Raw genomic sequence first — 64,353 nt, forward strand, 5'->3', positions numbered from 1 at the left:
TTTTTTTTACAAGCTTGGTATTTCTTCTAGCCCTTCAGTAACAGTAGTTTCCCTAAAATGGTTTGCAGTAAATCAGAGAGTACTAATTTTCAGCATGCCACACCCAAAGGTATTAAGACCCAAATATCTTTTAGGACCACTGCAACTCCCTGATTTTAAGTTCACAGCTTTCCTACAGGGCTGTACAAAGTCTCTATCTAAATAACAATGTAAATGCTGGCACTGGTGGCTGTGCCACTGGAGCCTAGTAAGAGAGGGCAGAAGATAGCAGAGCTGCTTGCTATACCAGCTTGGAAAATTTATGAACACCTTTAGGAAATCTATGGATTTCTTAGATGCTCAGATCTGTCTGGCACTTTTGCTCTATTACAGCTAATAGGGGCTGTAATGATCCTCAATTACTCAAGCTAGACTGAGAACATTTTTTTATGGCAATAGCTTGGACTTACTCATGTAACCCCCAATCCTTTTAAACACAAAGCTGCCTGCCAGCTACTGGGAAGGCAGAGCCCTGCCAGCTTTGTTAAAGCACCATGGAAAGGTTTTATTACAGATAAGGGCCAGAGCCGTTGCTGCCTCTTCCTCCTCCCAAGGTAATGGCTCTGTGCACTCACCTTATCCTTACCTCTGCACTGCATGGGGCCATTAGATCCTCGATGCTTCAGTGGGAATTGCTGCTAGGCTGTGATTCAGAGGCACCAGTATCATACAAATAAGTGATAATAACTCCTAGCAGTGAATCCTTTGCTTCACATTAATGCCTTTATAAGAAGCAGCATTATCCTATGGCCATTCTTTGAAATTCGTAGGGCAGGATTATGTCCTCTGTGTAATTTATCATTTTCCAGATGTACAAAGTAAACATAGCATTCTTATATACCATTAAAGGTGGAAAAAAAATCTCTCAGAAAATGTTGTTTTTTTCCCAGTTGAGAAATGCACTGATTGGGGGTGGGGGGGGGAAGGAACAAGTCTTTCAAGACAGAAACTTTTAGGAACTTTTACTTTGTGTTTAGAAGTCCTTTTTTGTTTACAAATGTATCTTCTGCAATTATAAAAAAATCAAAATGGAAGCAACATAAAATTTGTTTGTTGGAAGAAAATAGGTTTATTTGCCTCAAACTATTCCTTAATGGAACTGAGAACATCTTTGTTCTGATGCTGGTTTGAAATGGAAAGATGTATGGGAAAGTAAGAATTTCCCATGGATCTGGATATTTAAAATTCTGATCTCTTTCCACATAGAAGAAAATAAAAGTTCACCTCTGATTCACTTTGCAGCATTAAGATAAGCCTGTGCCAGTCCCTGTGGAACCAATTTATCATGTGTTTCTGCAGGCCTGTTAAATCTTCAGTGCAACATTTTCTGCAGATGCCTTAGTCTAAGAGTGCATTTCCAAAACTCTTCTTTCGCCAAACAGAAAAGTTACATTGGTTATTTCAACAAGCACAAGAAATTGCTTACACTCATAAAATTTGACTTCCTAGACAAAAGAAATATATGTTTAGGAACTAAAAGGCTAGGTTTTTAAAGTCCAGGTTGAATTCATAGAGCTGTTAAACTTGTAAATGACATTAGGCTTAGAAGGTCTTCAGAGGCACTAATTGCTGGGCAATGATTACTAACATTTAGATCGAAGTACCACCTTGAACATACTAGATCTATTCCAAACCTAAGACAATGATTTCCCTAAAAGTTTAGTTTCCAGGCTAGCTTTTATTTCAGAAGTGTTTTATAGTTTCTAAGCTCAGAGTAAGGTTTACATTCTCTTCCTGGAACTTAAAAGATAATTTAAGGTAAAACAAAGTTCGAGAAATTAGTTTTACTTATCATTGCCTACTGTTTGTAGCTCAACGGAAACCTTCCTTTACGTGATCACCAACGGTTCTGCTTGTGGATTTAATAACTGCCCTCTTAAACATCTGTTTAAAACCTTGGGCATTTAGCCTCCTTGCTGAACACTCACAGCTCCCCCTGAAATTCATGGCAGCTGGGAACAGGCAGGGTGTTGCACGACTGACCCCTGCGCTGTCTGACCCTCCGTGTCCGCAGAAAAGCTCTTTCCCGTCCGTAGCCGCAGTTCAGCAGGGCTCTGCAAGCGCTCAGGAGTGCAGGGATCGCCTGATCAAGCCCTAGCGGTTCGGTCCACCTCCACAATTACCAGCCACAAGCAGTGGCTGCACGACTGTGGTAACGTGGGGTGGTTAATGACTAACTTCACAGAGAAGATCACCGGAGCTGCTCGGCTCTGACTTTTTTTTTTTCCCTCCCCCTTTTCACCAGAATTTATGTAACCAACTATGCACCTGTTACACACAACAGGAAGCCAAGGAGTTTACCAAGGAAAACAATGGTAAGAAAAGACGTTTACTGAGGGTCTTTCCTGATTTTATGAAGTGTTGTGTGTAAGAAAATGTTAACTGATTTCTCTTTTTTTAAAGCTTATTGAGAATCTAAGAGCAGCTAATAGAGATTTATAATTGATGGCTTTTGAAGTCCACTACCCTATTTTTATAAGACATGGAGATTTAGGAGTATTTATAATATATAATATTACAGATTTAATATGCATTCATCACTTTGTGGTAGCTGTTAAACTATCTAATACATTCAAGGAAGTACTAATCACGTCCAGAAACAGTTAAAATATACCATTATGTTTATTCTTCCTGAAGAACTTCTAAGCCTAAAAAAATTACAAATTTGAAAGGGCAGTGTTTCTACCTGCCAAATCTATGAACTCAGCCTGGACTTTAAAAGCCTATCTACCAGTCAGTAGATGTATTCTAGAATATACTTTTTACTTCAAGTGAAGGTCTTTAAGCTGTCTCTTGCAAACACCCTAAGCAGCTAAGCTATGTGCTGAAATATTCTTAGGTTCTTCTAGGAAGATGCCCAAGCTTAGGCCCATCGCTTCAACCTTGATTTTGCAGATGGCGCCATGGCTGAAGCATGGATTTCCAGATGCTGTGTATAGTGTTCGGTGCGGTAGTCAAGCCATTAACATCACAACCAGTGTGAAGCCAAACCACTTGTGCTGACACAAGGAGCCTCAGCAGAAGTGTGTTGCATGACAAACACAACAGCTTGTCTCAGTAAACTTGCAAGTATCCAATCACTCATTCTGTCAGAAACATCTGCTGAGATTGATGGAAATCTCAATAAAGAAATGCAAACAAGAAGTTATTTCCTGTGTAAATGAAAAAAAAAAATACTGATTTTTAGAAAACTCAAGAACCCTTCTATGTATTCAGGAGCTCCATCTGCCGACAGTTTTTGGTAGCTCTTTGCATCTTGGTTGAATTATCATAGCACTAATAGTTTAAAATGATAGAAAACTTACAAATACTTCTTGTAATACTACTTTTTTACTTTTAATTTCAGGAGCTGCCTAAAAATTTGGATACTTTTATGCTTTTTTACAAGAATCTTTGCATCAAATGCTTCAAAACCCAATATTTTACTGATATTGGCTGATGATCTGGGTATTGGAGATGTAGGTTGCTATGGTAATGATACAATAAGGTAAGGATGTGTTCCACAAAATGAATTATCCCTTCCTGGTGAATTTCAGTGTAAAAAATGCTGATGACACTTAGTACTAGAAAATCCATTATTAATCTGTTACTAATTAATGCCATTGCAACACCAGACATATATGGTAAGAATTAATTTTGAATTTAACAGTTAAGTTATTTAGACACTTTTCAAAGCATGTAAAAAATAATTGTTCTACAGTAGTTGCTAGTGGAATAATAATTATACAAGCATACTTGAGTGACTTTCTTAGACTTCTAATTTTCATCTCATACAGTCAGGACTTTGTAAACATACACATGAAGTGTATCTTTCTGGCATGTATGCTTTGTGAGTTACACCAACTCCAGAAATTAAATATCAAATCTAATCTCATTCCTTAATATCCAACAACTCTAGTAGAGGCATGTCATGGAATCACAGCTCGGTCTGTATCATATATTTATCATCACCTTTCTCCATGGAAAATTGTTTTTTAAGAAAAATCAAGGTGTCGTCAAAAATATGTAACATAAAGCTTTCCTAACTGTGTTGTAGGTAAAAAGAGAGATTTGTAAACTTGTGGTAATGTTCTTAATAGAACTAGGGACAATGAGTAGGATACCAAGAATATCTGTATAACACATTTTGTCAGAGACATGATTTTCTCTTTAGGACCCCTAACATTGACAGCCTGGCAAAGGAAGGAGTGAAACTTACTCAGCACATTGCTGCAGCTGCTGTCTGTACACCGAGCAGAGCAGCCTTCCTCACGGGCAGATACCCCATCAGATCAGGTTGGACTCTCTCTAATGGTTCACGGCAGGTCGTCTAGCCATTATAGCTATTAAAAATGCCCTTCGATAAACTTTTTAAAGATTAGTTAACCTGAGGTTTTCGGGCCTTAAAGAGAAGGGCAAAACCAAAGATAACTAGATTCATTGGTTGATTTCTATGAGAAAATCCCCACATTAAATACCTTTAATGTAGCTATTTAACAACACAGAGATCACTCTACCTAAAGGTATAAACATGAAGACGCACATATACAAGCACAGTATATGCTGTGGTGTTAAGATTATATTAAGCAAAGAAAAGCATAATATTCTGAATATCCTGACAAACAGTGAAATCTGTCAGACTGTGGAAGAGCTGTAAAGGAGGAAGTTTTAAAATAGATTTACTCCAGCCATTCAAAACCACAATAGAAAACTTCAGCCATTTTCTATGTCAGTAATCATCAATGCAGCTCCTCTGGAATGATCCTGACTTGCTAAGGAGTTAGATTTATGAAGAACGTAACCTTGAACTGTAAGTTTAGGAAGTATGAACAGCTAGCTCTGTAAACTTGCTGTTCTACATAAAATTCCCCATGCTTTTTACAACATATTTTGATAGAACTTTGGTTTTAAGGACAAGGTTACCTAAGGCAGCTATTCAGTTGTCTAAACCGCAGTATCTTAGTGCTATTTTAGATAGTCTAGAGTATGTGAGAGATCTGCATTGGATTAGTAGACAGGACACAAGACATGGAGACATCCTTCTGAATGCCAATCAGAATATTCTAGGGCATACAAAATGGCTTATAAAAAAGTACCAGGCTTAGAGAACTGAATCCAGTGCTTAGATTCATTAGAAAGAATAATCTGAAAAGAGATAAAATGACTTGAATTATTTAAATGCTGTTACTCCTCCTCTCTAGGGATGGCATCCAGCACAGAAAGACGTATTCTTTTTTGGAATGGGTGTTCTGGTGGGCTCCCACCAAATGAAACCACTTTTGCCAGAATACTGCACCAGCAAGGTTATTCGACAGCACTTATAGGTATGAGACATAGCAATTTGCTGCTTTTTCATTGTTTGTTATTCAGAGGAAGTTATTTCCACAAATATTTTTCTCTGTCCAAATGTTTAGGATCAGCTTACTAAAGCTTCTTGTCTGCACAACTTTCAAAAACAACAAGGTTTTTAGAATCCCATCCAGAGCCCTCAGTGTCTTGGAGGCGTATGTGATAAATCCAAAATTAAGACATATGGAATACATAGACATAAAAGCAATGGAAAAAAAATATTTGTTCAGTACACACTGCTTCGGGAAAAAAAAAACAAAAAAAAAACACAGAGATATTAACTGACCCAGTAAAGCAGAAAAATGTCTACCAGTTGGTAGTCAGACACTACAGTGGTCTTAATTATATCTAATAGCTGGATTTTCTACACTTAGGCATCCTGCTTATTACCACAGTTAAAACTCTAAAAGGACCTTCATTATCTGAAAAAAAGCAGCTCAGCTAGGTGAGACAGAAAAACGGAAAGTCTTGTCCACTTCAGTGGGTTTGGAATCAGAACCCATGCTCAAGAAAGAAAATTGTACTAAGCCTTCGCCAATTTTGCCTGATTAAAGGATGTGTCCTTCAAGCACCTTTCATTTTTAAATCATGTTGTTAAAGGTGTTAGGTGCTTAATTATAATTACTGTGAATTTCACCACTCCCTTAGGGTCTCCCACAGTGAGGTGCAATTTAGTTCTTAAATTGTGGATTGAAGTGAGTCTTAGTGATGTACTGGCTTAACAAATGTCTGTGCAAAGGGGAGAACTTGCCCTAGCTCATTGCAGCCTGGTTTAGCTGTTGCTATAAAATATATCCATATACATGAGCGCAGATGTGGTTAGCAGTCCTCAGAAGTTATTTGTCTGGCTAATAGCCCCAAAGCCCATGGTTATAGACTGTCTTTCAGTATCAGGATAATTACACTGTTCTGTAATATGACTTCATTAAGATTCATTATCAGTATATGACACGATCACTCCAGTTGTACTGGATAATTAGAATGGCCTATTTTTGCTACTTATTTTAAGATAAATATAGACACATCACACCAATGTGTACACCTTCTTGCTGAAGTTTTTTCCTGAATGTGAAGGTCACATTGAACTGGTGTGTAAATTAGCTAATATTTTTGCGCTTTCTGCTTCTCTTCTTACATAGGATTCTCCTGCATTCTCCCTCTCCCCCCCATACACCATTAATGGAAGACTAGGTCATCATATTAAAATAAAAATCACCAAATATCACAACCATATTTGTTCTCATTCAGAAAGGCCTCTGAGCTGGGCCATTTACCCTACGTGGATTTTTTTTAATTGGGAGAGATGAGCAAAACCAGCTGTTGTAGTCAGATAATGCCAGCATGTGTGATTGCTACCTGAGAGCCTGCCCCCATTCCACACCTGCTCCTTCTATGGCTGGGCCATAACTGAGGAGCAACCACCAACCTGTTACAAATACATGCAGAATCACCAAGAGTCATGCCTTTGGATCTAATATCTTTATTTTATACTTTCAGGGAAATGGCATCTGGGTGTGAATTGCAAATCCCGCTATGATCACTGCCACCATCCTTTAAATCATGGCTTTGATTATTTTTACGGCATGCCTTCTACCCTTCTGAATGAGTGTCAAGGCACAGATGAGCCTGAACTGGCCAAGTCTTTGCAAGATACCTATTGGCTGTATACACAGATAATCATCCTTGCAGTGTTTACACTTCTGATTGGAAAAATTACCAACTTATTCTCAGTAAGATGGAAAATAATCCTATGTCTGGCTATCTGTGGTTTCCTGTATTTCATTTCCTGGTTCTCCAGCTATGGATTCACCAAGTACTGGAACTGTATCCTGATGAGAAACCATGAAATCACTGAACAACCAATGAAGCTAGAAAAAATCACTTCTAATATGCTTAAGGAAGCAGTTTCATTCATTGAACGGTAATCAAAAAAAATCACATTACTTTTTGTAGTTTTTTTTTAATGATATTATTGCTGTGTCATACAGTACTAGGTTGGTGGGTGGCATGCTGAACTAGCCACTCCTCATGCTGGCCAGCATCAATTTGCTCTTTTCATGTGTACCTGTAATTGTTAGCATCCAACTGCTGTCGTTAATCTTACACAGTTTTTCACCTCCTCAGGAAAGGGAAGATGATTTTGTTCTCTTCAGGACTCTTACAAAATACAGAGGGGTCCTGGCCAAGGACTGGGCCTTCTGGCAGTAGGCAAGCAAAAATCTTGGCTTGATGGATGGACTGTCATATGAAGTGTTTCAGGTTAATATTTTACAAAACGGAGAGCGATACTGAATCTTGTTTTGTCTTGCCTTTTTTTCCCAAAATGTCCTTCCTTTACATAAACGTTGATAACCTCAACTAGAACTAAACAAATCACTTAATTCTCAGTTCCATCGTGTGTCAAATCTGGGCACATCCCTGACTAGGATCATACCATTTCTGTAAGACTTTATTTCTTACATGAAATTGGAGGTTGGAGAAAAATCTCTTTTTCTGTAAAACTCTGAATATGTCTTAGTATATCCTACCTGTCTTCTAGCTGCCATCCTTGAAGGGATATAGTTCCCTTGCAGGTCCAGTGATGACAATTGTCAATGCCAAGAGGATATCTGAGATGCTTAGTGACACTCATATTTAGGTTTAAGAAAATGAATCCTGTTCTCCTTGTCTCTAACAGTGTATCAGCCTTTTGGCTAAGAACTTCCAAATTTATTTATTTATTTGATGTTCTACATGTGTCTAATTTAGAACCAGGAAGAAAGCCCATTACTATTTTGGTCTCAATAGAAAACCTAAATCTTTAAGGTGAGTTTTAATCCCTTCTATATCCCAAAACCTCAAAAATGCAAAGATAGTGGAATCTGAACATTTTATTTTAGATACTAATCATGGCTATGTCACTGCTACATTTTGACGGGGTTTCTGTATTTTGTTTTGAGTAACAGTTTGCAGAGAAATAACTATTGTTATTTTCTTTGATTTCAGGAACAAGCATAGACCATTTCTTCTCTTTGTTTCCCTTTTACATGTTCACACTCCTCTCATTACCACAGAGAAGTTTTTGGGAAGAAGCAGACATGGCCTATATGGAGATAATGTTGAGGAGATGGATTGGATGGTGGGTGAGTGGTGGTCTTCCGTAAAATCCTTCTTTTACTTGAATGTAGAAAAGAAATTTTAGAGCTGATTACAGAAGTCTCTATTTATGCATGACAAAAATCAGTGAACTTGCCTTGGATATACAGCCAGCTCCAAAGCTGGCCATTCCATTACCACTGTTCTTTTTTCTTAAGATAAAAGTGCAGTTTTTTCTTGTGAGGGTTGTTCTCTCTTTCTCTTCTTCAATTGAGACAGTTCTGTGCTGCACTTTGATAAATTCAGAACAGTGATAAATGCAGTATGTGCTTTATCGTGTTATTAGCATGTTTGACATTCCCCCAGCTCCCCTTTGTTAAAAAAAATTACGAGCATCTATTTTCAAAAGTTGTACCTGGTGCTGCTGATGACTTTACATTAGACAGTCATTGGTTCGTGTCTTTGTTCCTTTTTATTGAAGAATAAACTTGGGAACAGAAAACAGAACTCTGGTCTCCTCTCTCCAAGCCAAAAGCCCAAACTAAAAAACTGTGGAATTTCACTTAATAAGTTAATCAAGTTTAAAAACTTATTTGCACTTAGAGCCTGGATTTAGATGTGAGCCTTAATTTGTAGTTCCTTTCTGCTTCGGCAGGAGGGAGGGAGATAGCTATTGTTTGCATTTACAAATAGTAAACGAATGACTTACAGCCTAAGTATTCACCTCCTGTTCTGGCCAAGATTCTAAAGTCCCCTGAACTACTTCTTCCTCCAATAGCCATGTTTCAAAAATTGTATGTTGTGAGCAGCCCAATTGCTTGTGATGGACAGTTTGAGAACCCCTGCAAGACCTAGCCCTACTACAGGACTCTGGCACTCATCTTCCTAATTTTGGGGCACTGATCAACTTTAGGCACAAGCTGCTCAGAGCTAGGTAGCAAAAGAGCAAAAGCATAAGGAATATATAGACTAAACAGGATAGATGCTAGTGAGGACAGTTTCTAAGGTCAGACAGCTACGTTGGGGGTCTAATTTGGAACCAGGGTGCCTAGATTCATTTTAAATTCTTTTTTGTGCAGGTGTCTATTTTTAAGAAAGGCACTAAGTAACTTGAACAAGGAGACATAGGAAGTCTATGGAGCAGAACAGATTAGGCAAATGACCTGCTCACTAGCTCATGCTTTTTCCTTGCGTACTACAGCATTTGTTGCTTTCTCTGTAACTACAGAAATTGTTCCTGGTGAAGATACTTCATGTACTGAGTAGTGATGAAGAACAATCATGGAAAATCATACTCTGTATAAACTTTTGTTGCTAACGGTACCAAAAACATGAAGTTGGGTTTGAATTGCACTCTCTGGAGTTTTTACCACTGACAGCAGGAGATTTTTGTTGATAGTATGCAGCCTGACCCAAGTCCCTATCATTTGTAATGTAAGCACTTTCAAGATGCTTGGGACTAACAATGGAGACAGTCCTCAGCTCAGAGAATTTACAGCAGAAGAATGACAGTGTATGCCAAGCACTTCAAATAATGTATCACTAATTCAATTTATTTTCCAGTTGTTTTTAATTTCTGTTTTCCTTGTTGCAGATTCCACAAGCAAATTTGTTTCATCTTCAGCTGCTTTCTGTTGGGCCCTTACTATTCCCATGATGCATGACTTTCTTCTGTATTGTTCATAGTAGCTCATAACACAAAAGTAGAAGAGGACTTTTTGTCTATATCTTCTCATTCAAGTCAATGGAAAGATCCTATCTTCAATGTGTTTTGACTCAAGATCTAAAATATTAGGACATAGTTATAATTTCTTTCTTTTTTTTTTTTTTTTTTTTTTAGGAAGGCTTCTGGATGTTATTAACGAAAAAGGCTTGAAGAATACAACTTTCATTTATTTTGCATCTGATCATGGAGGATCCTTGGAGGCTCACAGTGGAAATGTCCAGCTAGGTGGATGGAATGGTATCTATAAAGGTAAGACTTTCTCTTAAAAATAAAATGATATAAAATATGTCCAGGTAGAGTACATTCACAAAGCTATATGCTGGCAAAACAATCTTGTAGGGCTAGACTGACTTCAGGACATCAGCTAGTCGTCCTCCAGCCCCCAGACAGGATCACCAAACCTACTCCTGAGAGCTGTATTGTCTAAGCTGTTCTTACAGACATCTAGTAATGCCCCAGCCATACCATTTTTCATTGTCTATGCTACTAGAATATTTTTTCCTGTTATCTAGCCTGGATTTCCTTGCTGCAGTTTAAGCATCCTTCTGTTTTCAGAGTGGACAACTATTTATGTCAACAGTGACAGTGATCATGGTCACTGATAACTATTTTCTTCATAAAGTTTTCCAGTTTCTCATCTATCACATAGGTGTTTCATCTAGAATATGTTTCTATAATTGGCTTATGACAGTGTTGAAAGCTATATGAAAATGAAGATCTATGATATCTCTTGCTTCCCCTCCCTCCATATATGTTGCTTTAACATAGTTACAACCAATAATTATGTTTATTTGACATGACTTGATCTTAACAGAACAATTGGTCATATGCTCGTTTCCTTCTAGGTGCTTAAAAACGATAATTATTCATAGCAGAATTTATTCAGAGAGTCTATTATTCTCTTTTTTTCCCCAAGATACGCATCACAGCTTGCCTTTTTCTAGTTTGATACTTTAGCCATTTTCCACAACTTTTCAAACATAACCTCTAGAAAATCTGCAATTCCATCAGCTAATGTTTTAAATGCTCCAAATATTCATCAGGTTTAGGCCATTTGAAAATATCTACTTCATTCTACATTACATTATGTATTATTATACCATTCAACCCTTAGTCAAGGCTGACATCTTACCTAATGGCCAGTAGAGTTTATTATGTTGGTTACCTGATAACAGTTCATCTTTGTATCAAAGACTTATGCAGAAGCATCATTAAACATTTCAACTTTCTTTCCTGGCTTTGCTTCCCCACTGAAAAGTAACTAGCCATTTTTTTTCATGCTCCTTCCTGCTACTTTTCATTTCTATTTCCCATCACTACTTGTCTCTCATCACTTAATTTTGGCCTTTTCTCTCCAACAGTCTCCTAGGAGTTCTTACCTGTTACTTCTTTAGCTTTGTCTGCCTTTCTGGAGTTCATTGTTTTTATTTTGCTGTTTTCCTCCTTGCTGTCTTTAGCTTTTAATGGTCACTCTCATCATGTTGATGTTCTTCGCCAATTCTCTCCTTATTATTAAATGGAAGAGCTCCCTTCTGCTTGCTTTCTACACCTTCTTTGTCACTTTGTCACATATTAGGAAATTAAGGTGGTCTTTCTCATCGAAGAACAAGGAAGAAGCACCACAGATTATAAAGCCCATTGCTAGTTGTCATTTATCTCTTTCTTCCATCCCCTTTGAATGAACTCTTTTCACCCTTCTCTATACTTCATGGCATGTAGTGAACTCAGGGAGTGCACATTCACTTTGCATGAATGCATACAGCAATGCATCACAGGCTGGAGACCAAACCCATAGATTTTTTGTGACTCCTGACTTGATGAGATTCCTGAACCTGGACTGAGATCCTCAGAACCTATTCCTTTACCTGCTCAGGCACATGAGCAAAACCCTCCAGACTCCCTTGCCTGGCATACCCACCATGACATCTCAAGCAGCTTGGCACTTACTCCATAATGAAGCCTGAGATCAGTTTCCATCATTTATTTCCCTATAGAAGAAGATTCAGGTGCTCTGACCACGCTCAGCATCAAAATGCACTTTGTCTGTCTAGTGCTAAGTTATTTGATGAGCCACACAAGCAGTGTTTCACACAGCTTGGAACACCTTGAGACTCACCCATGAGTGGTTCTAAATACTAAATTTCCTTAAATTCCAGATATGAAGTTTCCAGACAAGAAAGACCAAAAAAGGCTACAGGTTCATTTGTATATCTCAGAATCTGGGAGTATTCACTTCTACTGTCCTACAGCAAATATAATAGTAACAGGAGAGTCCAGAGAAGTGAATTTGATTAGATAGAGATTTCAGTATGACAGGGCTATGATACCTGCTTAGAAAGAAGGCAAGTAAGAGGAGACATAATACCAATTTAGAAATAAATAAGAGAAAGGTATTCCTATTTATCCTCTTGTAACAGCAAAAGTGTTCTGTTTAGACAGAATACCCACTTTAAACAAAAAGGCAATGAACTAAAAATTGATTATAAAAAGTAGTTTATTTCACAAATATTCATAGAACTCACTGCTGTAAAATGTTGTTATTAACAGTTAATAAAAACAAACAATAAAAATGATAAAGAAAGATAAGACATGCATATGGCTAATGAGAACATTCACCACAAAATAACAAACCATGAGATAGTGACCTTTATCATACGGCACAAAGGTTATTGAACAGTGGTTGGCTTTATAATCCATCACTCTACCCTCTCAACCTTTTATACCAAGGTCTGGGAACCTTACCTCTCAGCTGTTGACTATAAGCACAACCTCCTCTATAGCAAAAAGACCAGTACTCCCTGGCAGAGCCAGGTTAGTTTAAGAGGTTAGTTTAAACTACCATCCACAGTTGCCAGCTTATTAGCTGATCTAATAAGCTAGCTTCAAGTTTTGCTTGTCATTTTTCCTGCAATACTTTTCAGCAATGACTTTGCTTCTCTACCCCTGACAGGAGGAGCAACAGGGCAGAGTAAAGGTTATGTAGGTACCTAAGCTTCATGTTTTGCAATTTTTGTTTTCTAACTGGACCCCTAACTTTGGGATGTTGAGTGTCAGAGTTCTGCCTTTAAACCACATTGCTTTATTAATACGCTCATCATTGACATTAATAATAGATATATTTATATAATAAATGAATGGTTCTCACTCTGAAATAATATTCAAAGCAATGAATATTTCAAGTTATAAAAGTCAATGCATTGGGAGAGGGGCTTAATTTAGGAGAAGATTAGAAGAATGAAAAGGAAACCAAGAAAAATTCTTTGGTTATCTCAGGATTATTTCAACAGAAATGCAGGTGGAAAGTTTTCATCACTGCATACTATTATAAGCTTCTTCATTTACCCCAGGGGTTCTGCATTCTTCATTTTGGGATCATGTCAGAGCATCTCTGGGATTATAAGCTCCTGGAGAGACATCAAACATTATCCTAGTTATCTTTACTGCTTTCTAGGTCTGTAAATCATTTTGTAATGTTCTTGCTACCTCTAATTTTGAACTGTTTGACAGTCAGGCATGCCCTGTGTTAAGTCTCCTTTCCCAGGCACCAGGTAAGGCTGCAACCTGTCTTCCACTGACACTGAGTCAGATTTGCTTTTTATTAATAACAGACTTTTTTCCTGCACATGTTCTTAGGCAGTGAAGAGATTATTCCCATACATAACATAAAATTGTATGGGTCAGAAAGTCTTCTCATACATCAAAGGGTGGAATTGTTTCTCTTCTGCCAGAAGTGCTGCTGAATGAGGGGCTGCCATGTGGCCACAGAAAAAAAGTAGTATAATGTAAAGAGAGTAATAATACTTATTTGTGAAGAACTGTTTGCACTGTGGTCATTCAATTCTCTCTTCTCTAGGATTTAGTGTGTTTTCATTAGAAGTATTTGAATATTTTGAAACGTTTAAAGCTTTTTATTAAACAATTACTATGCATGTATAATATCTTTCATTCTTACCGCTCTTTTAGTACTTTCCTTTTTTTCTCTGTCTTTCTCTCTAACAGGTGGGAAAGGAATGGGAGGCTGGGAAGGAGGGATCCGTGTCCCTGGAATAATTAGATGGCCAGGAGTGTTACCTGCAGACACAGTTATCAATGAACTGACAAGCCTTATGGACATTTTCCCAACAGTGGTTCAGCTGGCTGGAGGCGCAGTGCCTCATGACAGGTGCAAAAGTTACTTCATAAAGCATATTTGCTCCCTTTTCTTGATTTAGAATGAATATCAAACAGCCTAACATCCACAAGTTAAATTCCACTTGTTTCTAAACCAGATAGTTATCCAGCTTCCTTTCTGTTTAGCTTTCCCCTTCCTGTCTTGTCTGATTTTATGGAAAGGGCAAAGGAAAACAGTACGTTTTTAAAAGTGTCATTTATCTGAAGCCAGTTTTCTAATCACTGAGATCATCTGGTTGGCTGGATTATTGGGATGGAATCATTTTCCAAGTCTTTTCCTTTTTTCATTATACTTTTCATGAAAAATCCACAGAGATTTACAAGGCTGGTTGGTCTTGTTAGAGTAAACAGGCTATGCCCTTTCTAAGACTAGGAAGCTGGGTATAGGGAAGGGCCCACACATGGCCTGCCTTTAGATGCCAGTAGGAGAGAAGCAGGCTCCTGAGCAGTAAGCAGTTCTGAGCATCTGTAAAACTCCTCTAAGGAGGAAGTGAGAGAAAGCACCTGTTTGAGTTATGACGGGTGGATAAACCATTTGAGCAAAAACCACAGAAGTCCCTGTATTAGGTAACTAAATTTACAGTTAGTCAATTAAGTTAAGTAGAATAATTTTTATGAAGCCCTGAGCTCACAGAGCTATCAGTGATTTCAGTTTCAGGCAGCCAAGTTTGAGAGTTTGCCTTCTCTGTGGCTATCACATACTTACTCCCAGGAAAATTATAGTAATGATAACTCACCTCTCCAGGATGTGTGCACTGCTGTAAATGCACAAACTGCTAGTAACTACTAATTGTTTGTCTCCACCCAGCCTCACAATTAAAAATCTCAGAGTTCATTAGCTAAATAGCAGCTTGTATTATAAATGCTGCTTGAAATCCTAATGCCACATATGTGGAGGGTAAGTATTGCTCAGACTCCAAATGTAAACTGAAATTCTTAAAACAGTTAGCTGACTTCCATTCTCTCCACCAGGGTAATTGATGGACGCTCCTTGCTGCCTTTGCTGCAAGGCACAGTTCAGCACTCAGAGCATGAGTTCATGTTTCACTATTGTGGTGTGTTTTTGCATGCAGTACGCTGGCACCAAAAGGACAGTGAGTATAAACATTCCCTCTCTTGCATATCAGGGATGATATAATGGCCTCTAGTTTCCAACAGAGTAACAGGTGAAAAAAAAAATGGGATAAGTTTATGGCCTCAAAGTCTTAGCTCTTCTGCAAGATGCAGATGGGCTGGGTATTTTACCTCTCCTGCTTTCCCTGAGATGAAAGGGTTTGCTTTATGGGTCGCATGAAGAAACTCCTTACTGCTGTAGTGTATCTATGGCTCTCGCCATAGTAGTTTGTTTATTTTCAGTAGTCCTCTGTTTTTTTCAGTTTTTCAACTGTGGGAATTAGGCAAGCTGACAGCAGCTGTAATACTTTTCCTAGCTTTGAATAAGCACCCAGTCTTTGCTAATGTCACCTTCCAATTAGGTATAATTGAGAATGGGCTTGTGATGGGTAGCTGTTCCTGTCCCAGCATGGAAGAAGGCATTTAAGTAACCAAACTCAAGTATCTGCATGTGAGTTCGTTGCTTTACTGTTGCTGAAAAGGCATAGATGTCTTTCTGCCAAATTGGTCACCCCTAAAAGTGCCCATTTCTCTCCACTGGCTATAAATGGAGCTGAGGCTGACTAGATCAGAAATCTTCCTTATATTAACTTAAAGTTAGTTGAGATGAACTGCCCCTTCTGTAACTGAATGATGTGAGCGTATGATTACAGTTGATAATGATGCATTCAATTTTCTTCTTCTGCACACTAGAGAGATGCAGAAGGCAATGAAGTGAGTAGGCTATATCTATCCATTTTCTCATCCTTTAGAGACTTGAATGAGCCTCTCTAATTTCTATTTTGTTTTTCCTAGCTGTGAAGTGAGAGAAGAAATACTGAGCTATTATAAAACTGCAACTAGGTAACAGTTACAAAATCATAGGGCATTCACAGGGCTGCCATCTCCATCTGTTCAAATTTAGCTGTTGTTATGTTGCAGCATTAAGCCACCTGTTTGAAGAGTACTGCTAAGTACTGATCTTTTGTGAGATCATCATAGGCAGCTCAATAGCTGCCCTCCTATGTCAAAGTGTTAATTGAGTGACCTCTCTCATACCATTTGCATCTTTATGATACTTTGTTGTTTCAAAATGGACTTCTCTATTCACCTAGATACACACACACACTCACTCACTCACTGGCTGAGAATTTTGAAGTCTTTCATACTGCCACTTTAACCCTGGGGTCAACACCCGAGTCATCCACGCGCTGGTGGTGTCTAGACATCGCATAATCCCTCCAGGGTGAGATCCAGAGGAACGTGCAACTGCTCAGGGAGCAAAAGATGTGGGAGGAAACACTGAGTACAGGTTTCTTTTCTTTTTTCGTTCTTTTTTTTTTCAGAAATCCTTTTCTTTCACTGGCACAGACACTCCTCAAGTGCTAGGAGAGGTCTTCTTTTTCCCTCGGGAACTCCAATTTTCTATTTTCTCCACAGGGAAGAGGCCTATAAAATTTTGTCTAAGAACCAAGAAAGGGATCATTTTTGTCTTTTAAAACATTAGCAAAAGAAATACCACAACTGCTCCTCTTCTAATTAGCTCAGTGGACAGACCTTTGCAGCACTATAGTCCCCATAGCCCTATCTTCCTCTGGCCACAGCACATGTTCAGTGTACCATAGCGAATGGAGTTGGGCAGAACTATTTGTAGGACTGGAGCTTGGCAGAACCATCACAGCTAGGCAGTCTTGGTCCCTGAAGCTTGTTTAGCCGGGATTTTCTCCCTAGCTGGGGCTTTGGATGGCCCCAAACAACCGTGCCTACAAAAGGAAGTGATCCCAGCGAGGGAATCGCATTTGAACCACAAAACACCAACAGCTTAGCTCTCCCTAGTGGTTAGTCACCTCAGGAGCCTGCAAAGGGTAAAGGGTTCAATCTGTAAACCCGTCAAGGGTTCAATACCATCCTCTGCTTGAGCAGATACAAAATATTCAGCAGCATGTCCAAATCACTAGGCTGTATTGTGATTCCTCCCGTGGAAACTAAGCCTCCTTAGCAATTATATATACAGATTCATTAAGCCAATACCAAAACTTAACGAGTTTAGTATGACGCTCTGATCTTTGAATGTACGTTTCCAGCGCAGCCGCCCGGGGCCGGCGGTAGCCGGTCTCCTCTCACACGGCAGCCGGGGAAACGGCGGAGCTGGGCAGGCACGGGCAGGCGCCGCCAGGGGGCGAGGAGGCGCCGCCAACCGCCGCCGCCAACCGCCGCAACGGCCGCCTCGCTCTGCCGGAGGCGGGAGTCTCAGGGGTTCCTCGTTCCAGGCAGAAGCTACAGACAGATTTTAACAAAAAGTTGCGTGGTTCTTCGAGTCTGCTTAAAATCCCCAATTTTGAACTCCAGTTTTGAAGTGCCTTTTATCAAGGGACACCCAAATCTGGGTGCTGAGAGAGCGTGGCCCGGGCCCTCTGCAAGCTGAAGGGTGCCAGCCTGACACCCTGGGCTCCCCATGGAGCCTAGCCCGGCTCACTTGGCTGGGGGCCCTCACCTGGCCCACAATACCAACGTGGTTGCAAGCACAGAAGGTAAACATCCAAAATAACCACCTCCAAGGAGGATTCTGTGCCCTCTCCCCTTCCCCCCACCCCAAACTGTAGTAGCTTCATTTCCAGTCTAGAGTTTTGCTGCTATCCCCAACAGGACCACACATAGCCCACGCTCGCGGAGTGCTGTGTGCCTGCAGCACCCCACAACCCACAGCACACTCTGCAGAAATCTGAGTTGCTGTTTTAAATGTCTGTGTCTGTGCGTGCTCTCTTTCTGTCTGTATGCCTAATACTTAGCAGACAAGAGAATGAGAGATTCAAAACTACAGTCCAGCTCTCAGAGCTGTTACTAGAGATGTGAGAGACTGAGGTTCAACTAATACAGCACAGCTCCAACCTGGTCCCACTCCAGACCTGCCAGGAGCTTGAGGCTTGATCACATTTAACTCTGGGTCAGTTCACCTGCTTGCATTACCTAAAACACAACATGGATTAGAAACTCAAATCTCCTATGACTCTAAATCCATCACTATTCAGAAATATCTCTTCAATTTGTTTCATATGAATATAAATATATACATACATATATAGGGTGAGAGGCAGTGGGAACAAACTGAAACACAGGAAGTTCTGTCTGAACATAAGGAAAAACTTCTTTACTGTGAGAGTAACAGAGCACTAGCACAGCTTGCACAGAGAGGTTGTGGAGTCTCCTTCCTTGGTTTGTACAGCTGCAGAGACTGCTGGAGAACATTCACTCCTGGAGTGAGTTCATGTTGCAGGAGCTCACATAGCCTTCATACAGACTGCTGTACCTCCCTAGTGGAATGGTAAATGCATATTCCATCAGCAAAGAAGGCCCTGGCACTTCAGATTGCAAAGCTACTGTTCTCCCTCCCTCCTCTTCGTCTTTTCACTCTTAACCCCTTGACTACATAAGGTTTATATACATTATAATTTTAGTTCAGATCAGGAGTGTGCTTCTGAAATAAAACCTACTTCTTTGGCTTGCATTGTGGAACAGTCTTGGAAATCATGACCTTAGTTTCTTCTGGATGAACCTAAACTGTAAGAGAAATTCTGTGACAATATCTGAAGTTCTCTGGCCACTCAGGGGTGTCCAGGATATGGGATCAGACTAGAATAAATCCACAGTGAAGTACCCACAAACAAGTACATTGTGGATGTCAAGCCATTAACCTGTTTGCTCTGCAGATCAATTCCTAATATGCCACACTAGCTAATGCAGACAGATAGGGTCAAGAGATTGGGGGGGGAGCAGGAGGCAGCCTGTGTTCCTGTGAAACTGTGAGCACAGCTGGATTTAATAGGCATACCTTTCTACAATTTTTTGCACTGAGTTAAATAAGGCAGCAAAACAAATCAACCTTCTTAATGCAAGCTAGAATGAAAAAAACACATATATCTTATGATACCCATATCTTGTATAAACATCAACCATTAAGATATGATGAGCAGACATATTTAAAACCCAAAATTCATCTTCTCAAAATGTGGCTAAGTGAAACACTGGCTAATCAAATATTACTGTTTGGCCAAACTTTCAGCCAAGACTGAATTTCTCATCCTTGTTCTCACTGTCATTCCTTGCTACTGGGCAGGCAGATCTATTAGAGTCTGTTTTAGTCTTCTCATAGTTGTGCTTGTTCAAAAGTATATTACTTTCACATTACATATTTATTGTGTGCTCATTTCTATCTGTTGCACAGGCCAGATACAAATCATTTTGCCTTGATGTCATCCAGGCAGGACTCATCAATTAAACCCTTCACTGAGGCCAGAACAATCCTTTGTCTTTATGTTAAAGAGTCCTTTCCTCTAGTACAGCTCAAAAAGGCTTATTAGCAACAGTCTGTTTCTTTCTGCTCATTAAATTGATTGATTGTTACCAGATGGGCTTGAGAGATGTTTGGATTGAAGAAGCAGGTTTTCTTTCCTTTGGACATATTACATTAACATGTTGCCCTAAAATTCACACACATCCTTCAAATTCTGCCAGAGCTAATTCCATTCAAGTTTTATATCCCCCTTTGCATCTTGGAGATGACTGAAACCCTACTGTTTCTGTCAGTGCTGCTTTCTACCACCACCTTTTTTTCTGAATCTCTCTTAACCCAGCTGTCAACTCAATTTACCAGTATGGATTAATTACAATAGGCCTTACTGTATCCCTGAGTATGAACTAACAGGGACCTAGCTGTCTCCCACCCTGCAAATCCAGTAATTATTTGCAGCTGTGAAAAGTGAATGTAAAAATGTTGTAAAATCAGAATAATTCTCCCCAGATACTTACTTCTCTGAATTGCTGTATATTGTATAGACAATGAGGAATTCAGCTCAACTATTACAGGAAAAGAGATAAGTGACTACTTTTCTTTTTTTTTTTCCTGAATGCTGATCACATGAATTTCTAGGTATAGTTACAGACAAAAGGATATCTGTCCATCTCTCATTTGTCTGTTAGTCATATATCAATAGCAGAGTAAAGCCATCTAACCAGAAACATGCATATGACTCACAGAGTACTTTTTCTAACTCTTTCTGACAAGTGCCTGTGCTACATGACCAGTAGACGTAAAAACCCATCTCATGTTAAGAAAGCCTGATATGATAGAAGATGGTTGCATTTTTGTCACAAGACAAATGCATCTTTAGTCACAAGACAGAGAAAGGTTGAAGCAGAAGGACAGGAGCACATCTCAGCCAGTGGCAAAGCACATACTCAAACAGAGCTAAGAAATACATATTCATAGTAAGCCCTAAGGAAGAGTGAGCCTATTTCCTTTACAGAATCCAACTTCTGCATCATTGCAGGAGGTGGAAGTAGAGTGGAAATAAATAGATAGCCAACCAGACTGCCACTGGAGATTTTAAAAAATTAATTGAGTTTTAGTACTTGTTTTTGGTTTCTTTCTGCATTTAGGAGGTTTATTTTATTTATTAATAAAATATGTCCTGATGTAGTTACACATGACAGAAGAATAAAGCTGCAGACTTTCAGTCATGGAGAACAGCTCAGGGCACAACAGAAGGGCAGGTCAGCAGATTCCATCAAACCAAAAAGAAAATGCCACGTAGGCAGAACGAAAATGTCAGCTCTTTGTGAGTGCATTATAAAAGTGGTTCCCCATGTTGAACGTCCCCTTTCCTTTCCTCTTTCACACACAGTGTCTAATCACTGTCTTCTTGGTGGGTACATCTTCTGCCTCATCCTGGAATTAATTCGGTATAGTGCTTTCTAACTAAAGAGTGAGGAAGGGAGGGAAGAGGAAGGAAGAAACAAGGGGAAGGAAAACCTTCTGTTGAACTGCATTCCAATTTAGTCCTAGCCCCTTGTCATTTTTCATCACAAGCCAGACTTTTAACATAATCTCCTATTATTTGCTTCTAACTCTTCAATACTGTTCAAATCACAGATCTGCATTTGGAAATCCAGTGTGTCCATACAACTGCTTGCTAAAATACAAGATGTAAATCTCCAATCTAGCAGCAATCTAGCTGCAATCTAGTTCATCATGTTAAATTAAAAATTATACTACAGATTCTGTTGGTTTTGTGGCCTGCAATTAATACCCTGTTTGAAATGTGCTACCTGAGCATGGTACCTGAGCTGTCTTGAGTTCCTACCCAGGTGTTCTTCTTTGCTCAGATGTACAGAGCCAAGAAAAGAACCTGCTAGTACTTACACCCAGAAATTAGGTGATACATCCTCCGTTTTTCCGTCCAGGAGGCACGTAGGGTTCCAAATGAACACCAGAAAGGAGCAGAGACTCAGAATATTAGACCTAGCTATCCAGATAGTATTATGTGGCCCAATAAGTACCCAAAGCCCAGGAAGGCCTGTGAGCCATTAAGCTCACCATTAAGCTGATGAAATGTGTTTCTTACCAGGTGGCACTGTATGGAAAGCTCATTACACTACTCCAGTATTCCAACCAAAGGACTCTGGAGCCTGTTTCAGAAGAAGAATTTGCCCATGTTTCGGGGATGGCATAACTCATCATGACCCCCCATTGCTGTTTGATCTCTCAAAAGACCCTTCAGAGGCCAATCCTCTATCAGCTGACACCAAGCCCTTGTTTGACACCATAATACGGAGAATAGGAAAAGCTGTAGAAGAGCATCAGAACACACTGACTTCAGTCCCACAGCAGCTGTCCCATTACAATAATATGTGGAAACCATGGCTGCAGCCATGCTGTGGGACATTCCCATCCTGTTGGTGCGATAAAGAAAGCAACAAAGCAGAGGATATCCTTTAACACCAAAAATCAAAGAGTGGCTATCTCAAAAAAAAAAAAAAAAAAAAAAAAGAAAGAAAAGAAAAGAAATAGTTTTCACATTCGAATGACTTCAACCTAAATACAGAGATTTGGTTCAAATTACACTGAAATAAGTGAAAGGGACATTTCTGATGCCTTTTGTTCAAGCATCAATAAGCCTATAGTTAAAAAAAAGACAAAAACCTCTCCAAACATATTCTGCCTAAGGGTCACCTGTATAATCTGTCCCTCAAGTGTATCATTCTGGATTAAGTGCCCAGATAGTGAACCAGAATTTCTTTCCTTACTGATTTTAAATTCAAGTAAGTTATTGATGATAGTAGATCAAACCTCAAAGGCAGCAGTTTAAACAGACAATATGCTTGTTAAGCAACAGGCCTGAGCCCAGGAGATGCCACTTAAGGCTGTTTCTTTGTGTTACAAAAACTGTCTTGTATATAAAGACACTATTGTGCATTTGGTTTGGAAACATACCAAAACACATTAGCTTCTAAGAAATAAGCATTTACTAGATGTGGACACCTACTGATTTACAGCAATCTTTTGCATCATCTGTGCGTTTGGGTACGCCTCATCAGTACATTTATTTGTCACAGTAAGAATTCCCTGGAAAAACTGTACTGACAAATATATTTAAAAATTGGGTAGCTAAAGTTACAGTCTAAAGTCTAATACTTCAATGTCTAGCTATTTCAAAGTGTTAAACCACAACAATTACTACTGGCATACATTTTCCATATCAACTTCAGTCCTCTCACTTGCAGGAGTGTTGAAAATCATCATTTAGGAGCATGTGACCAGCCGCCTTCACAAGATTGCTTCCAAATTTCATAATCAGTGAGATAAATTCAATAAACTGCAAGTCCTACTTTAGTGATAACATTCCTGATTTCATGATAGCTTAATTTGCCCCACAAAAAATGGGCTTTGTCTTGGAAGACAGCAGTTTAGTTTCAGTAGGTGTTGAAAAGAAAAATCACAGCACACGCTAGCCACTTCAGTGTATAGGTCATATTCTACAACCTACACAAGTGTCAGCACTCTGTGCAGTCATTAGGGAAAGGTAGGGAATTAAAATATCTAATCCTCTCTTGCTGCCTTCAGGTTAACTAAATTCATCTTGCTATATATAATCCTAACCATGTTCTTGCAGGGTTTTTGTGTCTAATCCCATTTTTAAGCAGATGTTCCTGTATTTTCTGCTTCCAAACAGTGAATAGCGTGCCAGAGACTTGGATTCAAACTTCAAACAAGCCCTCCTGAACAGTAGCTGTTCACTCCTACCACATAGCTAAAGGTCACCAAAAAGGTAACAAGGGAAGGTAGGAGCAGCACAGCAGATGCTGTAGGTGACTTGTTTCCTGGAGCTTTTTGCAGTAATTTCAAACAAACTCCTGACTTACACCCCCTACTTGATATGTCAGTTCTCCCACCACATTATTTTTTTCTGAACAGTACAGGCTGTGATCATGATGTAACACCAAATACAAGTCTCCAAAAAGCTGAATGTACATTTCTTTAGATTATTTCCTGTACTACCTTTCCTCTGACTAAAAGGTCACCATGCAAATTATGTGAAAATTATTCCACATAAATCAAAGGGCTAATGAGACAACCAATAGAATAGATTTGTGTCAGACTTGACAGGAGTTTCGAAAAATGCATTTTCTTCTTACTGCCTGACAGCATCTAAATCTACATCAACATTGCTAAGAACTTACCAGAAGATGTGACATTTTCTGTGGATGACAGAGATTAAAACCAGAACAGCTGTATTTCACTGGTTTCACACAAAAAGGAAGTAGCATAAAAGACCATTAATTTGAAAGCCAGTTTGGCCAATTCACAAATGGAGGAGAAATTTTATTGCTCAGTGCGGAACCAAGCCAGAAGCTCTTCTCTACAGTCATGCTAGTCTGTTAGGTAAAGTCTATACTGTCAGTGGAGTATAAGCCTATTCTCAGATCAGCTTCCCCACCCCGCCCCCAACACACACACATACACACACACTGTTTATACACATGAACATGCCCAGTCACAGACCAGGCTGCGATTAAAGAGTTTACCAGATGATGGGAGGGTGTTCAAGCACCCCCACAGCATCTAAGCATAGATCTGAACTCCTCTTAATAGACTGGGAACCTCAGTGCACTGGCAAAAACCCTGAACTCCATTTGAGCAGAGTGAGTGCTTTCTATTCAATTTGAAAGCCAGACGAAGAGCTAGCAATGTGAACAGAGTGCACACGGATCGGCTTATACCAAGTCCTATCACTCAAGCCTGCCCGTAGAGACATAAAAACTCCTGCAGGAGTGTCCAAATCCTGCCCTCAGCACTGGCAGTGACATTTGAGCAACAGGAAGAGTAAAGGGCATCTGGGTATCAAGGGCTTAGGTGCTGAAACAGATTTAAAAGGAAAGAACCACCCTGTAAAAAAGTAAACATTAAACATTTGTACAACGTCTCATTCCCCTGAAAGGTGAATTTGTTCAGCTGCCACACAGAGCCAGATGCTAAGGACTCATGTGAATGTACATGCTGTTTTCCTGACATCCAAATACAGATGATTTCTCCGTGGCTGGCATCTGTGGAAAGCCACAGGGGTTGGGGGTTGAAGGGGCAGGCCTGACAACGTAATTTGTAAGTGCCATTTGTCAAATCACTGCTAGACAGCTCAGCCAGACATCAAAAAAGGGGCTGTCTCCACACAAAGAGAAACGAGGAACTCGGGTATTTCATGGAGAGGTGATCAACAGACACTGAGAACAATGTAATGAGAATCAGCAAATAGGATGCACAATTTCATTACAAAACATAACCCTTTTGCCCTCAAAAAACAAACCAAAGCAAACTATTAGGAATATTTTCAGTCCTACATTCCATTCACCAGCCAAAGCTGGTGAATTCTAGAAGAATCAAATTTTCAGATTTTGAGAAGAGTGTGGCAAGCAGGGAAACTGCTTTACCTAAGTTTCCTGCAAATCCCAGCCATGGAGTGGTTGCTGAGCTCTTCTTCATGCATATTAACCAGAGCATGCCTGCTCTGTAGAACCAGTCACAATAATCTCTGTATTTCCCACAAACTAGGTGAATCTGACTCTGCACTTTAGAGTTGACCTGGGTGCACACTTCTGTATAAAGTGCATAACGCATAAAAATAGCTGTTACAAAAACTGTCTGCATTTGAATAATACAGAAAAATAAACTTGGAAGTCAGTTTCCTAGGTTGGTTGAAAAATCATCTCTAACAAGCTTTTTCAAAAAATTATGAAGATAAGTTAAATGATACACTTTCTCTCCTCCATGCCCCTTCCCCACCGTGTTTCCTTCCTTTGTGGGGCAAAACCTACCACCACATAAAACTGCCAGTCAAGAAAACCTGAGACAACTATCAAACCTCCAAGTCAGTGTTAACCATAGGACAATGTGCCCACACACGGTTAAATATACAGACACCATGAAGAAGGAAGCAACACTCTAACAAATTAAGTTTGTTTTTATTGAAAGAGTCGTGGCTGCATTGTGTAAATGTTTGACATTCATGTCTTATGAAACTGATGTCCAGCTGAATGCTTTGATCATTATTAGGTGACATTTAGAATTGCTACATTACACTGACTCAACGAAGTAAATGAAAAAGTCTCACAGTGGTGAGAAATAAGCTTCTAAGTGATCTTGCTTCACCATGTTTAAATATTACAGACATGTCAATTTGCTCTTTTCTGGGACCTAGTGGAATGCAAGTGTGTAGACCACAGGGTCCCATCTTTTAGGAAATCAAAATAATTATGTAACAAATGAGAAAAAGCAGTTTGTGCTCAGTTTATCCAGCCTGAGTTTTCCTAGAGACTGCCTGTATATTTACACCATTTACATAACTGCCTCCCACCCCCAAAAGGGGGAATTGAAAGGGTGTCCTGTCCTTCATTAATTTGAAGAAGTAAAAATCAAAATCTTTTGCTCAAAGCTAGACTGTAAGTTTACACACACAAGTATATATGTGAACAAGTTTCTAAATTGATCCAGTAAGCTGAACTTAATAAAACTGGATGTTTTCTGTAAAGTATCTTTAGTACAATGTTACTTCAAAATAAAGTTGTAAAAATTTGAAGGAAAAAAAAAATTCTCAGGTAAGTCAGATATTTCATGTTCTGGATGGCCCTGACTTCTTTTCTGTCATTTGTCTAAAAGCTGTAAGTAAAATGATTTGAAACACAAATAATTTAAGGAGGTTTCAAGAAAAATGTCATGTAGCTAAACAAAACTTGTAACAGACACCCACTGATCACATGCAATCATTCTTGTTCCAAATAAAGTAATACATTCATTTTCAAACAAAAGCTCTAAAATAAGGATTGCTATTTGGCCACATTATTGTATTTCTTTTCTCAGTATTTTAATAATGAATATTACTATTTATGTTAAATAATACTAATAGGCTTTGAAAACATAGTTCTGTAGGCCTAAAATAAAACAAATCACCTCGCAAAATGCGTACATTAAGCTTTTTGTTTTCCAGCTGTAACTTGGTTTCTGACATTACACAAGGCAACCACCTGCAGTTTATCTTTATGCGATAAAGGAACACATGCTTTTCCAGGGCAGCTAATATCATGCTGCCCTGAGATGGGGACTGTTAATCAACAAAATAGAGCATGACTTTCTTAAATTTTCTTCTTCCACTTTCAGAGTTTAAAGGCTGTTTACAACAACTAAAGTAAAATTAAGGTAAACTCTCGCAACTGTTTTTTTTTCCCCTGTATTCATAGTATGTCATTGCTAGTCTTCTTGCAATTAACCTTTATAATATGGGAGTTTTTTGTTCTTTTTTTTAGTAAATTATATATCATGGTAATTTTTAAAATTAGTTTTGCTATATGATATGCTGTTATTATAATGTATTAAAAGTTTATATCAAGATACAAGATATTGCTTAAGTATCACTCAAGCACCAAGTCAGCACCAAAGACTTACTTATGAGCCACCCAAGTTAGGATGAACAGAATTTTACCTGAAGCATTTTGCAACCAATACACTAAAAATGCTGACTATTTCAATAATTAGTATTAACTGAAAAGTATTTTTGTAGGATATTAAATAATTGATTTGTGTGCATTTTATTTCATTCATAGGGCTGATTAAAAAAATCTACCATGACAAAAAAGAAAACTGGGGAAAAATAAGGAAACAAATATACAGATCATTTTTTTAAATAAACATAATCTTTATAAGCTAAATACTCTCACACAAAGGTGAAATTATTGGAGATGTAAATTAGAAAAACAGGCTCATCTTATGTTATTATCAAAGTCATATGAATTGAACAGTTTAGCTTAGCAAGACAACAGGTTCAGAGCTATTAAGAAAGACAGGCATGCTGTAGACTTGTTTCTGTAGACCAAGTATACATTTTCAGAAGCATGAAAATGCATAAAGTCACCTGACTATTAACATAATTTTCCATTCCTGGTAGAAAAATAGCATTTTTTCAAATCCCAGCCATACAATACATAACTAATACATGCTGACTAAACTAGAGACAAAGAAAATTCTCTTCTGCTTTCCCAAGAACATCCAATTGCAAAGGTCATCACATGACACCAGGCAGCAAGTAAAGAGATACTTCAAAAACAGTAGTCTTGCTAGGAAAGTGCAGTAACCCACTCGTCTAAAATTTTCAAGAATTTTCTTTGTGGCACACCCACACTACCTCCTATTTATACATTAACAGCACCCCATAAAATTGTAATTCTAGCTGGAAGCAACTCCCTTAAGCACATGACAGAAGGAGACAGTAGGTTTTCATTTAAACACAAGTTACTCTTTGAATACAAAAGAAGTCAAGAAGTCTGCCACACACAGCAACAGCTCAAGGTTTGGCCTTTTAAAGTCCTCCTGGTTGTTTCTCATGTCACTGCAGCTTAAACCATAGTGACAAAACACACAATCACATACAATCACCGGACAGTATCAGGTATTTTGTGACACTCCTTTTACCTATGCAACTTTTTAATAGTACAATTGTGAACAGAGACAAGGCAAATTGCTCTACAGGCCTTCCAAACTGCCGAAGTGAAATGGAGTTGCACTCCAAAATTCTGCATTTCTTAACTTTCTTTACTCTAAAAATACCTGGGACTACACCATAATTTAATGTGGAAGAAATCCTAGCTGAAGTTTAGTAAGTTGTACTTCTAAATAATTTTTGACTTGGCACACCTCAACCCTGTGGTACCTAGCAACACGCTACCCGTAATACCCTCCAAACCTGCTTCTGCTCCCAAGATGGCTTCAGATGAGGTCTGCAAGAACTAAACATTGCTACCCAAAGCATAGCATTTGCAGCTTCTGAATTTAATTCAGAAGATTCTCCTTTCTCACTATCTGGTGACAACAGTGTTGTGCTAGAATCCACTGGGAGACCATGCTTAACTATTTCAACAGACTTCTTTATGTGAAGACCTACTGTACAAACCTGGTTGGTCTTGAAACTACTGCAACACTTTTCCATAAACAAAACAAAACAACTAGTGTTGTACTAATTCAAGAGAGATTCTAAAGCCTGTAATTATGAATGTCTGTAGAAATAATTATAATTCACACCTTTTAATTCTGCTCAGCTGGCAGTGCTATTGTCACAAATGCAATTTAGTAAAATTGAAAGTATATTAAAGAAACCAGTCAGGAGTACTACTCCCTGTCACAACCAAACAAAATTTGTCACCCTGCATCATCTGATGGACACATGATTTTATATGTCCTTTCCATTTCTACTTTATTTCCATGAATTCAACCAAATAGAATAATTCCAGAGCTATATATTTGCACCAAGTTTTTTGTGGTAGGACTTGCCAATTATTAAGCTTACAATATTTCTTTGAAAAACACTGCATAGTTCACACACAATATCATTTTACATCTGGATTCTTTCAAGTGTATTCCATGACTGCTCTTTTCACTTAAATATTTTACATCATGCCTATTCTGAAATTATTAACTGAAGTTTTAAGTCAGCAATTTCCTTTTCTAATCTAATTAATATGCCCAGTAAAAACCAGTAATTACTGTAAAAAGTACAGCTGCATGAAGCATTAGTTCACACTGTTGACTGTCATTTTAAACAGTCTTCAAGTTGTTTGACAACAATTCTTATAAAAACTAAGAATTTTTTCAAGTGCACAAATTATTTCACTAAGAAACAGGGATAATTAGCCCAGATCAATTGCCACATGTATATGAGTATACTGCAGCTGGTATACCACAATCTCTGCATAGGGCTGCGTAGTGTCTTACAAAAACAGGAGGTGGAATGCATCCACCATGTTAGTATGCAAAGGCTAGCTCCCCAGGAAGAGTGAATTAACAAGGGTCTATTTATGAACAATGGAGAAAGCGAGATGAATCATCTGCTGGACATTTCTTGAAGCATTTCTTTTTCACTTGTTTGTTAAATTTGCTGAGATTAGTCAAATCTAATACCCAAATTCACCCAACACACTTCCCCTTAAGCATAATTAATATATTGAAGACTCATCAATAGATTTTTCTGGAACTATACTCATGAACAAATTAGTTCCCAAATACAGCTATTCTCTAGAAGATCATTGAAAGGGCCTATTTACTAAAACAAGTATCAACTGTGTTTTCAGTTGCACTCCAAATGCCTGCAATATGGTGCAATTCTGCTAAATGAGTACAGCACCTTTAGGAACTGCATTTTGGAGTACTGTAAACAAATAAAAAGCACCAGGTGGTTTACACCACAGTGATAGTGTTTCTTCTTCTGACTATGCCACTCTGAATATGCAAGTAGAGCTAACGATATACAAAACCAACAACATCCTGTAGTAATGATATAAAAGGTTGACATACACTGTCTATTTTAAGAGTGTTAGACCTCTCTTAATCATCCTGGTGCCTGACCAACTTCCATATAAAACAGGGAGAATGTCCACTAGTGATCTCGGACAAGAAGTTCTAATTTCATCTAACTCTACTCATATTTAAGTGAACAAGTTTTGTCACTGACTCCTATAAGGCCATGATTTTATCCCCTCACTCACTTTTCCCTCACATGAAAGTCTGCATCATGTTTGTGCTTGGATGTGTTAACTTGCTTTCAGAAAAAAAAAAAATTAAAAAATGTTGTAGCATCTTCTCAGTGGTCATGACCATTACTAAAGAACACTGTGGGAAGGAGGCAGGGAGAATGATAAATGAGACTTTCAAATTCAGAGGATATCACTTCTGCATTATACTTTAGTAGGCACTACTGGAGAACAATAAAGTTGAGGCACGCAAAACAGTTAAAAACAGCAGCCTGTATCTGTTTATCTTCTCTCAAGAATTATATACTTCTAACTGTAGTGTCAAATAAACTACGAAGAAAGCCAAATATCCAAAGACTGCATTTATACAAGAGACACAGATGATGGCCATTACAGTACACTTCATCTTAATATAAAAATGCATCCAACTTCTTTTTGATATGTTCAAAAGCATCTTTCCCCATATAGTCCATTCGCCCTTCTTCCCATTTTCTCCGTTCATCTTCTGCACTTGGTTCTTCTGGTTTGAGGTGAATAGACAGCTCTGAAACAGCATAGGAAACCTCATTCTGTGGGAAGAAGCAGAACAGTGGGAAAACAGTCATTTGGTTGTTTCATTTCTGTGCCATGAAGTTAAACCTTAGAAGTCCAACTTCTGTTTTTTATAGTCTCAAATAAAAAACAAGCAAGCAAATGAACAGTATTCAGACATTCATTCTTATTTTGATAATGTGATCTCATTTTCCTAAAATTACTACTTATCATATCATCTTTGAAAAAAATTAAACATTTATTTTACTTGTCTTAGCTCACAACTTTGCATGCTTAGCAACAGATGCAAGAAGAATGTCATAAATAGGGCCTGTTTGGAGAGGAATATCTAATCCAAAGTCTAAGCCAGTATCTGTGCAAAGTCTATCTATCAACAGGCCTCCACATGAATATAAGTATCTCCAGTTTGTGGTGAAGCATTTAACTCATCTCCAATGAGATGAGCATTATTTATTAGCCATGAATTACAGTATCCATATAAACTAACTCATAAGACTGCCACTATTCATTTGACTGATACCCAGTTCATGTTGAATGACACTCCAAAATTCTGATTCCTGGTTCAAGATCAAGTCAGTACAGTTCCACAAATGTAAGATAATAAATATTATTAGTAATTCAACCAAATAAAAGGGAAACCTTGTCCCTGATAGAACAATGCTAGTAAAACAGGGACATCCCAACAACTGGCAATAAAGCAGAAATGTGACAAGAGCTAATGAAGCAGCCACTGAAAGTCTGCTTTCAGTACGACTCTGAGAGGCTCAAAAGCGAACCACTCATCTCACGTTAAGAACAATGTGTATATCAGCCTTTCAAGTGAAGTCCTCACAAATCCATTATAAAGATCTTCAGAATAAAGCTTAATGGTTAGAAATCAATTGCCTGAACTGCCTAAATGTCCTGGAGTATCTATGACATCTGCCAGTTATAGCAAATAAGGCACAGGACTTGCACAAGACCTATACCTGCAAACCAGATAATGTCATGTTAGCTCAATGAAATACCTTATACATTTAGGCAACTGCATACTACCACAGGTAGGCCTGCTTGGGTTCCCAGTCTGTAGCTGACTTGAAGCATGAACAAATGCTCTGAGGAACTTAGACTTGCTGCTTATATATGCAAAAAGGCAGCAATACTTGGTATTTACTTCTCAGGCTATATGTACAAATATTTTTAACTCCAGTATTACATGAAAATTCCTTTAGTCCATTAGCATGCATTATAATCAGCCTTGGATGTTATTAACATCAGAAGAGGAAACCATGCTTTTAGTAGTGAAGAATTTCAGCTAGGAGCAAAACACCCCTGACTGCAGTAGAGCTAGAGTTTCACCTGTATTTTTTTTTCTCATTCTTGAAGTATTTCACTACAGTGCTTCCCAGTCTACCTATAAAAAAGACCCATTAGGAAAATGGCTGTGGTCTGTATTTCACAAGGTCCAGTTCCTCAACACCCTGCCTCTGATGAGGGCATCAGTCTAGCACTGCTGTCACATTGCACTCAGACAGATTTAGTACAAGACCACAAGGCAAAGCTTAGTAACTTGGGTCCCATGCCTGTTGCACTATATTCATGTTCTACTTGCTTGGAAACACCATTTCAAGTGATTTAATATAAAAAAATAAATAAGGGAAGGAGAGGCAGGAGCAAAAAAGCTTTGAATGTATTCTTAGGCAGTGAAAATTAACACCATGCATTTATCACTTAGGTGCAGGAAGAAATACATTTAATAGCTAAAAAGAATAACTAGCAGGAAGGGATCATATCCAAATATCGGAAGCAGTTAAGAAATTGCACAGCTAAACAAGTCAATAAATGATTTGTACATTGCATCATAAATACTTGATCTTTTTCAAAATGATGCTGGCAGCAAAGACATGCATGCAATTATCAGAAAAAGTACAACACAGAAAGTCATGTGTACCAGTTTTGAGGTTTCCTGAAATGCTGTATGAAGCGTATGTTGTTCTGAAGATCTGTCAGGCTCAGAGAGATGGGTGTTAGAACCACGTTGTTCAACTTCACAAACAGGTTGCTAAAATACAGACACTGGGGTTTTATTAGGCATACATTTTTTCTAGAATTTTCTTACCATGAGAATTCATACAAAACAAATCAATGGATTAAGGGAAGCAGTGGATGGGAGGAAAAGGAATCAACATATCAAGGACAAAATTCCTCTCAACAAGCTTTAGCTATCAAAATGGCACTGAATCTAAACTCCTAATATAATCAATCTAGGATAAGTACCTCCAGAGGGCAGCTCATCTTACCTTAAAATAGGTTCAAGAGTACCCATCATTCTTCAGTGACTATAGAAACAGTTTGGAAAGCTAGTTAACACTAGATACCTACCTTTCACAAGGCCAGAAAGACAGAAAACACAGCAAGAGAGGTAAAACGGAATGACTGAAAAATCTTGCCCAAAATATTTGCCTCTACTAGTTATCAAAATCTAAGTGAATAGGCAGCCCAGATTCTGAAGTCTCTTTCACCAAAAAGATGACAATTCCATAACATTACTGATTACAATAAGAAATGGAATAATGGTGTTTTTAAGAGAGAATAGAATCAGGCTATTCACAACTTCTTCTGATAAACCAATCCTACTGTGCTATAAAGTAAAAGAAATTTAAAACTTGAACTATACTATTTTAAGTTAACATTATTAATTTTTGCCACAAACACACACCTGGAAAATCTGTCTACATTTTGTTTGATACATCTGACACTATTGGGAATGCTCAAGCACCCAAAATAAAAAGCTCTTTTCAAATAAAGTATTGTTAAGATATAATGTTTGGAATTTATTCATGCAATTTTTCTTCAGCCCTTCCATGTTAAAGGTGGAAAAAAAGAAAGGAAGAAAGGCTATAGTTTTATTTTATGGAGTAATTATGGTCTGAAGTGCTGAGGCAATGAGCATAGTAAAAACCTTCTTCATCTGTTGACCTTACTAGAACGCACAAGTTAAAATAGCAGATGACATTACAACTGTGAACATTATTTTCCCCCAATGCTACCTTAGTATAACACAGCTTACCATAAAACATTTGCTGACTTATATTTGCATAAACATTGTGTTACTAAGTTCAATTTACTTTCTGCATAAAATAAGGAGAGTCAGTGCAATAGAAATACTCAAATATAAGAAGGAGCATCATACTCCTTAAGAGCATCATATTCCTTAAGAATTCACTTATGTTGTCCAAATTAGAAAAATGTGAGGAGCAGTTTTCTGGGACAACACTTCTGTAGGGAAGAAAAAAAAAGAAAAAAACTACACTGGAGTAAAATACAAGATTCTAGTTTTAAATATAGTCATTCATAGAATATTCAGATTTAAAAGATCGCTTTGGTAACAGAATTTTTTATACTGCATTTTACTAAATAACTTTCAATAAGTAATCTCTTCACAAAATTCAGTGCAAACTTTTACAATCTTCAGATATATCAAGCATGCACTATTAAAGATGATGTATTTTCCTGAAGCTATTTCTGGTGCCCATCAGAAAATTCAATGGCTACAGCTAATATGAAGCTGACATAATCTCCAGGACCAAAAGCATAATTAAAAAAATCTTTTTTTAGTATATATGCTATAACAAAATAAGTTGATAATAATACATAATATACTTACCGCTTCGAAAATGAGTTCCTCAGCTGAGCATGTTGTGGGGTGCGTTTCCTGTGTTCGCTCTGGAAGCACAGGCGTTTGCAGTGAATTGGCCACAAGAGGACTGATCTTTTTTAGTATAATTTCAACTCCATTGAATGTGTGCTAACAAAAAACAAGAACATCTCAACACTGAAATAAAATTTTCCATAAAAAATGTTATCTCATTTACTAAAAATAAGTTTCACTTCCTTAAACATATTGTAACATTAAAGAAACAAGAAATTAATAAAATCAAAGTTGAACTCCCAGACTCAGAGCATCTTGTAGTTTAGGTTTCTGAAACTCAAGAGAACAACCACTATCGTCAGGAGATGAATCTAGTAAGTACTTCCATCTTCATACTGCCTCAGTTGAATACTTCTTTATACAATTAAAGACAACAACAACAAAAATAAAAGCATGTGGAAATATGAGATCAAAAATTTACCTTTCCTTCCTCTGCTTTCTGATTTATTTGTCATGAGCTTTATAAGCAAAATTCCTCTCTGAGGCTTTGATGGCTACTGTCCAACAGATCTTATGGGCCTATGCAATTAGTTAATGATGGTAACAATAAAATATTAAAATCCCATTAAGAAAATGCATTTACACATGTGTAAAGGTGATCCAAATTGTAATGTTTGCCTAATAAATTAAAACCCTATCCTACTTTTTCTAGTCATTATTTAATATTGCAGGTCTCAACTCATCTGTTTCCTGAACAGAATAAAATATCTGTTGATAAAGAAACACATATTGCTGCACTTCCTTTAAAGAAAAAAGCGTAAAGATCCCAGTAAATGCTTTAGGATGTACAATTAGAGCATATAATATCCTAACATAATTACCACTGCTTTTGCAAGTCTAATTTATTTGTTGTGACCATCATAAAACAAGTGACAATGAAATTCTGAAAAGATAAACTACACTATATTTCAAGGGTCAATTTTAAGGCCTAAATCAGATTAGCTTTAAAAATCAATAAAAGTTTGTTTATTTCATAGCCTGGTGATCACCTTCTCTGATCAAACTACGTCATGCTTTGTGCTTCATTTGCAGAATTTATACACATACATTCCCATACAAACTCTTCCTTAAGAAGAGGGATGAAAGAAATACTTGAAAACTCAATTGTACTAAAAATCTTTCCTAAACTGTTAGTTTAGGCTCTTCAGCCAATAGTCACTACTGTTACTAACAATCAATAAACATCATGTTTTCTTGTGTGATTCTTTCCCAAACTTTGTAACAAATACGTAACTTCCAGAACTTTCAAAACTTTGTTGCTGTGGTTTCAGCAGATTCCCACTAACTCATTACTTACCTTACATTCCTCAGAGTCTGACTCTTCCAGCTTTTGAGGTTTTTCTAACAGAGGTAATATACTGGCACTGTATATGTTCCACCAGAGGGCAAGAAATGACAGCTGATGTGAAGATCCAGAGGTGGTGCCATCCTGCATAACTCTCCTTGTTTGAAGGTTGTATTTGTAGTTCCAGGGCTTTGTCGATCCCAAGAAGTGAACAACTTTGGCATCTCTACCAAAACTATGGAAATTACATATACAAATCTATACCTTAAAGAAAAATGACTTAATACACACACTGCTGAAGAAACATTCCTATTCTCACTAGTCAGTTAATTTTGACATTTTGTCAGAGTGACACATTCTATATGAATATATTTTAATACCTTTTCCTATCTCATTCACTTAAGCTATTTCATTTAGCACACAGAAAATAAAAGGCTGAATTGTCATTTCTTTCCAACTGCTAATTCTAGTAAGAAGAGTTCATAATGGAAAACAAAAGGCTTGTGCAGTCCCACTTCTAGCTCTCTTCTACACTGTGTTCATAAACCAATAAATACCACTTCAAACAACAGATCAAAGTTTGTTATCACTGTTCTAGCATCAAGATGACTAATAAATACATCATTGGAAGTACACCTTCCGCTAAGAGTGCTTTGTGCAACTGGAAGAATAAATTCATGACACACTAAATCTTTAAAACAACCTGCCTTCTGCCAGGAAAGTTTCTCTAAATGAAGTGTTTGAAGCCATATAGTTATCAGTATGTAATTTATTTCCCAGAGCCACCTCAGGAATGGTTAAAAAAAAATATTTCCTATACAACTGATTGAAAAACAAAGCGAACTATTTTCAAAGTAAAGCTTTCAGAACCTAACGCTACAGTAACATACTGCATACTTTATTAGAGAAACTTCACTGAAACAGTGTTTGAGACAGTGTTGCAACTCAAATATTGCTAAGTCATCTTTCATTTTTGCAGTCAGCTCTGGGTTTCTGAATCTGTCCAGATGCAGATTCACATTGCATTTAAGCTTTCCATTGTGTGACTTCACATAGTAGGTCATTTTTCAGTACTGTAATACTGTACATACTACTGTTCATACTGTACAGTACTATAATATGCTATTATTATTCTCTTTTATAAAAAATCCACCTTTTAATAACCTACAGAAGATTAGTCACAAGTGTTACTACTTACTGATTGAAAGCAGGAACATAGGTGTATACAGCACTGCTGCTTAAATTATAGATGAAAGGTAAGTGTTTATCAATATCTGTTGTTGCCCAGTTACTGAAGAAACTATTCAACAAGCCTTGATCACCCCCTGAAGAATGAAATTATAAAACAACATTTCAATGTTTGCAAACACTGAAATTTACTTCAGAATTTCATGTTCAAGAATGGAGTTTTCATGGAACAACTTGATCTGGATGATACTGCCATATCAGCTGACACAAGTGAATACTACTATACCACTCAATTCCATTCCAATACAAATTTCAGCATAACTGGAATGCTGTTGTAGCATAAGAACAAGGGAGTAGGAAGGGCAGCTGGTTTCTCTCAGAGCAAAAGAGTGAAGATTGGCTCTTTTTCTCCCTCTCTCTTAAACAAGTCAGGAAAATTAAGACTCAGAAATAATGTTTCTTCACATTACACTTTTCTGGGAAGCACAGTCCACAGTAAGTCAAAGGGCCTTAAATACTTTAAAAGAGGCAAGGAACTGCACCTGAAATTTTTGTGGGGACAGAATTTCTTAAAAATTCAAAAACTTTTTCCTTCTTCCACTCCACTGAAGGGCATGCAAGCTGTGGAGAACTGGCTGACCGAGAGCGAATCTGATTTCTTGGACATTACCTCTTATGCCTTGCCCCTTACTATCTTTGCCTCTTACCATCAAAGCTGCCATGTTCTTCTGCAAACTGGAGCAGGAGGTTGTAAGTTTTTAAAGAAGGTCGGAATACAAACACACCACTATTGAAGCAGTCAGGCCAGCCAGAATCAGGAGCTGCTGAAAACTCTTCTCGATCAAACAGTTCATCAACATTGCATAACACCTTGGAGACAGTAGAAAGAGGAAAAATCATTACAACAGATGTTTTTCTAGAACACGTGAGAAGCTAAATCAGTATTAACAGAACAAATTAGTCGTTTGGCCAAGTATATAGCCTGTAAAACATAAAAGCAGTGGCAATGCAAAATCTGCTAAGGGTCAAAACCTTTATTTTAAATAAGATATGGTAGTGGTAATTATGGTTCTCTATGATTTCTCTGACAAAAAAGTGAAATTACTTCATGAGCTTCAGAGCTGATCAGCAGATCCATTTAAATACTATACCACACCATTTAAATACTATACCGTACCATAAACACACTATCTCCTTGTTTCTTAGCTCAGCTTTCCAGACTTAAAACAAAGCCCATTATTCTCAATAACAACAACAGAGCTCAGTAAAAGCTGGGAATCCAAATAATTCAAGTTAGCAACAGCCCGACTACAGAAGTAGCAGAAATAAATCATCTCTTGTTATTGGTTTTCACATGTAAATTAAGCTCAAAAGTTTGCTTTAGGTTTTTTAAAAAGCTTGACAAAGAAGCAGAGAAGATCGATCAGATTGAGGCCCAAATCACTAAAAGCTGGCGGAAAGACAGCTCCACAATCACTGAAAATATGGGCCCCATCCGTAATGGCTGTCAAAGGAGCTACCACAAAGAGTAGGAGAATAAATCATTTTACTAGGAAGGTTATTATTTCATTGGATTTTTTTTTCCCCATGAAATAGTTACCTTCTTCCTTTAACTACAATGTAAAGTAGGAAATCATAGACTTTCTATGTGATCCTCTGAGAACTATTTAATTTTGTTTTGAAATCAGATATAATTCTACTTAATTACAACACATCCAAGTCTTCCAAAATGAACCATTTAAGTATAGGGGAAAAAATGACATGATTCTCCTTGCAAAAATTATGGCTTTTTTTTTAATAGATACCAGAGTGAAAATAAAGTGACTGTTTCTGATTTTCTTCTGTTTTAAAACTGGCCTACTTTCCTGACCAGAGTAAGTCCAGACAGAAGTACATGAGAGATCTATTTTAGGTATCGGTCAGAAGTCAGTTTGCATACAGCATGTTTACGTTATCTTTTGAAGACAGTTCTGAGGCTACTCATAAAACTAGATTAGTTTTCATTAGCTTTCAGCAAAATTCTGCCAGCAGAGTTTGCCAAAAATTGCCAGTTGAAGCTTCTGTGACTTCATGACCTTGCGCAAATCTAGTCATTTCATATGCCAATAGGTTGCCAGATGAAGAAGCATCCCGCGCTTAGGTGTCTCTTAAAGACAGACAGACATTGCCATGGCTCCTACTCTACTCACCAAGGTGTCTGCATCCATGAAGACACATTTGCTATAATGAGTAAGAGTCCAACAGTGAAGCTTAGTGAAGGTTACACCCAGTTCTGGCCTCTGTAACAGAGCCAAACGGACCGAGTCAGCACTGTCAAGTGCATCTACCTCAATTACTTCATCGAACACGCTGCGGAGGACAGACCTACCAGAGCAAGCAGTGGAAAGAAACAAGGGAATTTAGAGAGGTTCATCAGAGTTCATTACTGGTATGAAAATAATGACATAATAGTGACATAGCACACATTTACTGTAACAATAACAAAGATTAGATAGACTGGTTAGAAAGAGAAATCAAAAGTGCAGAGTCCTTGTAAACAGACAATCTGGTGCAACAGCAACTATCAGGACATAAACTATTATCTTTTCCATCAAGTGACCTGCACATCTCACAGAGGAGAAACTAAACCTTACTGTCATTATTTAGTCTCCTGTGGAAACACTAACAGAAATTAAAACTGCTTTCATCTTGTACAGCTATCTCTAAAGACGAGCAACATACTCTGTTCCCTGTGCACTGTACAGGATGTAACATGTACTGTTAGTGCAGCTATTTGCACCTATCATGCTTGAGTAAATAAAGCTACAAAACTAAGCCTTTAAAAAATAGGCAACATACACTTTATTACTACTGCAAATTCTCTCAAATGAGACTTTGAAACAAGACACCTTTCTTCCATCCGTACCTTCCATGAGAATTCTGTAGGTGATACCAAAGTAGATAATTATTCTTCAAGGCACCAAAAAAAAAAAAAAAAAAAAAAAAAAAAAGCTTAAACATAGCTTATTTATTCACACTCACACAGTCCTGGATATCACACAAACACACACAAAAAAAGTCTGTGTTGATTATCTACATCAATTTATGATGAATGATCAGAGTCATTAGATTTTGTTTGTCTGGTCTTCTCCCTCTTAACTGGGGAAGAATTAAGAGCAGATAGAGATTTTCAGAAGCATTGTTCAGTGAAGCACTCTTTCAGATATTATCTGTGGTCAAAAAAATATTAAGACATATAGAGATGAAAATTAATGGATTTAGAAAAAGTATCCACCCAGGTCTCAAATATATTTCCACCAGTATTACCTCTGGAAAATTGCATTGTTCTGACAAAATAAATATTTTAAAAATTCTGGAAAAGTAGACTTCTTTACCCCTAGTCACAGCAAAAGAGTAAAATATGTTATTACAAATAATTTCATATGGCATAAAAAAAGATCAGGAGCTTGCATACTTGCTAAACCACAGCAGAACCAAGAGCTGAAGTATTTGTGGTATGGCATGTTCCTTTCAATAAGCAACATGATCCTCTGATTAACAGGGTTTGAGTTCAGCGGATCTAATGAGATTTCTGCACATAAAATTCTATAATGCCTGTAGAATCACAGCCCAAGTTAGAAAAAGACTTCAAAAAGGGGGGAAAATGTATTCCGCATCATGATAGCTGTGCAACTATATTCTCTAACAGTCAGTCATCTGAAATTGAGCCCCTAAGGTTTTTAGAGGGGCTCATGTCTCAGATGGTAAGTATGCTGCTTGTTCTAAGAGAGACACACATAGGGAGGAGGGAAAAAAAAGAAGAAAAATACACACCTCTAGTGCCTTTATTTTGGCTCAAAAGCAAGAAGTTAAACCTGTAGTTCCCAAACTTTCAACTGGTGTTCCCTACGAAGGGCTTGAGATTCAAATTCCAACTGCAAACTCTACTTCTGCCAGTGAATTCTTACCAGGTTTGCAATCTTACTTGCAGATGTTATTTGGGACCTCAATTTGGGACTAGAAGCTGCTAGCCAAAGGGGAACTTGTTGACATAATTCTGTGAAATCTGTCAGGAACCTACTAAAAATCCTTCCTACCATTGTTCATTTTTCCATATTATCAGCTTCCAAGAACACATGAATTCTTACCTCATCCCACTGGAAACTTCTGGTGTAATTAGTACTGCCAGTTTTCTGGATGTCCTATGGTTCCGCAAGGACTGTCCAAGAACCAGAGCTCCTTGGCAATAAACATCATCGGTAGCAAGGGTCACAAAGGCTTGATCTGTTACTGTGAACAAATATTCAGAAGAGTTACTTTACAGCTTTATCATAAGCTCTTTTGGCAGCTTCCTGCAATCTCTCCCCTCTACCAATAGGCGACGGCTTAAAACAACCTGCAGTTCCTGTGATAAGCTCTTTTCTTTCCCAAACTCCCCTAGAAGACAAAATTGAATAGAACATTCTGCAAACACACTGGATTTATGTTCTTGAATTTTATTATTTGTTTGCCTTATTTTCTTAGTACCAGATATGAAATTTCAGACTAACCTTAAATGAATAATCACCCAAGTCTTATTGCCTAATCATAGTGCCAAATCATAGAAGTAGAATTGTAAATATTTGGATTTTACATTAAAAAAACATAGTATAATAGAGCTGATAAACAAGATTTCTCAGTTTGGCATTGTGGAAACAGGATAAAACAGTAGATGCTAAGTGTTAGCCAGAAATGTCCATCTTTCCATGACTACACTGAATCAACCAAATTGGCATAATTCTTTGTTATACTCTCTTTGCACTGGAGCGAGAGGAACTGGCTCAGTAAGTGACACCTACTAACATATTCAGAGAAATTACTACTGGGGAAAGTATCCCTGTCATAAGTTAAGGACCCCTGCCTCAAGAAGAGTAGAATCATTCCTCAGATTTAAGAAACACAGGGAAAAGAAATAGGACACATAAAGGAAGCAAGCTACTGCCCTGTGTGCTAACAGACATACTATATTTTGTACAGGCACCAGGCCTGTGGCAGTATCACCAGGAACCACTTCTTCAACTCAGTCCTTGGAGAGAACCACCCTTATTGGGGTTTTCTGAAGAGAGTTAGAATCTAAAATCTAGCAAGGTGAATGGTATGTCTCAGAGCAGAAAAAATACTTCAGTTAGAGGCCACAAAATTAACCAAAGCAAGCTGAGTAGGTCAGACAGAGGAGGGGAATTCTGCTGAGCTCTACAGAGTGTAATACAGCTTCAATAAATACTTGCTTTGAACTACTTGTTTAAAACCATCACAAAGTTATTAAGGCATAAATATATATATATATCCTCTGTCTCATGGTTTCCAGGCTGTGTGAGAGACACTTAGAGAGAATCTCACAGAGCTAGCTGCAAAGAGCCCAGCAAATGACCTCACAGCTGCCTCAGCCAGAGCTCTGCTGCCAAAATGAGCGAGTCCAAAGCTCCAACCTAACAGCAAGGTATGTCATGAAGGATGGCTATATGCTCTCAGATACTAAGTATCTTCATATCTTTATTGCCCTTCAAATCCAGACCAAAACACAGCTCTAGATATTTGATATCGCCCCCAGAAAAGACCCATTGGTGTGTGCTGTGCTCCCTCCTAATTGTTTCTGCTTCCCACTCATTTCGCTTCAGGTCCAAACTGTGATCAAGCCTAATACACTGGGCATTTGTTGACATCTTAATACAGATTCCGTCTAACTCAGGAGAGTCCCACCAGCATTATTAACCACAATATACCTTAATAATAACCAAAAAACTGATTCATCTGTCCTAGATTTAGAGTTTCCAGATCTCTCAACTAAGCAAACTCCTGCTATAAGAAATACCATTTCTAATCAGCATACCCAGAGGAAGGAAATAAACTGAAAAGGAGCTTTCAGTGTGGGTGTATCCGAACCTCCTGTTATCATAATTGCTCAAGTAAGTTATGGACTGGTTTGAAAGACCAGCTGTGCAAGTAAACTGCTCCTTCTGCAAACTTCCACAAGGTTAAATGAATAAATAACCTGGAAAAAAACCCTGATGGCTACTTTAGCAATAAAGTAATTCTCAAGTGATAAAGACACAAAGACTCAGCAAAGAAAGACACTTTTGTGCCTTTGTGTTAGGACAGAAGCATCTTCAATCAAAACAAAGTAATAAAACAAGTACTGAGAGGAGTGTGGGTGAGCTAGTACAAAAAACAAACTATTACATGAGTAGGAGTTTAAATCCTAAAATACTACTTTAAATAAGAACCATAAAACTAAACACATAATCATCTGATTGCTTCTGCAAGTTCTTTCAGCTACATAAGTTGAATATTTACATATAAATCATAAATCTAAAATACACAGGCTACTCATCAAATAGCTCAGCAAGTTGGTATGGCAAATTACCACATCCTACACACACTTTCATGCCCTATATTTCTCAGGTCAAAGTTGTGGTAAGAACTACAAGGAAATGAACTGCCAAATGCACACAGTTTCTAAGAAATTTTTGCTAATAAACTAATTAAAAGAAATCGATTTCCTTTTTTTAAGGATCAAATTTGAAATGCATATTTTGGCCTTCTTAATGGAATACACCATTATAGAGATAATTAAACAGATAATCAAACCACTGACTGAAACCATACAATATTAAAATAATTTTTGGTGCAAAGAGAGAAGCATATGCTAGCTATTTCAGAACCATACAGAGGCATCACTAATCCATTAAGGATTCATTGGAGGTATAGAAATCAAAGGATTTTTATCTCTACTTGCTCTTTCATCTATCCTGTATTTTCAAGGAAGGGACATTTCTTGACTTTCCATGTTTAGAATTAATGTTCTTTGAAATGCTGTCCCAATATATGAATATTTTATCTTCAAAGCTGAAAATTAAGGACCAGATTTTCATACAGACTTGTGAAAATTAACCACCTGTCTGAAATCCCCATTAAATTGAAATCAAGGAGATTTTTTGTATTAAATATAATGTACTCAAGAGTTCACTCACTGACTTTAAATTGAAAAAGTAGTAATATTTCATCTTTTAATTTTGAAGGCTAAGGGTATGGGTATTTAAAATTCATTGCAGCTGGATTTTTTAAGTGATAAATGCAGCTTTTGCATAACTTTCAATTCCTCATGCTGAATGACAATGGGATTTTTCATGGAAAACACCTAGTGGGAACTGTATTAACATTTCAAGCAAACTGTTTTCAAGCTGTGAAAGTCTATTGCTAAGACCATTGACTCAGTGAATTACAAGAAAAATAAGCTTAGGATTATGAACATATTAAAACTGTGTTACACGAATTCATAAGTCTGCTTATAACTGTTGTCTGGATTAGCACACAGCATATGAAAATACAAAGTTCAAACTCACCACGGTCAGCACTGACTCCTTTGTTTTGATACTTAACATCAGTTGGTCAGAATAAACCAGGGTTTTTTAAGTAAACAAGTTTAGTGAGTTATTCAGAGACCACTCTACAAGAACAGCCAGCAATGTAGAAAAGACAGCAAAAATAATGTGAATCCCCCTAATAGCCAGGGTGATTTATGTGAAACTAATTACAGCTTTTTTATCCAAGATCCCTGATTTCTTGTGCTACTTACTCATGATTGTACCTCCTACAAAACTGCCTGAGGTAAAATTCTTTAACTGGCTTGCAAACCAATTCTAGGGCAGCATGACAGTCTTACTTAGGATCTGTGGCAGCTAGGCATAAAGAGTGTTATTCGCTTTGATGTTCAAAGTGAAAAACAAAGCAACAACAAATTGGAGACAGAGAAAGAGAGAGAGAAGAAAAGGTATCCAGTGAGAATCAAGAGTGATTCATAGTAATAAGCACTGAATGAACCATATGCACCTGCCAGCCTCAAGACAAGCCTGTTTTTTTTTTTTGTTTTGTTTTGTTTTTTTTTTTGTAATCCACTAGATTTGTAAACATATTTCTGTCTTTCTTCTGATAGACAGAAAAAGCGTAAGTGTGTCCTAGCAAGAGCTGCTATGCCAGGCTTCATGATATCAAAGTGTTTCTAGACTAACAAATAAAATATGGCAAGTTGCCCACTCCAAAATTGTATTTGGAGACCAGAGACTCACGCTATGACTTTCACGCAAGCATTCCCCTAGTAACACATTGCCAACTTCATCATAAAAGTAAGAGGAGATGACTCAACAGCTAGAAATCTCCAGCAGACTGGCAGTATGTACTGCCTTGCATGCTAACCAACATTCTCTCACTGTTTTCTTAAATTTCTCTCTGTTACCATCTGTGCTGTTCTTTTTTCACCTCCATCCCCTTATACTGCAAGCTCTGCAAGAGAAGCACACCACAGTCTGGAGCTGCACCTGGTGAACCCAGCGCACCTTTCTGGCATCCCAAGAGACAGCGACATAACAGCCGCAACTCGCATAGTATTTTGTGACAACAGTTTTGTTTCTTTCCCTCCCACACACAGGTCCCCAAGCATCTTCTCCTAAAAGCACATTTCAGTGAAGATGTGTTAGTCTACTGCAAGGATGAAGTTACAGGCTTTCCCACTTCCCTGGCCTAGCACAACTATGTCAGAAGCATGGGGAACAGAAGGCTCTGCTCCAGACGACATCCACAACCTTAGAAGCAACTGGAAGCATTTTGTTCCTAGTAGGTAAAATGAGTAACGGCGCGAACAGCTATGTTATAATAGCCTCTGCGCTACGTTGTCAGCACAGAGGCAGCTCTTGCCATAGTAATCCAGTGATAGCTGGCAATTTGAGTTTCTGTGCTTGTGTTTCCTCAGTTTGAGCCCAATCCCAGAAACATTTACATTACTGATGAACATTACGCTGGCACGACCAGCACCTTTACACAGGCCCTTGTAGGAAGGAATACAAACTGACGCTTGATAATAAGTGCAATATTTCTCTTGTCTAGCCACGTTCTGACTGACCAAAAAATAGATTCTCTATCATTCACTATTAAGGAACAATGAATTTTAGTTAACATAACTGACATACTGCTATTATCTTGGAAGGCTATACAGAAAGGAAGCATTTCTCATTTTGTGCAGCTTTTATTAAATATCTTCCAATTGGGAACACTTAGGTGCTGCTTCCAGACCTTGCAATTTTTTTATTCAATAGACAGTAAATGATCTTATGAAAAACAAAATGTACCAATATTTTAAAATGCAAATAAGCCTAATGCTTAGCACCCAAAATGGTCCCAAAGTAGTAATACAGCATTTTGGGAAAAAAAAAAAAAAAAAAAAAAAAAAAAAAAAAAAAAGACTTCCTTAAGCAGTTCCTGGAAAATCTGTCTTTGACAGGACAGAGAACTTCCTACAGGAAGTTAGATGTTTCCAGCTTCTCTATCCTCCTGTCAGAAAGTCTTAAACAATCCTCTAATTCAGAGATGATGGGCTATATGCTTTTCTCAGTCTTTGGACCTAGTGAACGCCAAGTCTGAATTAACGTATGTTGGTGTCACCCACCAAATGGTTCAACAAAACCAACTTCTGGGGGCTGCTGCCCAACTCTTTCCTGCATTTTGAGAGCACAGTCAAAACACAAAAAAGCACTTGTACCCACCCCATGTGATTAGCCCTAAACCAGCCTTCAGGGATAACTTAATACAAAATCACTACTGTTGCTGCTGGGATATAACACACATTTTTCTTAATCTAATTCAGATTACGAGTGCCCACCCCAACTATATCATCATGATACATCTTGACCAGTTAGGAAAGTTCACAGAAAGCTGGGCAGGCTAATTTATATTTATCAGCAGAATAGATAAATGAGTTTAGCTCTTTCATCCTACCAGCCAGATGGTTTAAATCCTAATCTGAGACAGCTAATTACAGCACAGCACTCTGCGCTAACAAAATACGGAAAACCCTCGCCTGCGCTGCAGCACCTTTGCAAGGCGGAAGGCCGCAGAGGGCCGGGGCTCCCCAAAAGGGACCTGGCCCACTCCCACACAGCCCTACGCATACACCTGCCAGGGAGGTTGGAAGGAGTACGTTAAAAAACAGGGTGCAGAGACGTCGTCTCTCGCCTGCTCGGCAAGGGTCAGGCGGCCAGTGTACTCACCGGACATGCTGCAGGACGGGGAGCGGGCTGCCCTGTCGCAGGCCAGCCAGGCTCTGCGCCCACGTCCCCTGCCCTCGGCGCCCCGGCGTGCTCGGTAAGCCGCCCCCGGGGATTAGCCGCTTTCCTGCTGAAGACAGTGGGAGGCGAATTATGTTCACGGGGCCTCCCGCCTTCCTACGCAGCAGCAGAGAAACGGCGTTAGCGACAGCGGCTACCCGGCTGGGTTGGCACGACCCCGCGCCCCCCAGCCCTTTCCTGGCGCGGCCGCCCTCCCGCTGCCCACCCGCGGCGGGCCACAGCCGCCTCCGCCGCGCGCGCCGCGCCCCCGCGTCCGCGCCGCGCCCCAACGCGTGGTCGCGGCGCTGCGGCGCCCCCCGGCGGCGCGGCGAAGCACCGCCGCCCCATTGGCCGCCGCGCGGCAGCCGTCGCCCCGCCCCGCCCCGCCCCGCCCCGCCGCGACCGTTGCGGTCGTCGCGCCCTGGCGGCCGGCGGGCAGCGCGGGGCCGACTGCGGCCCCGGGGGCCGTTACAGACCTCCGCTCCGAGTGTGATCCCGGAGGAGTTTACTGCGTCTAAGATCTTTGTCAGAGATAAAAATAAGCCCTGTTTGAGGGAGGGGGGCAGCCCGTGGAGCGGGGTGGCTCAGGCTGCAGCCACAGACCGATGAAACCGCACTTGTGGGCTGTGTCAGGGCACCTTTGCTCCCCACAGGCCCTGCCTTCAGACACCTTTCCCCTCTCCCCCTTCAGACACCCCCTTTTCCCCCCGCGGGACTATTCAGAAACCCACGAGGGGTGAAGATAAGCTAGAGAGTGCTCTCGTGCAGTCTTTAAGGAAAATATTGCAGACATCTTTTATAGTTAAAATAGCAGAATGTAGTAAAGAGGATTTGGAGAGTGAGCATGGTGACTTCAGTACAGCTTATGGTAACTGAGATAAATGGGATTCACCACATTATCACTCTGTGTTACCACAGCCGGGATCTGTCTGCCCCTTCCTGGGAGCTGTCCTATGCCCTGCCGATGCAGACAGTCTAATAACTGGCCGTACAAGCACTGTGAATACACACCCACACACCCCCACACGCACACCCCCACACAAAGCATGTTTTGTGAATTTAATCAGGTAGGTGTAGTTCTGCCACACAGTGCCCTTGCAAGGTAGTTTGAGGCTCATGTAGTTCAGCAGAGGCAATTTAGTGTCAAGGCCTTCTGTGAAAGTCACCAACTTCTTAGTGGAGGAAAGTGACTTAACACAGAGTGCCTGTGAGGGAAAAGCATCCACTGCTCGACCGTTAAACCATTTTCCACAATCTCCAGGTGGTGCGGGGGCTATCACATCGCTGGTCCAATCTGCAGTGGTGTTTTCTGACATACCGTGAGGATCCTAACAGTCCATCAGAGAAGAGGATATAGTCCTTCCAGCAGTGGAGGTGGTGTTTAAGGAAGAAGGGACATAAATGCATAGGAGATAAAATGTCATTCATTCCACACCAAAAATACATTCTCAGGAAGTGCATTAATCATCTCAGATAGACAGGTCAATTAAACAATATTTTTACAAACAGCAAGATTGCTATTGTAGATGCTTTTACTGACAGAAGGGATTAGAATTTTTTTTTTTTTTGGGGGGGGGAGGGGGAGGGGGAGAGAGTTGACCAAGTCTAGCAAGCAATTTGTGCTTGAATTCCCCACAGTAAAATCTGCTTTTTGGCTAATGATATAAACACAGGTACTTTAAAGTGAATAAGACATTGTTTTTAAAATATTGTGAACACGTTAAAGTCAGTTGTAATAATACAGTAATAGTTGTAATAAAAAGCAAAAATGTGTTCTTAATGATAAATGGCTTCTGGAAAAAAAAAATCTTAAGATGTTTTCTTTTTTCCCTAAAGACTTCTGTTTGAAACACTTTTTTTCTTTTCTCTAGCAGGATATAGATAAATGTAGATAAAGGGCATCAGCCAGCATATTTCCCGGAAAGTACCAAACAAAACTCAGCTTATCTTAGATAAAATGCAGTAAGTGTTTATTGAAAATTTTCAAGAGAAAGAAGCAAAATAAATATTTTTAATTGGTAAACAAATGACTGATCTGGCAGCTACAAGACACCCCCCCCCTTTTTTTTCTTTTTTTTTTTTCAAAATAGGATTATCAGCTCTTAATATTTCAGTAACCAAGCTATTCACCCACCTGGCAAAACATGTACCAATTTGTTGTAACTGTTGACATGGATAGTTGATTGAATATTTTAAAGAAATATCATGCATCTTTGAAAAACAAATTAAAACGTTTTATTGTATGTAATTTGAAAGTGTTAGCTACAAAGGTGCTCCTTCCTTTGTGTGTTGTCAGGGTGGTTCCATATTTAAAATAGTGTACATTATATTTTCTTATTTTCAGGATCAAAATAAAGATTATGATAATCTCTCTCCTCAGCAGCTGTTTCAAATATAATTACTTAGAAGATTATTTTATAAAAATAGTACTTTACCAGATGACATATTTCTATAACAATTTAATAAACACAAAACATGTTTACCTCTATCTACAGTCAACTTCACTAGTAAGACAAAACATGCTTTGCATGTAAAATGAAGATCAAAATACAGAGACTTCACCTATACTTACAAAGATTAACTAAAATAGCTATATTGTAGAATTATGCCAGTAAACTCTGCTAATTTTTCTAGCTTTCAGCAACATTTAATTCTTTTACTAGTAGTTTGATTCAATTAACTAAATAGAGGCAGTGAAACTGGGAAAATGTTAGTTTTTGTTGGTAACAGAGTATCTACATGAGAACATCTGTTAGCACAGCTTGGCCAGTCAGGAACAAGGCAAAAAGATGAAAATGCCTCGCTAGAAAAGCTTTCAGTATCAACCATGCCTCTTCTAAAATATATATATGAAATTTAAAAGTATATATGACATAAATTTTACAAAATAAGGTGTCACAGACTAGTTCTAAATAATTCCAAAAACTTTGTGCCTACTTTTCCTTTACAGAAATTACCAATAATATGATTCCTCATTAAAAAAGAACTGTCAGATTATGACAACAGAGGCTTCTAGAACAGGCTCTAGGTTTTCAAGAAGAGAAAAAAAAATTACTTCAGTTCCTAGTTCTTGAGAAGACCTAAACACCATTTCATGTTTGGGGAATTTTTTTAAACAATGGTCCATCAATATACATATTTCTTCTCATGCAATATTGGAAATTAGGAATTAATACTTTTTTCATCTATAGCTCTATTTTGCAAGAATTCAGGCGTTAGATACAAAATAAAGACATTATAATTTTAATTTTTTTTTTTACATAGCTTCAACTTTTCCAAAGACATTATAGACAATACAGACATATACTAAAGAAACCCAAAAGGTATGACTAGAAATGGCAACTGCCTTATTCTCTCAGAAGGATCAACTATTCTGGCTAACTATGAAAATGAGAAAAAATACTCAGCGACTCAAATGCTCAGAAACCCAAATCATTAAATTTCAAGTACACACTATACTTGATTTCTTGGGGGTTTTATTATCTAAACTAACTTCTGAATCAGAATACCTATTCTACCTTTACTAATAGACATCAGATAGTGCAATACTATCCACAGACATTTAAGCACATCTTTAATGACATATACTTCAAGGTGGAAGAGTAACATCAGGTAGAAGGGAAGAGAATTGCAATGTCTCAACAAAATGTTCAGAGGAAGATTGGTAGACTTTTCTTTATTAGGATGATAAAAACAAAGTAGAATAAAGTTTTTTTCAGGTTTGTGGTGCTGAATGGTCCTTTTCTGGACCAAGGAAACCATCAATTTAGAAGAGCAATCTGTAAGATAACATCACCATCCAAAGGAGTCAGTCATCAGTGAGTAACTTCTTTCAGCAGTTTACACTGTAGCACCACCTAAAAAGTAAAGACTTAAAATTCAGTATTTATGCTACAGATATTCTTTGCCAGTTCTTCAATGTATAAAGTGTTTTCTGTGGGGTTTTTTACTCTAGTCCTTTCAAGCATCAAGTAAGACCCTTGTGCCTCCAGAGAGGTACAGACAGCATTTTCCCATTTTCTCCATCTCACTCCCACTGTACAGAGTGCTACAACATCACTGACTGCAGCCCTTCATCAGAATTTGACAGGGTGTTTCTGTTATACCCCTGATGTAGAAACGGAGGAAAGAGGTGAATGTCAGGGTTGTGAGTGCACAAATTGCTTTTTTTTTTTTTTTTTGCAGTGATGGGCCTCACTTAGGGCTTCTACCCTCTGCCTGGGGCTTCGCTTCAACTCTGGCCCAGCTTGGGCCATCAGTCCCTGCAAGCTGTGCCTGGAGGGGCACCTCCCCCAGCCCTGTGCTGAGTTGGCGTTTGGGTTTCGTGGTTTGCCCTTGGATCTCACTTGTTGTTTTGCCTTCATCTTGTGATCACTGAGCTGTCATAGGACCTGTTGCTGTCACCACCCTGCTTTGCCCATCTGTGTGGTGGTTGTTGAGACCTCATGTTGCTTAATGCTTTCCTATGGTGTCCCTGATGAAGAATATGAATTACAAACATCTCTTACAGAGCAGTCAGATAGTTTGGAATAAGAGGTCGCTGACCTCTCTCTGTTCTCCCTTAAATTTTTTTGTAAAATCCCCATTTATTTCAGAGCTAAATCAGCTCAAAAAGTGGAACCTAATTTGTTCTTACCTTGTGGTTTAAAGCACAGTCTCTTGTTCTTGTAAGCTGAATAGGCTGCTATTGATCCAACAACTAATATTACAAAAGCAGAAATTATAGGAGATGTAACTCCAGCTATTAATCCTGAATCTGTAGAAAAAGAGATAGTTTTTACTAGAGGCATTGAATATGACTTAAGCATACTTCCTACCAAGGTGTGTTTTTGCAAAACTTTGAGAATTTTTTGATGTAACATTGGAATTTCATATACAGCGTTAAATAGAAGACTAGAAATTACGTTATATTATAGCTGATGTGAAAATAGTGTATTACAGCATCATTTTATATACTACTTTTATAATGCTAACATTTTCTTACTATTTAAGATAATCTGAAACAAGTTATAAAATAAATTATTCACTATACCAGTATTTCCTCCATGATTAAAATGATGCTCATCTTCTCCTGGAATAGAGTGTAGAGTTTCATCAAGAAATGTTTTTCATCATGTTTTGAGAACAAAGTCTTTGCTCAGCAAAACAATTTCAAACAAAATGTCAAACTAGGTAGCTAGAACAGAGCTCTAGGAAGGAGTTGTGATTCTAATCCTGATTTACAGACACTTTGGTGGGAGGGATAACCTTCCATCTGTCTTCAACTTCATTAAGTATAATAATACTATCTTCTAAAACAAGGATAATACTTAGCTGTCTGCATCAGGCTCATTTCAAATGAAATGGGAGGCCAATACTGTATTCTTGTTATTGTCTACTGCTAGACAAGCAGATGATTTGTCAGTAATTTAAGTCAATGTCTTAGTTCTAGTGCATCTACTTTCAGTTCTGAGCAGGAGCCCCTTGCTTTGGGACTGACCTAGCTGAATTCATTCTGCAAGATTCTGGCTTAATTCAGAAGGATTAATTCTGGAAGATTCTGGCTTAGCCCTGCAAAATGCTTAGGGATAGGTTTAAAGTGACTTAGGGTTTTAGGCTCAAAGCTATGGTTTCTGGAGAAAGATGACTGATTTAAATAAAAATACCAGAGTCTTGTCCTGTTCCTTCAGTGATAAACATTCTGCTAAAGCAAAAACAGACAGCTGTGAATTACAATAATCAGAGAGAAGCTTTGAGGGGAATGGACAAATAATACCTGATAGTTGTGGTGGTAAAGGCTTCCCATCAAGGAGATCTAAGTCATTAAAACCTCCTGCAAGATAAAGATTAGAATTTCTGTTACAAAATTATCCGAACAACGATACACCTTCAGCTCCCTTGTTCAGTCTCTTTGTAATGTTCTAGGGAGAGGTGAGGGACCTTTGGAAATCTACAGATGGGTTAGGTATCTTACACCAAATGGTGACCCATTCAAATGCACTTGGAAGCTAGAGTACTAAAACCACCAGCTCATGAAGCTGACCATTTGGCACTTGAAGATGTATCCTTCTGTCAATAAATTAAATTTGTGTTGTGTTTAGGAGCCCAGAGTGGAGGAAATGTGCAAAAGCCCTGCTTGTTAACTGGCCCAACTGTGTACATCTCTATAGCCATCTGTGGAATGTGTGGGCTTCAGCTCTTAGTAGCACAAATCCATTTATAGTGTGGATATCTCAAGTCCCAACTGCTCCCACAGAAAGGAGTCGGTGGGTCTCTTCTAGGAAAGACTCTGAATGTACTGGTCTGTCCATAGCTGGCCACTACAATCATAGTTTATAGATGACATGCATGGTGGCAGCTAGGATAGATGTGTCATTTCTACTGTATACAAGTATGTGTTTGGGACCACACTCAAAAAAAAATAGACTTAAGCTCTCCACCTCTCTAGTCCCACCTGGTTTATGCTCCAGAACTATCTTGGATTCACATCTCAAATGGACTTGCACATAGGCTCCTCCACACAGTGGAGCTAGACATCAAATTTGGACCTTAGCATGGTTCAGTGAAAGGCAAACCTTTGGCAAACCCTTGGTTCACTGCCAAAATGAAAGGATAAACAAAATGAAGATTAATCTACTGCTGCTTAGGATTCAATATTCTACATGTTGGGCAGAAAAAATCCTTTTGGTACCAACACTAAAGCTCAGAAAATCCTTCCAAATACTGGGTCTGAAACAGTGATTACAAAAGGGGAGAGGGAAGGGATATTTAAAATGGTCAATAAAGAAATAAGAGAATAAACCATTCAAAATACCTGATCTGAACAGCTCATTGTGTTAAGATTTTCTTCAGAGAAAACATTCTTACCAGAATTGCTGTGGCTTCCTGGTCGTGGTGGAAGAGGTGGATACAAAGGTTTTCTCGGGACATCACCTATTGGTAATAAATATATTAGAATGCTGAAAACCAGAAGACTTAGAGCTGTAAATAAAGAGTATGATAACCTGAGATTTTTATACTTGTTGCTATTTTTTCCCCAGTAAAGTAAGAAAAGAACTTTGCCTCTATTTGAAAAGTCGCTAGCATGATGACAAGAAATTACTGTGTACTAAAGCCAGTTAGAAAACAGAAAGGAAAAAAATTCAAAATTAAAATGAAAAAAGAATCCAGAAGAATGTCCAAGGAAAACGTTTCATGTATTTCTCGCAAGTGCTAATACTAATTAATGCTGACATCTGGAAAGAACAATATGATACCGTAGGTGATGGTGGGGCAGTAATGCAGAGCCAACAGAGCCAGTTTGTGTTGTAGACTGGGCAGAAGACAAGAGGCCACTGACAGATATTGTTAAAAACTGGAGACTAGTTTCAGCTAACACTTGCTGAATTTAATACATGATGAATTTTCTACTCTTGAACAGTACAAAATGAACTTAGGTTTCAGCTTTGTTCCTTAGAATTTTGTGCTAGTATTCAGTCTTTATTTCTGCCACGGTATTAGGAAAAGATGCAGTGGACAGCGAGGGAGATCAGAACACTCATAATTTACCAACTGCCCACACAGTGCTGGAATAGCAAGTAGATTCAGGTCAAACACTGGCAAAGCTAATGCCTAGGGCCATTGCTCCATATATAAAGTCCCATCCTTTCTCCAGCCAGGTCATTTGGCATATTCAAGCATATTCAAGTGTTCACATAACCAAGCAGTGAATTTGGCTTTCTTTCCAACTAACTCGAAGTTAGGTCACAGAAATAATTACCGCTTTCCTTCATTTTCCTTAAATCTTTCTTTTGTCTATAATATATGCCAGGTACACTTGTATCATTTTTCCCCTTGTCTAGGTTCGAAATACAATACATTTGTTCATAACTAACTTTCAGGTTCTGTTTCAGCAAAATATTCAAATATATTCTTAAATTTGAGCCTACTGCAGTCAATGGATTTTAGACACACTCTTAAAGCTTTGCTGAATCAGACTTTTCCAAATTATTGCTATCTAAAATTTGTTCTATAACAGAACTCTAACCAATTTTCTAAGACTCATGACTCAAAAGCAGAAAATTACAAATCCCATTATTCAATTCTACTATGATGATGCAGTTACTAAATCGTCTCTAAACTGAACAGGGTATATTCTATGTCATATCTACTGAAAAATAATGTTCTAAGAACATATCATTAATCCTATTTTACCATGGTATTCGTATGAATGCCATTACACCATGGGATTGGCGTGAATGCGAATTAAAAGCATGAACTGAATATAGGCTGAAGAAATAGAAACCAAGGGAAACATCATTAGCCATTCTCTGAAGCAGAAGATGGTATTTAGTGAAGATACTTAAGTTATTCATTAATAGTATAATCAACATACTAAACCTATTCTCTAATAACAGTACATAGTAAAAATGTTCAGAAATGGAACTAGTATGAGCTGGGAGAAGTGATATTATAAACATGGGAAATATAAACAAAATGATATTTGTAGAAGTATAGACTAACATTTCATTCAAACACAAGTATCAAATGCCAGAGGGCACCCTGGAAATGCTGAAAGTCCTGGAAGGAAGAAAGGATTATATAAAAGGTATGACTCTTTAAGATTGAAACATGACTAAACTTTACCTGCTGTAACTGATGTTATAATTCAGCAGTTCTGTAAATGGGTTGTAAAGTAATATTTCTTTTGGGTAGCCTTGATTCAAGTGGATTTTTATGCTTTGATCCAAAGCTACATGTACTTCAATTTCTTTCAGTATGCAAGAACCTTTCCAGAGTATAATGAGTTCTCTTCATCCTTCTGCCAGCAGCTACCACCCCTGAGGCAAAGCTGAACAGGCGGTACATCTTCTCCCAGCCATGGCCACGGGTGAGCTGTCACAGACATGTAAACCATAGTGTATATGGGAATGCCAGCCTGCAAACTCCCAGGGCCAGCAACCAGACACAGTCCATACTACTCTCCCTGCTCTGTATAATAACCCCTTGGCAAAGGGGCTACATGGATATGAGCAGTAATGACTCCCACTACTACAGTTAAATCCTCCTGCAGTCTTTAAATGTCTTTATGCAAATTAGGCCAACTTCAGAAAGACTGTACCAAAAAACCTCCCTACCAAAAAAAAAAAAAAAAAAAAAAAAAAAAAAAAAGTATCTAAGAAAAGAAAAGAATACTCACTCCCACCAAGAGCATCTCCTAAGTGCAGATCATTATCTAAAAAGAAAAAGGAAGAAGATGCAGAGAAGTAAGTTCTGGACAATTCTCGAGGGAAGTGAAATGCTGTTTTTTAATAGAAAGCATTTAAAAAAAAAAAAAAAAGAAAATTGACAAGCAACTATTTTTCAGATTGGGCCTGCAAATTCAAATGAAATATCCTACTTTTCTTGAAAACTGTCATAGAATTTAATATTTATCCACAAATAATTGATAAGTTATGTCATACTTTCCACACAAAATACAAGGGATGCATTCCTGCTTTAAGTAAACAAACTCAGACTAAATCTGATAGCGCTGTCAAGATCGATACCTCCTTAAAGTACAAGATATACCTTAGTTATGTTAAAATATGAAAATCTTTTGTTGTTAAAACTAGTACATGTACGCTTGTCTCAGATATGTTGCTGAACTGCTAAACCTGAATACCTGTTTCAAAAGTAAACACTGTACTGTGAAGCGATAAACCTAATTAAGGAGAGAGAATTGAATTAACTTACTTATGTAAAGGTCATGGAGGCAGAAAAATTTCAGCTTTCAAGGGACCATATGTGCACATTTAAAGTTGGGTGAAAATCTGTTTTTCTTTGGTTAAACTGTAGAGATTTTACAAAATACTTCTAAAAGCCTGCACATGCATGTTATGCAATGAATCAACAGGTTATTACCATTCCCCTGCACTGTACATGTGTCCTGCTGTATCTGAAATGGAATTTTCCTTTCAACAAACCATTTGTCAATGAGCTGCAAGTATATAAACAAGAGGAACTCCATCTCCAGTGTGCAGGTATGGACATGAGTGTGTGGGTAATATTTTAGAATGTGTATGGAATGAGGGTGTACTCTGAAAGGTCATAGGATTATATGGAAAAATACATTACATAGATACCTGATCTCCATGGATCACTTTCCTTGCCATTATAAATATGGAGCAGTAGAATGAATCAGAGAAAAGGAACAGCAAAATCTGCATACATTTTGAAAAGGTAATTGTGCCACAGAAAATGAGATAGACGCTTCATTCAAAATATTCTTTTAGTATTATTTTGTCAGAATTCTAGAAGCTCAGCAAAATACGACTGCAATCAGTCAATCCAAATGCATCACAATACACAAGTTTGTCTTCATGTGTCCTTTCTCTCCAGAAGGAGCAGGAAGCTGATTTTGTTGGTTAAGTAACTAGTCTCATTATATATTTAATAAAACTAGCCAGAATACTTTGATGTCATTAGCAAACTGGCAGTAAAATAATCAAATTCATACTACAAGAGTCAGTTCAGTCTTGTCAAGCCGGGTACTAATCTTGTCTGAGTATGACTAACAGAGAGTTACACTTCAAAAATACTTTACTAAAACTGTAAGAAACTAAAAATTGCTAATTGTTTTTAATTTATTGTCAAGATTAAGAATTCAGGTAAGATACAGAGTTCCACTCTGGAGGACTGGTGTAGAGATTTGTTACAAAAATATTAAGACTGGTATGAATGAAGTATGAAGGGAAATGTCTGTTTGTAAACACCAGAAGAAACAGCCATAGCTAAAGGTTAAAAGAATGAATAAGGAAGGATACTATTCCCAGGAAACCATTCCTCACAGTAAAACTGAGGAATGTGTTGTTTATGTTCGAAACAGAAGGCCTGTGCTCCAAAAAGAGCACAGCACAGAGGGCTTGTCAGGAGAAGACAAGCAGAAAACTCTAAAGCCAGGAGGATGGCCCCAGGGTTGCAGCATATGAGCTACACCACTACTTTTCTTGCTAGCCCACCCAGAAAACAGACTATAGACATAGCCTGTGTTCTCCGAACAAGGGAAAACAGTGTGCAGCAACCAGGCTTAGAGTTCACAGAGGCTAAAGTAAGCAAGATTCCGAGGTGAAGGACTATCCCATAATAGCTGACGTCTCCTAAGGGATATTAAAGATCTGTCCATAAACTAGCTTGTCATTTCCAATCAAGAAAAATCACACAAGACTTAAGACTTGATAGCTGGCATACTTTGCCCCTTATTATGTACAAGGGATGCTGACCAGAGTGCTTGAGCACGTCTCGGTGTTCATGAGTATGTGGGTTTGAGTGTATGATTGAATGAAATCTATGAGAGGGTGAATATGAGTTGGCAAAATCAGTTTGTTTGGAGATTTTATAAATAAACATCACCTTCCACTTCCATTAAATTTTCAATTGCATTTTGTTACACTAATTCGGAGGCACCTCCAGCAAAGCTTCAACCCAGATAGAGGAAATGATGCCTAGAGGATATGGCCTGTACAAAAATGGCTCCAGCTCTACCAAAATCATATCAGCTAGCCTCATTTCTCAACGATATGAGCTGAATGAAACATAAAGGAAACCCTAAAGTTAAGATGAAGCATCAGGTAGATGTTAAGACATATTTTTATATCATCTCAGATTTCCAAATTCAGTAACTGATTTTTTACATTGTTTTTATTAGATCTAATTGCTTTTCAAATAAGTCCCTAAAAGTAGAAATCCTCTCACCTGACTTTAGACAGCTTCTCTGTAGACATTGACATCTGAATTGGCTTCCCTAGGTTACCTTTAAATATGACCAAGGACAGAATCTCTCTGGGCATGAATCAACTAATCTACTTTAAATGTCTATATTAGGATGAGAACGAAACCAACCCTAGGGATATGAACCACTGCTATATATGTTGATTTCTCTCCCTTGACTTTAAAGGTAGCCCAGGTATCTAGCTAGGAGGGGAACAGTAGCTTATTAGCAGTTATGACAGATGTTTCTAATCTAGGCCAAATACATTTTGTTAGCAAAACCAAGTGGGGAAGGAAGAATGCAACTATTACAAGATTTAATTCACAAAACACTGCCCTGTTAGTTTAAACTGAGCCAGAGACTCATGTAAAATGTAACTGGTTTCATGTACCAGAAGACTTGATGCAACGTCTATGAACAAAAAGACTGAAAGTTATAGGCTAATATTATCTGGCATTTTATTTGATACTCCTTAATTTCTTTCAATGTAATTTAGGTTAAAAATGTCTATGTTATTACAAAATGATCCATAACAAATATGTGTGGTTTTGTAGTTGATTTGGGAGTTGGGGCTTTTCAAGAGTAACAAGTATGTTCACTGAAAATCATCATTTGTCACCCTGAACATTTTCAGTTCTCCCTACTGTTCACATCTTCGTTCCTTTCTGACTCAAATAATCGTAGCAATCGATAGTAGATAATATTCAACAAATGCATTGGGAGAATGAAGAATACCCAAATTTCTTCTGATTCCTTTTCAAGCATGTTATCAAGCATCAGGTATCTCTACGCTAAGAGAAAAGAGATATACTGGCGGAAAAGCAGAAGCTACAGTTACACATTTTTGTACTTTCTAAGGATTTTAACACAGACTGGAATAGTATTAAGAGAATTTTCAGGAAATAAAATGCCATCATGTGGCATAAAGCTTATTAGGAATTGGTAGTAAAGACAGGTGATTGGTAATTGTCAAAAAAATTACATAGTTTATAGGACAGTTGGTATTTGCACAAATGATCTCAGCTACTGTACCTACTACAGCTACTGTACCATGATCATGAATCTCATGGGAGACAGTTTCTACATGTCTGAATTTAGTTATGATGCACTGTCTTTATTACTTACTCAGCACCGGTCTTCTTGTTGGTCTTCTGATCACTGTAGGTTTCCTGGTAATTACGTCTTCTGTGAGAAACAATGACATACTAAAAGCCAATAAAAGCTTAAAGTTTTTCAGTTTAAGAAAAAAAGGTATCTGAGAGCTGCACTGAATAAGTTTTCATGTACCATGTCAGAAACTATAAGTGAAGTGATATGTTTTTCTAGACATGGGTAGTGTTTTTTTTTTTTTTTGGGGGGTTCTTTTAACTTGTGTTTATACCAGAAACGTTATAAATGAAACATATAGCATTTCCAAGTTCTGTATACATTAACTAAAGTACTAGCCCCTTCATGTTCTAGTTCTCAAGAAAAAGAGAAAGGGCTTAAGATTTATTATTAGGTCTGAATGCCATAGTAAAATAAAGATAACAGATTTACTTACCTGGATGATCAAGAGCATCAGCTAAATCAAAATCATGTTGACCTAGCAGAAGGAAACAGAAAATGTCAGTGTGCAAGTTTCCATTGGCTCAAGGTCTGAGGGCTCCTGACAAAGCCAGGAAACTGCTTACAGGCAAAAATGATATCCATCATGTGGCAGAGCAGGCCGGGGCAAGCTGTCAGCTGTTATCCCTGCTCCACACAGTCCTAAATGAGCATACAAGATGGGTTTCATTCAGTTCAAAGAGGTAATTTGCTCCAAAAACACAAAGAGAATCTACTCTCTAACATTACCCATATTCAGTCACTGTGTAAACATGCCTTTAAAGAATATGCTTTGCCTATTACAGAGCCCAAGAACCATAACCAGAAGATCCTGAAATTAACATTCAGCATAGTACTTACAATCCAGAATGGTGAGAACTTTTAATATCTTTAATAGCTTAATATCACTCTTTGATAAGGTATTTTTCTTAGTAAGTCTTGAACACTTCAGAGAAAGAAAAGTGCTATTGTACAAATGAGGAAACTGAGGAATAGAAAAAGACTATCAAAGATCCTCCAAAACAAAGGCAGCAGGTGTTGTGAACCCCAGTTCAATACTCTATTCTCTACAGACACTGCCAATCTTAATATGATTCTCAACATTAATCATTATTCTTGAGCAACAGCTCCTGTCTGTGTTAAAAAACTCCTGGAAAGATTAATTAATGCTGGTACAACACTATGTGATAATCAGATGAGAAGCAGCACCGCAGTATAAGTTAGAAACATTTTGATTCCCATGAAAATTTTCATGTAAGCTTGTGAACTTAATTATAGCTAGCATGTGACAGAAAAGATACTACATGGCTAGAATGCTAAATAATGGCTTCTAAAACAAAGCTATCCTTATAAAGTATTATGAGAAACCCATGTTTGGAAAGAATATAAAATATTACATATGCATATAATATAACAAGTATATAACAATATAAGGCTTTCAGGTTAACATTATCAGAGCAGGAGTCTATCTCTTATCACTGGAGCTTGATCTTGGAACATCATCTCTTCCCACTAAGTCCTTCCCATGAGCTTGTCACTCAACCAACCTGGCTAAGCTCAACAAACTTGGGACTGCACCCTTAAACAAGTAATAATCTAAGACCTAGACTGGTTCTTGTTTTTGTATGAATTTGTTAAATAAATAAAAATATATTTGACAAATGGCTTCCATAGGAGATATTCCATGTCCAGTTCCTGTGGGCCTGGCAGCCCTTGTGGTTGCTTCCCACCCTTGGCCTCCCCTAGCCCCAGCTCCATCTCAGCCCAGCCCAGGGCCATCAGTACCTGCCTCATGACACCATAGTGGTGCTGGCTCCAGCCCCACCATGGAGCTGCCCCTTCTTGGCCACCAGTCCCTTGACCTTCAGCCTGACCCATAGGTGCCTACCTAGCCTAGCCTCAGCCTGACTCCAGCCCTGCAGCAACAGCCCCCAATGGCTAGGGCTGTGTCTGAGCTCGGTTGTCCTCACCAGGCCTGATCCTGACCCCCAGTCCCTGCTGGACTTTGGACCTGCCCCACCACCATGGACTTGCCCAATGATCTGGACCATCAGCTTACCCAAGTTGCTATCCTCTGGCTTGCCAGGATGATATAAAGGTAAAATGACTCTTTTGCCATCCCTAACACATCCTATTCTTAAGGCTTTATATGGTCAAATTGCATTTTTCTGGAGCATTTCTTTACTGTTACAACAGTGAGTGTTAAGTTCCCCTGTCATTTGATTGTATAAACATTTATCAGTGTCCCGAGCCCTGAAGAAGGCTGTCTTAAGCCCTGCTGAAGGATGATTTCAACAGAGCTCAAACCATTTGTCAGAGTGAGACATCAAAAATAATTTTGTAACACCAAAGAGCTTTTAGTCCAAAGAGCTCCTGTGTTACAGGTTCTAACATGTAGCAACTAATGATACAAAAAGCAGCTACATAGGTCCTAATGTTACAAAGAGAACTCGAAAAAATTGTCTTGTGAATGATGACTCTGGAAAATCTCCATATACAAAATTTCTTTGAAGTTGAGGGAAAGAAAAAAAAAAACAAAAAGAGCAATCTCATCAAAAGAGATTATGGAATTCAAACAAGGTTTCACAGGTACTTCCAAATGAAGCAAAGCTAAAGCAAAACAGCAGACTGAAACAGTAACTAGCATCTGTCCTTCTCCCGGAAATACCTAGATTTTCATCTTCTGTGGTATACTCTAGTATCTAAAGGGTGCAAAAAGACAAGATATGTTGTTTTTAGACAGCAAGGGAAAAATAGAAAGAGGTTATAGAAATTTTCAGATCAAAAAGAAGGCTGAAAACCCCTCTGCATAAGTAATTCAGATTGTTAGCTTTTTGTTTCTATTTTTTTCTGATGATAAATTAAGTAATAATAATAATAAAACAGCAACCAACAGAATCACTGACTGGGAGTGAGAAAGGAATGTACATTAAAATTTCTATGACTATGAAAATATAAAACTTGACAGATGGGCAGATAGTATGTGGACATCTGTGTACCACGGTAAATGATATTCCAATAAACCAAAGAGATTGCTTGGACTTTCATCCTGACTTCCTCAGCTAATACTATTAAATGACCTCAAGGAGCAAGATTTTGTGGAGCAGAATTTTAAATGCTCATTACTATTTCTGAGATGGCACCTAGACATTTCAAGAATCTAATTTGGGAGGATGACAGATGCTTGAATAGCTGAACAGCCTAGATTTCATCCACAAAATGGAAAGTCTAAAAACAATAACATACTAGAGACTGAGAGAGTATTTAGCTCAATAGGAACCGCAGTCACTCCAGGGTACTCTAAAGATAAATGGCAACCAAAATAAATTAGAAAAGCTTCTTTACAGAACAAACAGACTGATAGGAATTCATTTTCCTAATAAAAAAACCCTTAGTATGGTCTTTTTCTTGATTAGCTTCTGTAGCAGAAAGCAGATGGAAATGAGAATGAAAGAAATTTAAACAGGGAGAAAACAGTTTTATTCCTTTAGATTTATTTATTTAATGTAGACAAATTTATGAAGAGATTTAGCTATACAGAGGTGTTACCTCAGAGTTATTGCTGTTGTTGATGCTTTGGGCTAGTATACTATTCCTTGGCATCACTTTTGGCATTTCTTCTGAGAGTATCCATGTTTTTAGGTAGAAATAAAATGTTTGTAATAGTGGGGTTTTTTTTGTGTTGGGTGGTCCAAGATTATTCTGAACAGAGAATCTGCGAAAACACCTATAAGCTCCTGCCTGCCACAGAACAGACCTTATGTACAAATGAGAAAATGCTAAGCTAAGAAAGCAAGCCTTCCAGATGGATATACAGTTTATATCTAGAAACGAGTTGTTTTAATGATGTTTATACTAGTTGCTCAAACACAATGAACTATACTAACAGCAAGACTTTTGCTGGCACTGCTAGGCTTATTTGGGATGTGATTCCCTCATCTCCACCAGCTCATGTAACTGTGCCAGGGAAAGTTTGAAGTGTAGACCAGGCATCAATCACTCACACTAGACTACTCTGTAACAGCCAGACAGGGGACAATGGACATATGGAGTGCAAATATAAAATGTGACAGGCTTTTATGAAGCTGAGTACCAAAACACAGTAAATTTCAGTTACATTTATTTTTATGGGCATAATTCTTTCAGGTAGGAAATTTGGGATCAAGTTCTACTTTCACTAATACCCATACTTTCTATTAACTTTTTCGGTGTAATGTACTAGACTAGTGGTTAGTTCATTTGCTGTAGAGATTGCCAGGATTGCTCTTTGTCACAGAAACAGCCAGCCAGCTGTTAAAACGTTCCCTTGAATATAAGACACATCCTGCTAAGGCAGCACGAAGCTCAGGCCACCTTTACCCCGCCAAGGCAGTCACCTGCAAAGTTGCACCCTCAAGTGCAGGCACATGTAATGGTCACAAATTTTTATTCTTACTGGTTGTTTGAAATCATGAC

General features: G+C 38.2%; 2 protein-coding genes and 1 long non-coding RNA gene across 4 annotated transcripts; 1 reads left to right on the forward strand and 2 right to left on the reverse strand.

The window, feature by feature from the left end:
* The first annotated feature begins 2,301 nt into the window (after nucleotides 1-2,301).
* LOC134139931 (arylsulfatase H-like) lies at nucleotides 2,302-22,205 on the forward strand. Its single transcript, XM_062574730.1, has 10 exons — nucleotides 2,302-2,354; nucleotides 3,386-3,526; nucleotides 4,193-4,314; nucleotides 5,220-5,342; nucleotides 6,865-7,288; nucleotides 8,353-8,489; nucleotides 10,283-10,417; nucleotides 14,168-14,330; nucleotides 15,311-15,432; nucleotides 21,835-22,205. The coding sequence occupies exons 1-10, from the start codon at nucleotides 2,302-2,304 to the stop codon at nucleotides 22,203-22,205; spliced, it is 1,791 nt and encodes a 596-aa protein (XP_062430714.1).
* Nucleotides 22,206-30,617: 8,412 nt separating this feature from the next.
* On the reverse strand, nucleotides 30,618-47,299 carry GYG2 (glycogenin 2). 2 transcript variants are annotated; one of them, XM_062574741.1, is made up of 9 exons: nucleotides 47,049-47,299; nucleotides 41,118-41,259; nucleotides 39,180-39,354; nucleotides 37,698-37,860; nucleotides 37,001-37,127; nucleotides 35,815-36,037; nucleotides 34,473-34,613; nucleotides 32,757-32,867; nucleotides 30,618-30,843 (listed from the first exon to the last, which is right to left on the reverse strand). In XM_062574741.1, exons 1-9 carry the CDS (start codon nucleotides 47,053-47,055, stop codon nucleotides 30,682-30,684), a joined length of 1,251 nt encoding a protein of 416 aa, XP_062430725.1. In that variant the 5' UTR covers nucleotides 47,056-47,299; the 3' UTR covers nucleotides 30,618-30,681. The 2 variants fall into 2 exon arrangements, with proteins under 2 accessions (XP_062430725.1, XP_062430734.1); XM_062574750.1 differs by having other exon boundaries at nucleotides 30,760-30,843; nucleotides 34,473-34,531.
* Nucleotides 47,300-51,786: 4,487 nt separating this feature from the next.
* LOC134139954 (uncharacterized) lies at nucleotides 51,787-54,009 on the reverse strand. The gene is made up of 4 exons (XR_009958292.1): nucleotides 53,952-54,009; nucleotides 52,861-52,917; nucleotides 52,138-52,176; nucleotides 51,787-51,861 (listed from the first exon to the last, which is right to left on the reverse strand). It is a non-coding gene; the product is annotated as an uncharacterized LOC134139954 (long non-coding RNA).
* Nucleotides 54,010-64,353: the final 10,344 nt, after the last annotated feature.

Source organism: Rhea pennata, chromosome 1 (genome assembly GCF_028389875.1).
Source record: "Rhea pennata isolate bPtePen1 chromosome 1, bPtePen1.pri, whole genome shotgun sequence".
NCBI classification, from domain to species: Eukaryota; Metazoa; Chordata; class Aves; order Rheiformes; family Rheidae; genus Rhea; species Rhea pennata.

Excerpts from the sequence above, each read along its gene's own strand:
- GYG2 (XM_062574741.1), bottom strand. Across the intron at positions 37,861-39,179 it reads TCATGGATGCAGACACCTTG|GTGTTATGCAATGTTGATGA; the intron begins GTGAGTAGAGTA and ends ACTGTCTCCAAG. Across the intron at positions 36,038-37,000 it reads TATGTTCCTGCTTTCAATCA|TTTTGGTAGAGATGCCAAAG; the intron begins GTAAGTAGTAAC and ends TAATTTCCATAG.
- LOC134139931 (XM_062574730.1), top strand. The coding sequence starts at position 2,302 with ATGCACCTGTTACACACAACAGGAAGCCAAGGAGTTTACCAAGGAAAA. Across the intron at positions 2,355-3,385 it reads GTTTACCAAGGAAAACAATG|GAGCTGCCTAAAAATTTGGA; the intron begins GTAAGAAAAGAC and ends TTTTAATTTCAG. Across the intron at positions 8,490-10,282 it reads GGAGATGGATTGGATGGTGG|GAAGGCTTCTGGATGTTATT; the intron begins GTGAGTGGTGGT and ends TTTTTTTTTTAG.